General features: G+C 41.4%; 4 protein-coding genes across 10 annotated transcripts in view; 2 read left to right on the top strand and 2 right to left on the bottom strand.

Annotated features, from left to right (window-relative positions):
- The first annotated feature begins 29,937 nt into the window (after nucleotides 1-29,937).
- Nucleotides 29,938-52,872, top strand: LOC147853557 (uncharacterized). Of its 2 annotated transcripts, none has more exons than XM_087331928.1 (8): nucleotides 29,938-29,996; nucleotides 30,115-30,358; nucleotides 31,543-31,602; nucleotides 35,512-35,772; nucleotides 35,871-36,115; nucleotides 36,221-36,257; nucleotides 37,844-37,901; nucleotides 38,762-39,307. In XM_087331928.1, exons 2-8 carry the CDS (start codon nucleotides 30,206-30,208, stop codon nucleotides 38,818-38,820), a joined length of 873 nt encoding a protein of 290 aa, XP_087188054.1. In that variant the 5' UTR covers nucleotides 29,938-29,996; nucleotides 30,115-30,205; the 3' UTR covers nucleotides 38,821-39,307. The 2 variants fall into 2 exon arrangements, with proteins under 2 accessions (XP_087188054.1, XP_087188053.1); XM_087331927.1 differs by lacking the exons at nucleotides 29,938-29,996; nucleotides 38,762-39,307 and adding exons at nucleotides 37,956-37,993; nucleotides 52,123-52,872 and having other exon boundaries at nucleotides 30,072-30,358; nucleotides 37,844-37,891.
- On the bottom strand, nucleotides 40,894-45,839 carry LOC147853558 (uncharacterized). Of its 2 annotated transcripts, XR_015531153.1 has the most exons (3): nucleotides 42,771-45,839; nucleotides 41,800-42,681; nucleotides 40,894-41,729 (listed from the first exon to the last, which is right to left on the bottom strand). XR_015531153.1 is itself a non-coding variant. In XM_087331926.1 (2 exons), exons 1-2 carry the CDS (start codon nucleotides 45,820-45,822, stop codon nucleotides 42,239-42,241), a joined length of 3,495 nt encoding a protein of 1,164 aa, XP_087188052.1. In that variant the 5' UTR covers nucleotides 45,823-45,839; the 3' UTR covers nucleotides 40,894-42,238. The 2 variants fall into 2 exon arrangements, 1 of the variants encoding a protein (XP_087188052.1); XM_087331926.1 differs by having other exon boundaries at nucleotides 40,894-42,681.
- A 3,359-nt stretch (nucleotides 52,873-56,231) lies between the features above and the next one.
- On the bottom strand, nucleotides 56,232-58,879 carry LOC147853556 (uncharacterized). Its single transcript, XM_087332051.1, has one exon. It carries the CDS (start codon nucleotides 58,671-58,673, stop codon nucleotides 56,250-56,252), a length of 2,424 nt encoding a protein of 807 aa, XP_087188177.1. The 5' UTR covers nucleotides 58,674-58,879; the 3' UTR covers nucleotides 56,232-56,249.
- A 5,958-nt stretch (nucleotides 58,880-64,837) lies between these two features.
- Nucleotides 64,838-72,089, top strand: part of LOC147853555 (uncharacterized) — an 8,741-nt gene continuing 1,489 nt past the window's right edge. For 4 of the 5 annotated variants that reach the window (XR_015531179.1, XR_015531180.1, XM_087332313.1 and 1 more), the window contains exons 1-12: nucleotides 64,838-64,975; nucleotides 65,107-65,193; nucleotides 65,470-65,551; nucleotides 65,997-66,051; nucleotides 66,127-66,166; nucleotides 66,572-66,706; nucleotides 68,711-68,766; nucleotides 69,811-69,918; nucleotides 70,001-70,084; nucleotides 71,395-71,528; nucleotides 71,634-71,727; nucleotides 71,828-71,892. Coding sequence is in view for 3 of the 5 variants with exons in the window: in XM_087332313.1 (XP_087188439.1) it covers nucleotides 64,888-64,975; nucleotides 65,107-65,193; nucleotides 65,470-65,551; nucleotides 65,997-66,051; nucleotides 66,127-66,166; nucleotides 66,572-66,706; nucleotides 68,711-68,766; nucleotides 69,811-69,918; nucleotides 70,001-70,084; nucleotides 71,395-71,528; nucleotides 71,634-71,727; nucleotides 71,828-71,892 (1,028 nt within the window). In the remaining 2 variants the exon portion in view is untranslated. The remainder of the gene's footprint in view (nucleotides 64,976-65,106; nucleotides 65,194-65,469; nucleotides 65,552-65,996; nucleotides 66,052-66,126; nucleotides 66,167-66,571; nucleotides 66,707-68,710; nucleotides 68,767-69,810; nucleotides 69,919-70,000; nucleotides 70,085-71,394; nucleotides 71,529-71,633; nucleotides 71,728-71,827; nucleotides 71,893-72,089) is intronic. The other variant, XM_087332314.1, reaches the window with a different exon arrangement.

Raw genomic sequence — 72,089 nt, 5'->3', positions numbered from 1 at the left:
GGCCGAAAGGAAGGATAGATTCACACGAGTGCAACAAAAACTTCACCGCCTAGAAACATCGTCGCACATACACCGCCGAAGTCAGGAGCACAGCCTCGTACCGCGTTCGAGCACAACGGGTGATAGCCCGAATGAAACCCGTGCACAACGACAACCGGCACCACCATGCATGGGCACAATCCCTACACCTGACCAAGCTACCCCTACACCTCCAAACGCCGAACTCGCACTAGCGCTACAATCCATACAAACTCTTGTAGCATTGATGGAAAAAGAGCGAGCACCCATAGACCATCTGAGAAACCTCACAAATGACAGTGGGAAGAGTGCTTCCATTTCTAAACTAGTACCTCGTTTCCTCGGTTTCGGCGATGCCTATGACCATGTCGAGAGGTTCAAACAGATTTGCCGCGCTTACGAACCCCTCACAGAGATCACCAAGGTAGCTGCGTTTGGACTCACACTTGACGACCAAGCCGGCATCTGGTTTCAAACCTTAAATGAAGACATTGCCGCCGATTTCGAGTACGTCATCGAGGATTTCTTGATAAACTTCGCTCGTCGAGGGAATAAATGGAACCCGATTGACCAACTTTTCGCCCTCAAACAAGAAGCAAACGAAACGGTCAGGGACTACATACGTCGCACAAAAAGCTTGCATCATCGTTGTAGTCCGAACGACAAGATGTCGGATGACAAGTTGATGAGCCGTTTCATTAATGGGTTGTTTGATACGACACTCCAAAATTTCCTGATTGCCCGGATGTGTTGATCGTTTACTGAAACCTGCACAGTAGTGATGACCTTTGAAGATTCGATGAGTGGATTACACATACCCATTCACGCACCCACGAACAACCGCGAGAAATCCTCCGACCCCACCCCTGCTCTACCCACACCACCGCGAACACCCCGTATAGAAAGACCCCAAGCATACGCCCAACGAGAAAATGTAAGGTGCACGGTATGTCACGGACACCACACGGGACATGAGTGTCCCCTCCTTCATCAACGACGGTCGCAATACTGTAAGTGGTGCAAAGCTTTCGTAATGCATACGCAAGAGAACTGCTGGCAAGCCCCCACTGGAAGGTACGGCCAAACGCCAATGGTGGAACACCCACGCTCCCCCCCACCACTTAGCCGCCCACCACTACCAGCGATACTCCCTCAACAACCCCCACTACCGCGCATCGGTGCCCGCCTCGCTGAACTGGAGTATACCACAGATAACCAAACCCAGGTCAGAACGAGAACCCCCGAATATGAAGACCCGTACAGGGAGTATGGCATTGAAGAAGAGGTGTTATCCCATTTTGTGGATTTTGAAGGTGACCAAATACCAGTGTACGTCCTGAGAGGGGAACAACGCGGACCCTCTATGGGATACCGCAACAACAATGGTCTGAGGAGGTCAGAATTGAAATGCTTCAACTGCCAAGGCCCGCATATGGTTAGCGAGTGCCCAACCAAACATGAGTACTACAACCAGATGGCCCAACAACCACGACACCTCCCACTCGACACGCCCCCACAACCATTGGCGCAAGGGCCCACCCAACAGTCACAAGACCTCATCGAATGGTTCCAAAGAGAAGCATCATGCCCAGGGTGTGGTAAAGAACACCTAGTACTTGATTACCCGGAAAAGAAGAAAAGGGTCGGCACAAATCTGTTGTCCATTGTGCCATCCACGATCGGTGCCAATGTCATCACACGAGCCCAACGAGTAGCGCACAATTTAAAATACCAAGATCAAGGTCTCCCCGTGACCGCGCGTAAGAGACGCAAATCTAGGAAGAATAATTCCACGCAGACCTCAAAACAAGATCAAGAACCGGAGGGAGACACAGAAACATTACCCGTCAATCCAAATCAAGAACTACCAGCACACCTAGCGGCATACCAAATCCAGTAGCTGAGAAACAAAAAGTAGAAGAATATATCAAACTCATACACCACGAACAGTTTGAAAAATCACTTAGCCTCCCCAGCTTAAACTTCGAGCAACTAGAAGAATGGGTAAACCCCTCACCTCCCCCCTTCGTCACACCAACTGACACCCCCGTTTGCCATCCTACCTCGATCAAATAGGTCAACACAACTCTACTCCAACAAATCTTAAATTTAAGATTGCGACTCACATTACGCGAAGTGCAGAGCTACATTGGCACCTTCACCACTGACAACCCCCTGCTACGACCACTACTCGCCAAAGAAATAGAGTTCACGCTCGAAGAACTACTCAAACTCGACGTTCAACCATGGCATGACGTCCTCCGACGCCTCAATGGTGGCCTATCGGCGGGATATGGTGAAGGGATACACACCCACACTCCTCGCACGTCCACAGTCACCAAACAACCCGAAGGACCGCCAGTCGATGTCCACGAAGCCCACTTCGAGAGCGACGACACTAGTTTCACTCTACCAGTCTGTGTCAATGGTAAGACGTGTGATGCCATCATCAACACCGGAGCAGGGGTAAGTATCGTCAGTTACGAATGTTGGTGCAAGTGGGGGAGCCCAAAAATGATGCCTTCCGAGGTCAAACTACGAATGGCAGACGGGTCCATCCAAAGACCGGAAGCCATGATTCCTTCGCATCACTTCACTATACATGGAGTGGAGTTCAATCTCACCTTCATCGTCACAAGATCATCCAACCATGTAGCCTACGAGTGCTTACTAGGAAGACCATTCCTACATATAAGCCGCCTGGTCATGGATTTTGGGAACGATATAATCTATATGCGAAAGGACAACAAAACCTTTCGCATCAAAGCGTACACACAAAAAGTGCATGAACAAGAAGGTAGCCCTCTCGTAGACGATTGGTCAGAAACCACTGAGTTCGAGACCAACCTCCTAGCGTGCAACCCCGCGAAGACAGTTCAACTCTTGACCAGAGGCCAACACTTTCCTCAAAACCCCACCACTTCCAAAGAGGAGAACGCACGTGAGAGAGACGACCAATCCGTCACCTCCGAGACGTCAGAAATGAATTGGGTGCATGCTCTCGCCACAACCGACGCAATGTATCCTATAGGTACAAAGTGTTGCGACGAGAACGGAGAGACAATCTCGTGCTTCAACATCACCACCCTAGGTCCCTGGCGAAAAGACGTAGACGTAGAGGACGAAGGATGGGTACAACGAGTCACACATCCAGGTGACGTCACGACCACTCAAGAGGCGGTGACGGAAGCGGACTTCCCAAAGCATTTCAAACTCTATGAACAAGGGAGTAGGGCAGTGGCTTGTAAGAGACCGCAACGCAACCCCCAAGGCCTAGGAGAAGTCTACGATGGACCAGCAAGGGTGAAAGAAATCAACCTTGGGAAAGGGGCAGAATCTAAACCGGTGTTCATAGCTACAGATCTCCAACCGAACGAGGAGGCGTCCTTGATCACTCTCCTCACGGAATTTAGCGACGTGTTTGCATGGTCATACGTCGACATGAAGGGAGTCCCAGCCGAGGTCGTCACACATAGTATCCCCATGCGAGCCGACGCCCACCCAATCCGGCAAAGGCCACGTCCAATGAATCCTAACTACGCCCAACAAGTGAAAGCCGAAATCAACAAAATGTTAGCCGCAGGCATTATCTACCCAATCGAACGAACTACTTGGGTCTCCCCAATTGTGGTCGTCCCAAAGAAAAACGGTCAGATACGCATATGTGTAGACTACCGCCAAGTTAACGAAGCCACTATCAAGGACAATTACCCGGTACCCTACATCGAACATTTACTCGAAAGAACCGCGGGAGCGGAAGCGTATAGCTTCATCGACGGGTTCTCCGGGTACAACCAAATCTCGGTGGTCCCTGAGGATCAACACAAGACCGCTTTCGCCACGGAATTTGGTACGTTCGCGTATAAACAGATGCCTTTCGGACTCACGAGCGCCTTGAGCACGTACCAAAGAGCAGCAGACCATATCTTTGCCGCAAGGTTACGCCAAGGGGTGGAGTCTTATGTTGACGACTTATGTTGCAATTCGAAATGGCATGACCACTTGGGGCTACTCCGTTTGACGTTCGAAAAATGCAGAACCTATCAACTCTCTCTCAACCCGCTCAAGTGTCAGTTCTGGGTCAAGCACGGAATAATATTAGGACACGTTGTGTCCCGCCACGGGATCTCGACAGACGAGGCAAAAGTAAAACTCATCCTCGACATGCCACCCCCAACGAACGAGAAACAACTACAAGGGTTCATGGGATATGCGGGTTACTATAGACGCTTCATTAAGATGTTCGCGGACAAGGCTAGACCTTCGCTAGTCGCCAGCTAAATGCCGCGGAACGAAATTACTCCACGACGGAATGAGAAGCTTTGGCCATGGTCTACAGCATAAAGAAATTCCGCCACTACCTGTTGGCATCCCAGTTCTCGTTTTTTGTAGACCATCAGGCCCTACTCTACTTAGTAAACAAAATTCATGCCACTGGACGCATCTCACGAACTCGAATTCGACTTCAAGGTACTAGTGAGAAAAGGGAAAGACCATGTACTCGTCGATCATTTCTCCCGGATTCCCAACGGAGAAGAAGCCACTGGGGTTGATGATGAAACACCAGATGCAACATTATTTGCGATCGATACCGTACCAGCATGGGCATCAGACATAGTTCGCGTCCTAACCGAAGGAGCGTCCTTCCTAAAACAACTACCACGAACACACGCGCGCGTCTTGCTAAAGAAATGTGGCCCCTTCACGATGCTCCGAGGCAATCTGTACCGTCGGGGTAATGACGATCTACTTCAGAGGTGTATAACAGACCATGATGTCGTCACCACCCTCGAACAAGCTCATTGCGGGGGCGGAAGTGGTCATTTCAATCACGAGACCACTGCGCGCAAGATCCTTCAGTCCGGCCTATGGTGGCCAACTCTCTTCAAAGACACAGACGCGTACGTACGTCGCTGTGACGAGTGCCAACGTTTCAAACACCCGCTAAAAGCGGATTTTAATACGTTAAACTCGGTGGTGGCATGGCAACCATTCGAGAAATGGGGTATCGACTTTATCGGCCCAATCAGCCCAACTTCCAACCTCAACCGATACATAATAACCGCCACCGACTACGCCACCAAGTGGGTTGAAGCGAAAGCTTGCGTTAACGCCGACGCGCGTAGTACTGCCAAATTCCTATATGAAAATGTCATCGTACGGTTTGGATGTCCGCTCGAAATCATTAGTGACCAAGGCTCACATTTCTTGAACGAGGTGATAGCACATTTACTAGGCGAGTTTATGGTGACACACCGCAAAAGTTCTCCTTATTACCCTCGATGCAACGGACAAGCGGAAAGCACGAATAAGGTGCTATGTGCAGTACTCACAAAGATAGTCGCTGCCTCCCGATCTGATTGGAGCACCAAACTCCAAGCAGCATTATGGGCCTTCCGTACTTCCTACAAAGTCACAACTCGCCACACACCATTCAAACTGGTGTACGGGCAAGAAGCAGTATTACCCATCGAGTTCCTTGTCCCCAGCCTCAGGATCGCCGTACAGGAACGATGGGAAGGGGACCCCCTCCCGTCACGCCTAGAGAACCTAGAACGACTGACAGAAACTCGCCTTCTCGCATTCCAGGCACTCTTGGCAGAGAAAGCCAATAGAAAGGTGTGGCACGACAATAAAGTCAAGAACAAAGACCTCGCAGAAGGCGACATGGCCCTCAAATTCTCCTCTCAACAACACAAGAAGAAGTTGAAGCTACGGGGCGAAGGCCTGTATGTGGTTTCGGAGGTTACCAAGACAGGAGCATGTCGCCTACACACGATCGAAGGTTTTGACATCCCCGGGTTCATTAATGGGAGCAAGCTCAAACGTTATGGACCCCTCACACTCGAGGCTCTACTCACGGCTCGGCAACGAGAGGTAGAGGCCAAACTTAAAGCCTCCGAAGGCCGAATGGCCCGGCTCGAAACCGACCTGCGCAACACGCAAGCGAAATTGAAGCGACAGGGACACGCCCATCCGACAGCCATGGCTCGGGCGGCCAACTCTAATGATGGGACAATACAACTACAATGTCGTGTCGACGACATGCCTTTGACGGCGGTAATCGACACAGGAGCATCGCTAACCCTTTTCTCCTTTGAAACATGGAGACGTCTAGGTTGCCCAAACCTCGAAGTGTGCAACGACAACTTCCGTGGCTTCGATGGGTCTACGTCATGTTGCCTGGGAATCTTCGGGTGTAACATCAAGACAGAATACAACGCGCACTTAATCCAAGTTCGGGTACTCCCACCCGGAGTGATGCACACACAATGCCTCCTCGGTTTAGATTGGTGTCGCATAAGCGAATGTCTCCAATCACCCAGCAAACACATCGTCTCTTTTCAAACAGGAGGTGGGTTGAAGTCCGAGGACCTCCTCGCAACAACACTCGAATCACATCCCGTTGTCCTCGCTGACCCCCAAAGCGTGGAGCTACCCAAACAAGCAACACACCGACACCCACCGGCTGCCCATAGCCAACGCGACACTAACAATAGAACACAGACACCCAAACTACGAGAATGGGTGAACGTCCATACTGTGTTCGCTGAAGGCCCACGCTACGGAGAGCGTGCGGTATGGCGAGTCAGGAAAATACTCACAACCGCACAAGGGTGGCACAATGGCGCCAATAGGTTCTGGGTCCCGAAACGAAGCCGACTCCCCAGTCTCGATCATACCACGCCTGCAGGGGACATCGATGAACCCCAAGCCGCGGAGTCGCTCAACCAAACAAAACGCCAACACCCACTGGCAACCCAAGACCAGCGCGACGTTGACGTCAGAACACGGACACCCAAACCACGGGAATGGGTGAATGTTCACGTTGTTTTTGCGGACGGGCAACGTTGTGGAGAACCCGCCATTTGGCGAGTCAAAAAGACACTCACAACAGCACAAGGTTGGTACAAAGGCGCCACTAGCTTTTGGGTCCCGAAACGAAGCCGACTCCCCAGTCGCGATCATACCACGCCTGTAGGGGACACCCGAAAAGCACACACATCAGCCCGGTATCCCGCCCAGGCTAAAGCCATAGGAAGCGACAAGCCTAAACAACGGAGAGACCGAACACCCCGTAGGAAGGTTTCACAAATCCTCCCCACCCCCTTAACAAATATGCCGCAAGTTTGGATCCTTAAAAGTCACGGATCCGAAACCTCACACGATACCCGAGTGACACTCCTTCCACAGTCGCATCCTCAAGGTTCCTCAAAAGCCCTTAATTTACCCAATCCCCTACCACGTTCCCCAGAGACCCCGTTTAGACCGCCCTCACCATCGGTATCCGAATCCTTTTTTATTTTTTATTTTATTTTTTATTTTATTTTTTGTTTTATTTTTTATTTTCTATTATTTTTGTTGTTTGTTAATTTTATTTATTTATTTATTATCTATTTAGTTATTTTTATTTTTTAATTAATTAATTTATTTTTAATTTTTAATTTTTTTAATTTTTTTAATTTTTTTAATTTTTATTTTATTTTTATTTTATTTTATTTTATTTTATTTTTTATTTTTTATTTTTTAATTTTTAATTTTTAATTTTAATTTTTTTTTAATTTTTAATTTTTTCTTTTCTTTCATTTTTCTCCTTCTTCTTCTTCTTCTTCTTCTTTTTTCTCCTTCTTCTTTGCTCTACCTCCCCTCCCTCCTTTTTTTTCACCCTCCTCTTTCTGCTATCCCCTCCCTTCTCACTCCACGCTTCCACGCTCTGCAGCAGTCTTCCCCCCCTCCCCGCTCACACTATTCCTCCCCTTGCCCCCCAATCTCTGTTGTGGCTTTCTCCCACCCTCAACAGCCCCGCCCCTCCTCCACCGGTTGCCTGCGCCGGTCGCCGCCTCGCCTCCCCCACACCTTGCTTTCCCACGCCTCGGGTAGGCCCTCCCTTCCCCCCCCTCTCTCTCGTTTTGACACAGCACACTGCACTCCCCTCGTACCTGCCCTTCGTTCCTCTACGGGGGCCATGGCTGCCGCCACGACGCTGTCCTCCTCCTCTTGTCACCGGCACACTACGGGCCTCCCAGCCGTGGCGGCCATCGTCGGCACACTACGTCTACACTACTCCCGTGACGGCCCTCGCCGCTGCCACGTCGCCGCCACCCCACCTCGTGGTGCTGCCCGTCCACGCTGCCCCACCGTCCCGACGTTTTTCTCTCTTTCTCTTCTTTCTTTCGTTCCCCCCGAGGTGGCTGCGACAACCGCCTCGTCGTTTCACCCTCCCCACGTCATTGGTCGTTTCCAGCCCACTCCACCGCGTGGTTCGAGGGACCCAACCCCTCGAACCACCCGTTGTTCGAGGGGCCCAACCCCTCGCACTCACCGTTGTCCGAGGGGTCCAACCCCGAGGGGCCCAACCCCTCGAACTCCCCGTTGTTCGAGGGGCCCAACCTCTCGAACTACACAGTGTTCGAGGGGCCCAACCACTCGAAGTACACAGCGTTCGAGGAATCCAACCCCTCGAACTACACAGTGTTCGAGGGGCCCACCTCCTCGAACCACACCCGGCCCAACCCCTCGAACACTCGAGGGGCCCAACTCCTCGAACCACACGTCGTTCGAGGAGTCCAACTCCTAGACCATGTAACCCTTCGTTGTAATGTTATTGCGAAATTAGGACCCAAAAAAAAAAAAGGGACCAAATTAGGAATTTATGACAACTACTCGAACTCGCTGCTTCGTCACCACATTTACCCGAGTTACTCTGTAGTTAGGACTCCACGTCCCACTCCCAAAAAAAAAAAAAAAAAAAAAAACCCAGCCGGGGGAATCTATTGAAACTACCCATACTTGCTAATTCATCGCCACAGTTACCTATACTAATATTTTTCCTCGCAGGTTGTCAACGATGACGCCTCCCCAATTTATCAAACTCCTCCACGCATACTACCCCGATGCAGGGTGCGGTTCCTTAGTCATTCCAGCGGTGTTCAACAATACCCGATGTACTTATCGGGTTCCCACGGCCGCCACGCAGCTCAAGTACCTCGAACCCGACGTGTTCGCCACGCTCTCACGACTTGGCCTCAAGTTCTTCCTCGGGATCGGGCCGTGGGGTGTCCTACCCGAACTGGTCAACCGTTTCCTCATCGGGTACAACCCCGATACGGGCCACGTCAATATGCAGCCTTTCGTAGACTCCCCTCCCGTCGCATTCCAGTTCACCGCGGCCGATGTTTGTGCTACGCTGCATTTACCCCTCGAGGGCACCCCCTTCCGCACCACGAGGACCCCGGGGGTTGTCCCCGGCATCATTCCTATCGCCTACGCCGAATATTCTGGACGTGAAGGGTGGCGTTACACCAAAATCCCTCTCCATCTCCATGACCGTTGTAGCGCCATAACCCAAATCGGCGACACCGCATCTACCGACGCCACCGCTCGTATCACCGGTGAGTACCTCAAGTGGGCACATGATCGACAACCAGTCCAATGGGCTCACGAGCTTGTCCGCCGGGTCCGAGAATGGCACACACTGTTAAGAGTCTATTACTAATCAATAGACCAAATCAAGTAAAAAGGAAGAAAATAGATTGGATAGAAGAACCCGTTCCACCCGACCACCCCCGAGCTATGATCTAGACATAGCCAACCTACCACCGACGTCCCATACCGCCGGATATTAGGATGACTAATACCTTGGAAGAGATAAACACGATCGTCGAGACGAAAGCCTAGCCCGCACCACCGGTGTCTACGACAGCAGCCTTCCGACGTGATTATGTCTATGAGGGTAGCTAAGCCTCATATTTATACCTTTTCCTAGGTCCCTTGAATAGATGTGCCTTTCTAAAAGGCTCTCTATTCATTGGTTGTCTAAATCATGATAGTGCATGCACATATCATTCATTCTATCCAATCATTAGTCCCCTTTTTAATAATAGTGAACATACCCTTCACTAATGTAAATATTAGTGATCTACCCTCACCAACGTTATGTGTACATAACATACTCCCCTACTTCAAAAGATTGCACTCTTGCAATATAAAGTGAGGAAATTGTGCCTTAAGCGAATGCTCGCGTTCCCATGTGGCATCATCAATAGGTTTATCCATCCATTTGATCTTGAATAGCCGAATCTCTTTAGAACGTAAACGTTTAGTACGAGAATCAAGAATTCGTTCAGGAACATGAGGTTTGTAAGAAAAATCCTCTAATGTTACAAGATCTTGGATTGTGATGGTGTTATCACCAGAGCCTAAAAATGGTTTTAGACGACTGACGTGAAAAACAGGATGAATACCAACGTTACGAGGTAAGGCAAGGTGATAAGCAGATGACCCAACTCGCTTAAGGATTTCAAATGGGCCACAATATCGTGGGGCTAACTTAGCGCACTTGCCCGTAGATAATGACGTAGAATCAGTCGGGACACGCAAAAAAACTTTTTGACCAATAGTAAATGCACGAGGACGTCTATCCTGATCAGCATAAAATCGAGCACGATCTTGAGCTGTCTTGACATTTTCTTTGGCAATATGCAACATTTGGTTCATGTCTTGCAAAAAATTGCGTGTACTGTCTAATGTATCACGATGAATCGTGACATCAACTGGGGCACGTGGCTGAAAACCATACATCAACATAAAAGGACTATATCCAGTGGATGTATGTTTAGAGCTATTATAGGCAAATTCTAAGATAGGAAGGTATTGCTCCCACTTAGAAGGGGTTTTTGCTACATAAGCTCGAAGCATGTCCTCAATAATTTGATTAACTCGTTCAGTTTGTCCATCAGACTGAGGATGATCTGCGGAACTCATGCTCAACGTAGTTTCTAGTTTCTTAAAGACCTGAGTCCAAAAGTCACTAGTAAACTTGGAATCTCGATCACTAACAATATCCATCGGTAATCCATAAAAACGAAATAACTCATCAACAAATTGATAAGCCAACTGTTGAGCGGTTACCGTGGTTTTTGTAGGAATAAATCTAGCTAATTTTGTTAGCCTGTCAACGACAACCCATATGGCATCATGACTCCTCTGTGTACGAGGTAAACTAACAATAAAATCCATCGAGATACTTTCCCATTTATTGTTGGGAATATCTAAGGGATGTAAAAGACCAGCAGCTTTAAGTCGTTCCGACTTATTAATCTGACATTGTAAGCATTGAGTTACGTATTTATGCACGTCAGAGCGCATCTTAGGCCAGAAAAAAGTACACGAGATGAGAACGAGTGTGCGTTGTATTCCAGGATGACCAGCAGATGGTGCATCATGACATTCATGAAAAATTTTCTGTTTAACATTTGGTAAATCTGGAACACAGACCTTTCCACTACGGTAGAGCAAACCGTTTGTAATGTGAAAGGTTGCCTTCGAGGGTAGGGTGCTAGTATCGGCATCTAAACCAGATTCGGCTTTCGTCCAGTATTTTGAGAAATAACTGGCATCAAGGTATTTCCCTCGAAGGTGATCTAAAAGATCAGATTTTATTTCCGTGAAGCTAAGCATGTTAACTTCTTTAATGCGACTAAGAGCATCAGCAACGGTGTTCATAGAACCCTTGCGATATCGTATGGAAAAATCAAAATCTTGCATAAGGTCAGCCCAACGGCCTTTACGACCAACAAGATCGGGCTGGTCACAAAAATACTTTAATGATTGATGGTCTGTTGTAACCACAAATTTATTTCCATAGAGATAGTGCCTCCATGTTTTAAGTGCGTGTATTACCTCAAACAACTCTTTCTCTTGAACCGAATACCGAGATTGAGCAGCATCAAGCTTCTTACTTTCAAAAGCAATAGGGTGACCACCTTGATAAAGAACGACACCAATAGCATAATCACTAGCATCGGTTTCAATTGAGAAAGGCTTAGAAGGGTCTGGTAATAGAAGAGTGGGAGCCTGACACACATGCTCCTTGAGTGTCTCAAATGATTTGTCAAGTTGTTCATTCCATGAAATTGGTTTGACAGACTTACGTGGATGACCTTTTAAAAGGTCAGTCAATGGCGTAGTCAATTTGGAATAGTTACGAATTGATTTTCGTAAAAATCCAACAAACCCTAAGAATGATCTAAGTTCACGAATATTACGAGGAATGGGCCAAAGTTTAACCTTTTCAATACGAGAAGGTTCAATTTCAACGCCATTTTCTGTAATTAAATGACCTAGGTACACAATAGATTTTTGGAAGAAGTCACATTTTGAATGTTTTGCATAGAAAGAGTTGTCACGCAACTTTCGCAAAACAAATCGAACATGTTGAACATGATCTTGCAAGGTACGGCTATATATCAAAATATCATCCAAGAAGACGACAACAAAATCACCGAGTTGATCTCGGAAAACATCATTCATCGCTTGTTGGAATGTGGCTGGAGCATTAGTCAACCCAAACGGCATGACTAAAAACTCATAATGGCCATAGCGCGTACGAAAAGCGGTTTTAGGAATATCATCCTCGGCGATGCGAATCTGATGATAACCAGTTCGTAAGTCAATTTTCGTAAAATATCGAGCCCCGTGTAAACGATCAATCAAATCATCGGCACGAGGTAATGGATATGCATTCTTAATTGTCATTTTATTCAAACGGCGATAATTGATACACATTCGCCACGAACCTTCCTTCTTCTTGACTAATAGAACTGGCGCACCCCAAGGTGATTTACTATACCTAATGTGGCCCATACTCAAGTATTCCTTAAGTTGTTTAGCGATCTCATCCTCTTCTAATCGACTAAGTCGGTAAGGTGGAATGCTCACAGGAGCAGCCCCAGGGATGAGTTCAATTTGATGGTCCACATTACGTTTAGGTGGTAAAGTAAGCGGTAATTCAGTAGGAAACACATCTTGAAAATCCTCTAAAATAGAGTCAAGTAATCGTTGCTCAAAATGTGGTAATTGTGTGGCGTCAATATTAAAATAATAAAATTGAACCGCAGGATCAATTACACACGAATAAATTAATGAACTAGAATACTCACTTAAAGATTTAGAAGACACAAGTGAATGAGAAGGAAGTTTGGAACATTGAATAAAATGTTTACAATTATTAAGTTCAAATGTGATTGAGTGATTAACCCAATCAATGGACAAAGAAGGGTTTTTATTAAAAAACCAAGGATATCCTAAAATGACATCTGCGGATTGTAATTTCATAACATGAAAGTCAAGCTTCTCCAAATAAGTATCTATTTGAATTGGCAGTTGACAAACAATGCCACTGATGTATTGAACGTTTCCATTTGCCATGTGAACTTGATAGATATGATCACTTGCGTTTATGTGGAGCTCCATTTGCTGCACAAAGTGATCATTAAGAAAATTGTGAGAACTACCGGAATCAAACAAGAAATGTGCTTGTGTTCCATTGATATATCCGACTGCTCGGAGTAAATCATTAGGTCCAAGTAGATGTGAAGGAAAAGTGCATTCACATAAACTTAAGTGATTGGTATGAACTTCAACAATATCAAAAGACTCACCTGTGTGACTCGTAGATTTGTCTTGAGGAGGGGTGTTCATTGACTTCCTCTCAAGACGACGACAGGTATCCTTTGTGTGGCCCCGCTTCTTGCAATATGCACAGAAGAGGTTCGGTTTCTTTGAGTCGCGGTCAAGAGTGTCACTGGATTGCTTACGTTTCCCAATGAACTTGACATTCGGAGTTTTGGCGAACTCAGGTTTATTGTGGTCTTTCTTGGAAGTCCTATGGTATCGCAGCACAATGTTGACGGCTTCCTCGAAAGTTGTGGGGTCCTTGTCATGGACAATCCAATGATAATCCCCATTGGGAATACCATTCAAAAAACAAGCGACAAACCATTTCTCACCCGTAAGTCCCGATTTTTGGATCTGGGTCCGAGCGTGATGCACATAATCCTCGAGAGAGGTAAATGGCTTACTAGACAATGTGAGCAAGTGTTGCGCTTGTTCGGTTTGAGAAGGTGGCTGCAAGAATTGTTTCTTAAAAACATCAACGAAACCTTCCCAAGTTGTGGGTAAGTTTTTTGCGGTCCTTAGGCCACGCCACCAAGCAGCAGCTCGGCCACCTAACTCACGACCGACATAACCAATTTTTACTGCATCGGGCTTGGGATGAAGCTCAAAGTGAGACTCCCAACGACCAAGCCAAGTGCTAATGGCCTCCTCGGTTCTTTCTTTCTTATCTCCCTTGAAAGGCGTGACTACGAAGGAAGGTTCACCTTCTTTCTTGGACTCAATAGATTCTTGGAATTTCTTTTCCAATGCCATATTGGCCTGTCTCATTTCGGCCAATTGATTCAAGGTAGTAGTGAGCAATTGCTCAATAGTGATCTCAGCTTGTGTGCGAGATGCGGATTGGGGTTGAGAGGTCTCATTTGGAGAGATCGTTCCAACTGCGTTCAAAACTTGTTCCATGATGCACGCTGTGGGTATGCAATAAAATAAGGAGGTTCAGAAAATACACAAGCAAAATGAATGCTTGAAATTTTGATTGAAAGAACTTTATCCAAGAAAGTATCTCATGTCTTTACCCCTCTAGACATATGAGATGTGATTCGAGATCCGATAACTATGGTAACACTATGGTGTTTTAAAAACCATGGGGGAAAACATAGCTAAGATGTATTTCTCGGATCTCTATCTTGAGTAATCATGGCGGCTCCCCGAGGCTCAACCATGGTTCTTACATCAATGAAATTTCCTAGATAGCCTTATATTAATGCCAACCCATCATGTATTATATGGTCGAGAAAGTGTATTACGTGAAAAAACAAGTGCACTCACAAGTAATATTCTAGTCTTGCGAGCAATAAGCAAACGTGATGATAAAATGATAAAATAAGGCACTACTCATAAGAGTTAAGTAGTGACGAAAACAAGGGTAAAAAAAAAGAACCCATGTGTTACCTACGAAAAAAACAATGTCACAAATAAATGGGAAGTGCAAGGTATGCACATATACATCCCAATATGATTGTTATAACTTGCACAATTGTGACATAAGCCACAAATTGATACAAGTGATGACGGTGTTGTGCGCAAAGATGTAATACTCAAATCCATGAGTAAAACATCAATAAGGGAACGCATATGGTTTTACTCGTTTTCTAAGGCTTGATGATAAGAGTTAAACCTAGATGACCCGTTGAAAAAAAATCGTTCAACAAGCCACTCCATACGAAAAAATAGTCTACACGTAAAGGTTACATTAAAAATAAACGATGTAAATACTTTATACATGAAAAGGAAGTGGAAAAAGGAGAGTTAATTGTGGGCGGGTAAATAATAATTACTAGAAAATCATATAAGTGAAACAATACTTATGAAATTAAGATTTAATTAGAATAATCAACAATTAGGTGTATGGAATCAAACATGCCCTAAGATACGAAACCCTAGGGTAGTTGACATGCACCTCCTCAAGACCACCACATATCCCTAGAATCGGCCAAGTAATGGCTAATTAAAGAGGAAAGTGGCATAGGTAAGTGACATATACCTCGTCAAGGCCACATCATCCCTTAGAATCGGCCAATTGATGGCTAATTAAAAAGGAAAGTGGCATATGTAAGCTACATATACCTTGTCAAGGCCACAACATCCCATAGAATCGGCCAATTGATGGCTTAATAGAGAGTAGAGTGGCATAGGTAGGCAACATACACCTCGTCAAGGCCACATCATCCCTTAGAATCGGCCAAGTGATGGCTCAATAGAGGGGAAGAGTGGTATACTCAACATCATATGCAAAACGGCCATGAGATAAGCGTGTGTGATTAGAGCAAACACGCTCGACCCAATGCACAAGAATAATTATTATCGTAAGAGTTCAAGAGAGGAGAGAGTGGGATATATATCGCAATATGCAAAAGGCCATGAGTTGAGCGTGTGCGATTAGTGCAAACACGCTCGGCCCGATGCATAACAATAAGTAAAATCGTAGCGTAGTAGGAGGTAGAAAGAAAGAGAATAAAACGTAATACCAATTTGATTCGACCATAAAGAACGCATAATAGAAAAAGAGAAGAGATCAAAAAAGAAGAATACCGGGTTTAGAGTGTTGTTTTGATCCTGAGAAGAGCATGACGAGCCTTGTTAGATCCCCCTCGCTCACACGCAAAAAACATCAAAACAACAAAAAAATTGTTAGTAAAAGCTCTGATACCACTGTTAAGAGTCTATTACTAATCAATAGACCAAATCAAGTAAAAAGGAAGAAAATAGATTGGATAGAAGAACCCGTTCCACCCGACCACCCCCGAGCTATGATCTAGACATAGCCAACCTACCACCGACGTCCCATACCGCCGGATATTAGGATGACTAATACCTTGGAAGAGATAAACACGATCGTCGAGACGAAAGCCTAGCCCGCACCACCGGTGTCTACGACAGCAGCCTTCCGACGTGATTATGTCTATGAGGGTAGCTAAGCCTCATATTTATACCTTTTCCTAGGCCCCTTGAATAGATGTGCCTTTCTAAAAGGCTCTCTATTCATTGGTTGTCTAAATCATGATAGTGCATGCACATATCATTCATTCTATCCAATCATTAGTCCCCTTTTTAATAATAGTGAACATACCCTTCACTAATGTAAATATTAGTGACCTACCCTCACCAACGTTATGTGTACATAACACACACGGCCCAAATCGACTGTCAATTTCGCATGGTTCCTCACCCGCTACTTGTGCGCAAAGTTCAACATCGGACCCCCCGCCCCTCCCTTCGTACGCTGCCAAGAACGCTTCCGCAAGATCACTGTCCCAGGTCAACTCGAACCCTTCGTCTACCTGAACGCGACTTTTTACGACAAGTGCATCAAGGCGAACAGGCACGGCCACCAGCACACAAACAACCCCCGATCACCCACGTGTCAGCCGAAGCTAACCTCGACACCCCTGAGGATATCACGAATCGTGTCAAGGAATTCCAGACACACGAGTTCACCCCCACCGAAATCCAAGCCTTGTCCACCACTTTCCACTATGTGTCACATCAGACCACAACCACGACTCCGCGTTCCCGCAGCTGCACCACTGAGTCAATCTTACGCGACCAACGGAACCCGCCAACCCCGCCTCCACCCACCTCGCCAACCCCTCCACCCCACGAATCCTCTCCCCCCGCTCCGGCCACAACTACCCCACCTTTCTCGTCCACCACCACCACCGACGACACCCCGCAACCCCGACCCTATAAACTCGCCCGCCACACCGCTCCCGACACCGAAACCCCCGACCGACCCCCGACCGCAACCTCGGTAGTTCCTCTCCAACCCACCCTCGCCCCCACCCAAATGACAACCCCGCTTCCACCACCCCCCCCTCCCGACCTCCGTGCCCCACCCGACCTCCCTCATTGCAGTTACTACCCACCCTACCTCCTCCATCGCCGTCCCCCCCAAACCCTTAACCGACATGGTGGCCGACCTCCTAAAGATGATTGCCGTCGTGAACCGCCGCCTACTTCAAGTTCAGGCACAGGCCCAACAGACCGCCACCGACCAACACGAGACGTCTACACGGAACGAGATCTTGGTCGCTGAGGTACGGAGCGCCCTCCATACCAACGCATGCCAAGCGGCCGCCCACGACCTCCTCAAGCAAGAACTCTTGATCACGCAAACCCGACACCAACAACTCGCTGACGAATTCCAACAAGCTCGGACAACTTGGCACCACGACCAGGAACGCGTTGCGCAAACACATACCAAACTTTCGGCCGAGTACATTCGCCTCACCACCCAACACCAACTGACCGAGGCCCGCCTCGCAACCGTGACGACTGATCTCTCTGAACGGTCCGAGGCCCTTGCCACCGCCATGGCCACCACTCACCAACTCACGAGCGAGATCATCACCCTCAAGGCTGAACGAGATGCCATGATCCACCAAGTCGAAGTCGCCAATGAACGCAATCGATGTCTCCTCACCAAACACCGCCGCCAATGCGCCGACCTCGAAAAGGACATCCTTCAACTACGCACGTCCAAAGCTGCCCTTGAACATGCCCTCACCCCCGGTGCGACGGACCCCTCCACCAGTCAGACCCCTCTCCTTACCCCAGTTGGCTCTCCGAATATGATCCAGGCACTCTCGGTGTACGTGACCTCGACCTCCCTGCTCTCCGAACTTTTCACTGCACCACGCACACCACGCACCCTCCTCATCCAAGCAACATGCGTCCTTCGGTCGTTAGCCGCCACGCGTCGCGTATTCTTTGACGAAACCACGCCCCCAGACCGGCAGACCTTCATCCGAGTACTCCCCGAAGACAACCACGCCCTCGCCCTCTTCATGTTATACCAGGAAGCCACCGAAGAACCCGCTCCCCCAGCCGGCGACCTCTTCCCCCAACACCTCCCCATTTTGTTCCTCAAAGGTATGGCCTACCTTCACACCGCCCTCACCCCCGACTTGGACATCGCCGACCTGATCTATTTCACCTACCCTTCTGATGTCACGATGCAAGTCACCGAAGACCAGTTGGCCCACCTCTTCACAACATTGGTGCGCTTACACCACATCGCCGACACCCTCACCCGCACCCTGTTGGAAAACACAAGGACCTCCGTACCCCCTTTCGGTTTCCTCTTGCTAGTACGCGCTTGGCAAACCGCCTGGGACGTCAGGGTTCGTACTCACATATTCAGCATCGAATACGCCACGTTCAACTGGCCCACCGACCTCGAGGTTGATGACATACCGGAATTAGCCCTATACCTCGACGTTTCCCACGAGTATCAACTCATGACGTTCGATGAGGCTCGTGCTCGTGCCCTCCTACCCCCGCACCCCGCTTCTCCCCCCCTAGAGATCGACCTAGAGGGGGACCACGACTCACTTGATGAACCCGACACCCAACCACCTCCTCGCCCTCGCCCTCCCTCCTCCCCACCTCCAAGCCCCCCCCCACCCCCACCACCTCCCCCACCTACTAGCCCACCTCCCTTCCCTCCTCACCACTCGCCCCCACACCCTCACCTCAGTGAGCACCACGTCCCCGACCACACACATCCCATGTTCGGTGACAACCCATTTCGCACACCCCCCTCGGCTCACCCCCTTTCCCCCCCACCACTCGACACTTTCCCCCTCCACACACGGGTCGTCACCCACCCCGGTCGGACATTCACGGAGGCCATCCTCCGCAAAGCTCTCCCCTTCAACCATCCCCTCGCACACCTCATGCTCCACCAACAACTCACCCACGACCTCCAAACCGCCCTTGATTGCATCGAAAGTGGTACCAGTTGGGACACTCGTCTCGACAATCAGTCTGCCGCCCCCATTCCATGGGAGTTCGACTTCTGCGAGACCCCCCTCCTCCTCACTCGCCTCTACAACTATTACCCCGAAGTCGCCTCTGAACCCCAAGTCGACGTCTTCCTTTACCCCCATGTTTACCGTGATAAGATGTCTACTTGGGCCGCCGCACACCCCACCCCCACTCGCGGGTGGCACCACCCCGTCGCCGACCCCCTCCTCGAACCTCCCGGCACCCAACCCCCATGGCGTCTCCCTTGGTTCGCACACACATCCTTCCGCGAATGGCTCACCCGCCACCCCCCCGAGCTGCGCACCAACCCCACCTTTTTTCCCCTTCCTCGTCATTGGCCATGGCCCTATTTCCACACTGCACAGGCACGCCTACCCACCCTTCAATTCAACTGGCCGTTGTTCCCCCGACCCCCGTGCACATCCCCGACCGAACCCGACATGATCCGGGTCATGCGACGATTCCTACGTACATACCTCGACGTCACGGACCCCGACATTCAAGCCAGCCTTCGTTTTCTACAACTTCTACTTATTCTCCTTGACTCTGGCCCGTACGAAGCCCCCCCCTTCCAACGGCACAACCACCCAGCGTGGGGCCTCGCCTTCAATTTGAACAAAGGTCCAACTCGCCACCAACTAGTCGGCCTCTGGACCTGCATCAACATCCTCCCCGCAAGCTACAAACGGGATTTTGAAACCATGATCGACACACGTTTTTTCCCCGCTTACATAAGCTTTAGTCAAAAGCCCCCTTCTCCCTTCGCCGGCCATAACACCTGCACCTGGCTCACCGGCCCCAAGAAAGATTTCTTCACAAAAACCGACCAACTGCAGGAAATTCGGCTACCACCACTGAACATCTGTCGTCTTCGCCGTTATCTCCGCCGCCACCCACCCCCCGACGAACCCCCCTACTCAATTCTACTCGCGCCCGACACCCGAAGCTCCCCTCCCACAGTGCACTCGGGAGTGTGCACTCATTAGGTTGGGGGAGATGTTAAGCGTTGGGATAACAACACAACCAATCACGAATAAGAACGCATCAACAAGGACGTAGTACGAAGAGGAAACGGCAAGAGGAAAGGAAAGCAAAGAGACGGCCAATTGTGAAAGGCCCATACCCTAAACGTGAAAGCTATATAAACCACATAGTAGTGGCTTTGTGGGGGTTCTCCCATTGGTAAAGATCTCCTATTGATTAGAGCTAGAGCTTCCTCTCCTCTTTCTTGTAAACCTTTGAGCTTAAGAGAGATTAGTGAAGTGTTGAGTTAGAGAACACTAATCTCTCCCCTTGTTGGTGCTAGACCTCTTAGCAAAGAGGGTTAATAATAGACATACTCTTGCTTCTTATTGTCTATACTATTGATCTATTGTTTATGAGAGAGAGAGCTTGAGAGAGTGAGAGAGATATCGTGCTAATCATTTACTAATCGTTGAGTGAGTGTGAGGCTCGGAGGTATCCGACAACCATCTCCGCCCGATTCGCCATCAAGAGGGTATACGCCGGTCCGAATCCCGCACGACATCGAGGAGCTTACTCCATCGATACATAGATCCTTAACAGTGGTCAATCCCTATAAATAGGAAGACCTCGTCATATTTCACTCACAAGAGCGTACAGAGCGTACAGAGCACACAAAGCCCACAGAGCACAAAGCACCAAAGCGCGATCTCCGCCTCCACTACCACACGATCAACCATGTCTTCAAAGAGAATCGAGCGCGAGGACTTCAGGTAGGCCTCTGACACTGTGGACATTTTTGTAAATATGTTTCGTCGCTCAAGAACTCGATACGGCGTATCGAGTTCATAATTTGTTTTTGCTTTTTAAACAGGAACTCGATACGGCGTATCGAGTTCGTGTTTAAAGTTTAGGTTTTAAACACGAACTCAATACGGCGTATCGAGTTCCTGTTTAAAAAGCAAAGAAAGCACAGGAACTCGATACGCCGTATCGAGTTCCCATTTAAAGTTTAGGATTTAAACACGAACTCGATACGCCGTATCGAGTTCCTGTATAAAAGAAGGCTCTGAAAGAGAAAAATTGTGTTTTTGGGGTAACAATTAATTATTGTGTGGAAAAGATATCAAATTGTCTGTCAAAATCAGTCTTTTTTATGTTGACTTGCCTTACTTTTATAAAAAAACATGCCCTAATTATAGGTGTTTTATGACCTACTATAGCTTAAAATAGTAGAAAATGATCCACAAATTGCCTTTACAATAGCAAATTCTCCTCAATATAGGTTTGGAATCTATATAAGTCATACCTACTCTTTAAAAGAATATATAACCCTGTTTACTTATTACGATATATATTTTCTAGTTTGAATAGCCCTGCCTAGAATAGATTTTTGAATATAGGACTACCATGTACTCTGAATGCATGATTGATATTTTCACTTCACCACTAATCGCCTGCTAGTGAGAACTGTTCTTCATCTTCATATTTATATTTTAATATACAACCTTAATCTATGTGACCATCTAACTTATGTTTTTGCATATACTTTCTTAAATAGGTCGTTTGAGAACCTGTCGGACCGACCCGTGAAGAAAATAAAGCTTCGCATACAGGGTTCTCCAATCGAAGCCCAGACCAAGGTAGCTCCTGAGACCATGAAGAGAGGAAAAAGCTTCTCTTCAACGAAGAGACAAAATCTCAGCCACATATTGATGTTAGCCAAAAGAAACTTGTCGCCGCTACTAGAGGTGAAGACCTTCCTGACCGTGATCTAACGGACAAGGAATGGTGTATGCAATATGTCGATTCAAAGAAAAAAGTCGTATTGTATACAGCAAAGAAGAAGGGGGAGGGGCAGCTTGGAAAGGAAACCCCATTTATGTATGGCCGTATTCTACGATTTGACTACGAAGATGTAGATTCGACCAACATACTGGTAATGATAGAGTGCTCCAAGGGGGTATGTAAAGTGTTCCTTTCAGAAGACCTTTTAGTAAAGGAATCTTGTGGGCCAGAAGAGTTCAAAAAAGATCTTGAAAGCTCACAAAACCTTATTGTTACCTTGAGGCCTTATATACAAGGCCATGTAACTCTAAGAGATGAAGTGCCCTCCCCATTGAAGGCCACAAAAAGGGTATCCAAAGTCCAGTCAAGACCACCAAAGAAGAAGACAACCAAAATGTCGGACACCGATTCAACAAGTGAAAACGAAGAGGAGGATAATAAGGGGACGCCAGGAGCTGAGCTGGCATCGGGTGTTTTGTCATCCGAGCAGAATAAGATAAGGAGAGAGTTAATACAACGGAAACTGGTCAGGAAAGGGCAAGTGTTTAATTTGCCTATAACACACATCCATCGGCCCCCTATTGATGAAAAAACAGGTCGACGACCACTTGAGATTAGAGAGCCACACCGCATGCATGTTCAAAATCTCAAGAAAAAAATGAAAATTAATCCTCATGCCACTGTGGTGCCTTTTATTGTTATGGTAGATCCTGAAGAATGTGAAACCATTGAAGATTTTGATATTAGAAAGCATGATCAATATAATTATTTTGTCATTGGTGGATCGCATTCAGCAGAGGCACGTCGGCAACTTGTGAGAGAACATCCAACGACTTTCTTCTTCAAGTATGCCGAGTGCAAAATTTATGTTGGGCTCACAACCGAAGAGGCTAAGCTGTTGGCATGGGACCATAATAATGATAATGACTATGGGCAGAAAATGTCGTCCATTGAGCGTATACGGTTCTTCCACCACGAGTATTTAGACGTGAAACAAAAGTTTGGTGTGAAGTTACATCCAGGCCTACGACGTCAATGTCTGCATGAAGTCGGCATTGTGGTAGATGATAATGTTAAGTCCAATGGTCTTCGAAAATATGAGTCTTGGTTTCAATTGGCGTTTAGAGATGGAGAAGTATGGGACCTACAAGATCAAATATTCTCAATGTGGGAGAATAAGGAGGTAAAGGGTAAACGACAAAAGAAATGTAAGGTTGACCCTCAACTAGAGTTAAAGTCACAAGCCGCCAAGAAAATTGACTTGACAATCGAAGAAGCAGCAGACGACATGAAGCTGTCTCTGTGGAGAGCGATACAAGGTATTAAGGATGAGCAGCTTCTTGTGTCTGTTTTGTCAAGGGTTGTGGCGAAAGATTTAAGCCTTGAAGAAATGGTCACTGAGTTCAATAAGTAAGTCTTTCAAATACTGAAATTGTAGTCTATCTTGTGTAATTCAAAGTTCTAATCTTGATTTCTAATTTTACAGTCATAAGGTGTACATGAAGATCCAAGAAGTTATGATGAAACAACTTGGATGTATAACTTGGGAACAAGTGACCGAGGATTATCCTCTAACGTCTTCATATAAGGCGTTATCAGAGTATTTTATTGCATTCAAGGATTGGGTTAGTATTGATGGTTTTTCATTACCCTTTCATCATATGTAGAGCTTGTATAATAATACCTGATGTCCTATTGCTTCTATTAGAAACCGTGTCGAGGCAAGAAACAAGGAGAAGTTAAGGATATACACGATTTCCCTACATCCTTCCTTGCACATCTCGAGCGAGCCAGAAAAGAAAAGGATCGTCGCTTAGTCAAGGCGTACGAAATGGAGGAAGATGGCTCCTTTAAAAAATTTAGCCACAAAAAAGATATTACGAGAGATCTTTACTACAATGTGGTTTGCGGTGATGTCGTCGACTTGATCCAAAAGGTGCCAAAGAAGGAATATACGCTAATGATTGCGGATATTCCTTACGGAATTCGAATGGCTGGGTCATCATATGACGATGAACCGTTTAGGTTTAAACAATTGGAGAAGATGGTTAAGGATTTCGTTGAGCTAACGACTGCATCCTTGTGGCGAATAGTTGTCTTTCATAGTATGGACCAAGGGTACTCGGTAGCTCAAGCTTTGAGATCTTGTTGCCATGGCATCGAGAACCTTGCATGGTAAGGATTATTTATAGGTGTCTTTCACTATATTGCATTTCTTAAGGTTGTTCAATCTATTCTTAACTCGATGTATTATTTTTTATAGGATCAAGACCAATGTAAATAGAGGGCCAACTTTTCGATTCGTTAATGCCATTGAATACATAACGGTTGGCTACTTCGATGAAATTAAGAAACAGAGAATCAAGGAGCATTCTAATGAAGTGGGAGGTTCAAATCTGTTGGTATATCCAACAGTGACACGGAAATTGCGACATGTCACCACGACAGAACGGGGACTTGTCAACCCATACCAAAAACCTCAACGACTTATGATGCGCTTGATCGAGATGTTTTCTGTCGAAGGAGACTGGATATTAGATCTCTTTTCTGGCACAGGTATTCCTCGAACTAGGGTAACGATCTTGAGATAACCAATCCCTTTTTTTTTCATTTGACAACTAAATCTTCTTGTTACTTACATCACAGGAACGACGTCTACATGTGCATTGAAGCTTTTTAGAAATACAGTTGCATTGGAGAAGGACGAGGACCAAGTTATATTTATTAATATGCGGATTAAGGCTTTGTGGGAGTGCCCAGACCAGGATGAGGAGGTCGGTGCAAAGAACCTCGCTAATACAGAAAGGTTTCAACCTGCTTCGCGAGAGCCTATTCCTCCGTTAGCCGGCAAACCGGGGGAGCTAATAGAGCTTGATGATGAGCTTATAGAAGATATTTCGTTGGCTCGACTAACAGGGGAAACCAATGCACGTATAGCCGAAGACAGTTCTACACAAGATGATGAAGAAAATGACGTTGATGAATTGATTGCTATGTAATAGACTCTATGAAGAAAATGACACTGACGATTTGTTAGGATTTCACATTATTAATACAAATTTTGGGTTTTACCTAGTGGATTCTATTCTTTATAATCTTCTATATGTTTCAATTTTATTTTTATATACTTGGTTAGTAGATTTATGACATTGGTTTCACCGCATGCATAGCTGACTACCAAATTTATGGAGAAACATGAATTAGTTTAAATTGAGGTTGATTTTGGTCCAAGCTAACCTTAACAGAACACAGCCCTATAATTGTTGCCATGACTGTACATGTTGTTATTATGGATCTTTGTCTTCTATTGTTAAAACTATTATGTTTCTATTCCATTGCTGCTTAGATTGTGTAGTGTGTTGATAATGGTTCCAGTTGCGTTATCGTTCGGAGTTTGATCCTGTGTGAATCGCCTAAGCAATAGAGTAGATCAATTTTAAATACAGGTATGAAAGCCTAATAGGTTTGTTATTTCCACGACATTATCCTAAAGTTCATTGCCTTACATTGTCCACAATTATATACATATGGTTTGATCCCATATGAACAAACTGAGGAATAGATTAGATCAACTTTAAATACAAGTATTGAATACTTTAATAAGTTAGTTATTCCAATCACTTATCCTAATGTGCACTATCCTACATTTTCCACAATTACATACATGCACGTATGGGTCAAAGTATAAATTATAACTCATTTTATTAGTATGGATACAAGTACACCTGATATTTTTGTAAAACTTACCTAATTAATATAAGTCTTTAAGTTAGTGTTTCCCTTGTCGCACAATAGTGACATATTGAGCCATAGTTGAACTTTATTATGCCTACATTAACTTATCAACGTGTCTAAACTTGCATGATTTCTAATGATCTCCACTCGTAGATCTATCATGTATTTTTATATTTGCAAATTCTCATCAAGTTGAGGAACATGTGATACTAGTGCATCCAATTTTTGTAGAGAGGGTGTATTTGCTTAGTTTTAAGAAGATTCTACAAGTGGAATGCGCAATCCTTCCACTTGTGAACGCGAACGTGTTGATACTCATCCTTTATCTCTATGTGACATAACCTACATAGCCTTTCCCCTCTAGGGAATCCATTAGTACGACCATTCTAAATCTCAAGTTGGTGAGATGATATCCTAAGTTGTCCAATGGCCAGCCTTAGTGCATTTGACAAGGATGTATCTAGATATTTTGGTCATGTAATAAAACCTAGCTGAGAGAAGTGCATGAAGTATTCCTTATAGTACAACATTTTAGATGGGAGTGGCTCTCGTGGAGTGATCCATTTATATCGTGTATAAATTTGCCATATTTCTTGGCGTATTACTTTATTACGATCCTAATGAGAAAAATTAGAAGTTTGATCAGTCCCATGGTTGTACTTAAGGGGAGGTGGGTTATTAATGTCCATGCCATTTGCAAGTAACCAACGCACTACAATGCTATACCAAGAGCTACTCTCTCCGAACTCATATCGGGATCGGGATTCCGCAAAAGCTTGACGGGGTATCCTATCTTGTGGTTGGCTATGTATCTTATGAATAAAAACTACGAATTAGAAGAGTGCTTCTACTAACATTGGGGGCAGACTGAACTCTGCTCTAATAATGTCATGTGGTATGGTCGATTTGCTTCGGGGTTGACGTGATATCCTCACCAAAGGTCTCTCTAATTGCGTTCACATGAAGGATGGTAGACCTGGAGCCCATACTACTGATGCATACATGAGTGAAGGGGTCACTAATGAGTCGAAGAGCCATTACTTAGTCTATGGCTCTTAAAAGTATGCTTGGTGGCATTGTTTCTCTAAGAGTGAGAGGGATGCACACCCTCTCGTTAGCCTATCTTTGGCTGCCTGGGTCATCAAGAATTTACCTGAACGAGCACTAAAAGTGACTCCTAGACATACATATGATCCAACTACCTCAACTGGTTTATGAGAGAGGAGTGGGTGACACTTACTCCTAGCTCAAGACGATGTGTGAAAGATAAGGGCTTTAGTTTTCGTTAGATTCACTACCAATCTTCGTTGTGTGCAAAAGTCATCTAGGACAATAAGGTGCTTTTGTAGGTCATGTTTAGACTCCGAGAGCAAAACTATGTCGTCAGCATAGAGTAAGAGACTAACTTGCGTGCCCCCAATGGCTACTATGTTGCCTCTCTTACGAACAATAAAATTAGTGATCTCATCAATGTAGATCCCAACAGAGAGCCCACATGGGCATGTGACACACCCAGAGACTTGCTCATATAGAGCATAGATGGCACAAATCATGTCATTTGGTATCTCCAAGCTTCTAAGCCTATCAAACAACCGCTTCCTAGGAACTGTGTCAAAGGCTTTGCGGAAGTTCACAAAGCAACAATACAGTTTCTTCTTGCGAGCCTTTGTCTGGTCAATTAAGTATCTAAGTGTGAAGATATGGTCAATAGTGGAGAAGGTAAAGCCAACTTGCTCAGGTGTTCAAAGGCTTAAGGTCTCCATATAATCGCTGAACTCTGCTTCCATTACTGCACCATATAGTTTAGCGAGCGTATGACCTATCATAATGGTCCTATATGTATTTGGGTTCACTGGGTCCCCTCCTTTATGTATAGGGGCTAGTGTTCATGGTCCATTGTGATGGAAAACCCTCGGCAAGGGCACGATTGAAGATTAGAGCACTTGAGAAAAGTCTCTTGGCACTCTCGAGCATATATGATGTGTTCGGCTCGCAAGCCTGTGTGGTCCATGGACTTCCTATGTTGTAATTTTTTTATGACCTTCATGACCCTAGAGGTCGTAAAAAGTGTCCCCGTGGTAGGTCGAGGTGTGGAAGGCATCAGAATGGGTGGTTGGTTCGAGACATGGTAGAGTCTCTTTGTATATGTGTGCCAAGTGTTGGGATCCTTGATGTGTGTTTGTGATCTCGATTCCCGTAGTTGCTTCCATGCAAGGGCACATTCCCTAATCATGAGCATGTGGTAGAGTTCCCAATATTGAGATGCTTCCCAAGTTCGTCTTTTACGACGTGTCATCTTGTGCATCTCTTTGTGAGCTTGTATTGAGGAAATAATACTACTATGTCACGACACTCTAAGTTGTCTATACAAGTCTCTACAATCCTCATCATACCACCTATTCTGTGGAATTGACCCTATTTTACTGTGATTGGAGTGTTTCGTGTATGGGAAGCTACTAATGGCTGTTGAGTGAAGGATGTGTGTGAGTTCTATTGTGAGGTTCTCTAAAGGAAGGGAAGAATCAAGAGAGGAGAGATGGGCTTGAACATGTCGGGAGTAGATGTCAGAGAGCTCATGTGTGAAATGTATTGTGGTGTGATGGTTTGGTGACTAGAGTTGGTGGTAGTGGAGGTGTCACATTTTAGCTCAAAGTATAGGAAGTTATGGTCTACACCAATAGGGCATGGGGCCACCCGGAAGGAGTTAATCATGTGGGTTAGGTTCAAAGCGTCCTATTAGGTAGTCAACTGTGTTTTCCCCTCCTCCATGTGGGAAACATGTGAGCTCTTCCGAACCCGGCCATTTGGCTAAACCATTATATGTGATCATTTGGTGTCGACTTCCAAGGTCAAGCAGATGATGTCCAAAGCTTGTGGCATCCACACCTCGATCTTTTGATCTACGTGTGATGCCTATGGCTAAAGGGTCGACATTCACCATTTCTAGGTTTTTATCCATCTGAAATAATGTGCATTGTCGGGATTGGGTTCTCGCATTGAAATCTCCTACAAGGAAGACTTCCCCTTGAGAAGAATATTGGATTATGTCATCCGATAAAGGTTCGTATGGAGAAGGCCCATGTGGTGCTCCTTCATCAACTATACTAGCCTCTCTAGCCATATTATACCGGGATCCTTTCGGGAGGAAGTAACAAATGGTGATAAATATTGCTTGATCCTTGCGAGTGAGGACTTTCCCCCACATAAAACGGGCTTCTAGGTGCATGTGACACTTGATTGTGGAAAGAATTTTTACGTGGCCTTGAATTCTTCGCGTCAAAGTTTACTTGGATGGATATCATCCTTGATCTTGTGATTCGACAAGACTGTGTGGAGGTGGCATTTAATATCATGAACGTATCTTAAATCGCAAGGGGGTGAGATGATGCGGTTGGGTTCATCTTGTCATTTCCTTGTAGGTGTCCCAATATGTTGGATTTATGGTCTTGCCATTTACTATTCTTGGCATCCTCACTTGGTTGTTTGCCTTTGGTATTAGCATCTACACATTTTAGATGGGATATGTTTTCTTTTCTTGCTCCTTAGAAGAACATATTCAATTGGGCCATTATATTGTGATATTGCTACTCTTGACATTGTTGATTGATGGAGGATGAAGACCACAAAATGAGAATGAGAGAGAGAGAGAGAGAGAGAGAGAGAGAGAGAGGGAGGGAGAGGGAGAGGGAGAGGGAGAGAGAGGAAAGTATGTTTGGTGTAACCGAGAAGTGTAAAAGTTGGGCCTTGAATCCACAATCTCTAGGATTAGTAGTCTAACAACTTACCACTAACTTACCAATAGGGTAAGCTAATTTTAGAAACAAATAAATAAAAAGATATAGTTCATTAAAAGGCCAAAATGGCCTTCAAGACCAAACAAGAGATACCATCTAAGTATGTCGTCTTGTTTTTTTGGTAGATTGGAAATACACGAGGGGTATTTCGGGAATATATCAAAAAGCATGTGTGCATTCATTCATTCATTAGTGGCATAGTTTTGTAAAATCCGAAAAAATTAGAACCAAAAGCTTTTACCATTGCCATCGTCTGGGAGGTATTTCGGGAATATATCGAAAAGCATTCATTCATTAGTGGCATAATTCTGTAAAATCCGAAAAAATTAGAACCAAAAGCTTTTACTATTGCCATCGTCTGGGAGGGTATTTCCGGAATATATCAAAAACATTCATTCATTAGGGGCATAGCTCTGTAAAATTCGAAAAAATTAGAACCAAAGCTTTTACCATCGCCATCGTCTGTGAGGGGTATTTCGGGAATATATCGAAAACCATGCATTCATTCATTATGCACATAGTTCTGTAAAAGCCGCAAAAGCTAGAACCCTCGCGCTTTTGCCATCGCCATCGCCATCGTCTTCTGCAGACGAATTCTTCCAGCGATCTCTGCCTCTTCTAACCATCGTTTTCTTCTTCTTCTTCTTCTTCGCTCTTGCCTTTCCATCGGTGTCCATGCTATGCCTGGTGGAGAAGAAGAAGAGTGGAACGACATCCGTAGCAATGGAACCGCAGCCGCAGCCACAGCAGAAGAAGACGAATGGGAGCATGAAAAGAATCATAGAAGGTCCATTGTCTGGCCTTTCATCGCAACTTTCATGACTGCTCTTGCTGTAAAGTTTCGTCCTTCCTTTTTTTTTTAGCATTCCTTTATTGTTGATCGGTCATATATATGCGTGCAATTCATTTTATCAGTTTCCTGATTGCTTTTGCTTTCCAGCGCTGAAACTTCATATTTGTTTGTATGGATTATGTTTGTTGTGAAAATAGAGCTTACTGTATACATTGTATTGAAAGACAGTATCTTGTATATGTTATAGGAAAGTGGAGTATAGTCATATGGTGCACTCAAATAGATGGCGTATTGCATGTTGTGTGAAAATAGAGCACCTGGTATACGCTGTATGCAAATAGATATTGTATATGTTTTTATGTGAATAGATCATCTTGTATATGGTATATGCAAATGGATCATGTATATAGTTTTATGCGAATAGAGCATGCATATGTCTTTATGCAAATAGAGCATACATATGTTTTTATGTAAATAGAGCATGCATATGTTCTCATGCAAATAGAGCACGTATATGTTTTTATGCAAATAGAGAACATATTTATATACTTTGGGCCGTGGGAGGACTGGACAACCAAGATAATATAGTTGGGTTGATAGTTTAGGTTTCCTGCAAATATAGAAGTATTTATGTACTGCGAGGTGCAAGAATAGTTAATAATTTAGTAGGATTTCATGCACAAATTTATTTATTTAATTTTAAAATATTATCTTTTTGTGAGCAAGTTTTAGAGTTCCCGCAAAAACATTTATATATTTATAGGCTTTGAGATGGGACTATGTGATGATCACCATTGTTTATAAACTTTTTCCCTTGTTAAGCATTGCGAAATTTTAGCTTTCGTTGAGATAAAGCATGCATTTTTATCCACCTTTAGAGGGCAGGATCTTTGGTTCAAGTGGTAACTAAAGACTATCACAGGATACTTGATGCATTGCATTTGAAAATTTTAGTGTCTATCAATGTTTGATTCTCATCAGACTTTGAAAGGTAAATTCAATTACAATTTTGAGAATGAACTGCTCTATTTCACTTCAATTAAGAATAGCAAAATGCTGTCATCCTTCAATGCAAGTAAACATGTAATTCCTTTACGATTATAAACATTATGATAGTTACATTAAGTGAGTCTTTTCAAATGAATTTGAATAATCCACGTGTTTTATAGCATCTTTTCTTTTTCCATTTGTTGAGTGTCTAAGAGGTGTATATTCTCCTTGCAGGTAGGACATATCCTTTCCCTTAGACGTCGTTTTCAAGATTATGAACGGATGGCTCGACAGGTTTTCTTCATCTCTTTTACTAGATTACATTTGCATTAGCTTTTCATATGCATGTAAAGGCCAGCTCGCAAAATAAATAATAAAGATCATTGAAAGGCAAGAAATTTCAGGATTTTGCTTCTAGCATTTCAGAGTCTAATCCAAAGTACATTAATACATGACCTCACAGAATCACAACTACGAGTGCTAAAGAAAGAATGGGAAAGGATGATGATTTGATAAATAATGATAAAAATGCGTACAGAAGTGAGGGGAGTTCTGATGGACGAATTAACTTAGTCGTTTCTGATAATTATTAGATATGCACATTTTTCTCTACATTATGCTCATGTACATTTTACCATTACGTGTAGTTGCTGCATCCTTAAAACTTGCTTATTAAACACTCTAAATAGTCCTATTGCTGTATTATAATTTTTTCTCCATTTTGAGGAAAAACTTTCCCCTTCAATATTGCTTAGTTTTTTACTATTTTAAAGAACCTCTACATGGAATATACCTCGCTAGTGGATTGATCTCTTAGATAATCATCATTTTCCATAATGCAATGCATAGATTCACGAAAAAAACATTTACGTAAATCATTTAAACACATCATTTGATATCTACAACACCTTGGTAACCATTGTGACAATGTAGTTGTCATGGCACAACCAATGCTTTCTATAAATGTAAGAAATTGGGTTATGTCTAAAGTGGCAACATGGTCGCCATTGGTGGGTAGCATGTAAAGTCACAAAATCATATGTAAGTAGTCAAAAGTTAAGGACACTTTCAGGTGTGAAATGGTGAGATATGCTCAGAAGGAATAGAGGGGTAAAATGAGAGTATCAAATGTAGCCTCCCCTCTATAAAAATGCCTTAGTGAGGTCAATTTAGAAATCTTTGTGTGTGTTTTTGAAAGTAAGAGGGAAAATACTCTAATTTAGAGTGATTTTAGTATTGTGGAGTTGAGAGGTAGTTTATCCTCCATTGAATTTATTAAATGAAGGTGAACTAGTGCATATGATTGATTTTGTTTGCCATTATTCACTCCTTCATTCTTCTTATTCTCATTTGATTGATCCCATGTTCTTGTATCATTATTGTTTTGTCCCAAAGAACGTAAATGAGACATGGTTAAGTGGGTGCAAGGGAGTACACGTGTGTATTGGACATCATTGGGTGCAGACAAAGCTGTTACAACCCATGAGTGGTTACCACTTGGCGACCATTATCAACAATTCAATGCATTGGACATCATTGGGTGCAGACGAAGCTATTACAACCCGTGAGTGGTTACACTTGGCGAACATGATCAACAATTCGATGTATGTATGCAGATGATGATTGTGGCACATTTCTCCTATGCCTACTGATTCCACTTCTTCTGATGGCGTACTAATATCCCAATCTCCCTTGGTGTGAGACTTGTGGATCACACAGCACATCATGCATATGTGCCCATTTGATGCCCGCATGCAACAACAAGAAAGAGAGTGAGCAATTAGAAGGCAAGAATAAAAATCCACAAACTAAAATGAAAGACAGTGTCAGTCACACAAAGCAGTATGTAGACCTGCATGAAAATGATGGTACACATAACAAAGCATAGATGTTAAGAAAAAAACCTATGTTCAGGGAAGAATAATAACCATTAAGCTTGTAACCACTTCTATTACAATAGTTTAAGCGTTACCCTTAGCGATTTCTGTCCCCTATGTACATCGGCATTGCACCAGCTGGCAAACTTCTTGTCCATCAAATCTGAAAGATGTAGAACCAATAGATCTGCAAAATATTGGACAGGTAGATTCAACCCAATGGTTAGATTTGGGCCTTGTAGGGAATTGGTAAAACATGGAATGCTTTGGAAGGCACAGAGGCCAGGGATTGGAGCCATTCCGATAGTTGCTCAGGCGACCATTGCTGTCCTTTCAATCACACCCAAGTATTGTGCTTTCTTCAGGTAATCTAATCAATTGTGTTGTCGAGGTATTGGCAATTGAGAGTAGTAGCTACCAATCAGAATATACTTGCTAAAACTCATGAATCGACTGGGGAGGGGTCAATAACACATGGAACATGTTGGGACTGTTTCAGACCTACCGTTGGGTTAGATCTAACTGTCCAAAATTTAGCAAATCTATTGGATTTAAATCTTTCAAACCTGATAATCAACAAATCTAACCATTGGCGCAATGCGTGTGTGCACAAGGGGAATTGCCAGTGGCAACTCTTGTGGTGGTAGTGGCAGCTTCATTGCTAGGGATAGCAATATGGGCCACCATTTTCTTTCTCGTACTTCTTGCTTTAACCGCTCCTTCTCAGCTTGTTCTTGTTATTGTCTTACCTTCTTGTTCACGTGCCATCAAGATGCATATTCCTTTGCGCAATGTTCTCGTGCCATCAAGACGCATACTCCTTTGCACAATGGACACTCTTTCTTTTGCATATGCGTAAATTTGCCTTCTGATCTCTTTCTTGTTGTTGCATGAGGTCATTGAATGGGCAAATATGCACAACATAAGTGTGCGATTCACAAGTCTCACACTAAAAGGGGTTTTATAGTGGAGAGGGAGGCAACATTAGGCAGTCTTACGTCCCGACTTCATATATCCCACACTGGATAGCCAACAGATGGCACCTGTGCACAGCACATTTGCACAGAAGAACCAAGACAAACCGACAATTCCCTACACAAAAACACTTGCTTTGCCCATTAGGCACAAGCACAAATTATTGTTAAAACACTATATGAAAATTAAAAAAAACCATAATTGAATAATGTGTCCTACACTGTGTGAGTGTGTCACACCATTCCTTTTTGGGGGTGTTGTCTTAATTCTCCACAGTCAATATGTCATGCTTGACTTTGTCTTTGGATTCGTCTAGATAATGTGACCAACATAAAGAGTCCTCCAAAATGTACAAGACCCAGGACGGGCCTGACCTCCCGTGCAATAGGTCTCATTGTTCCTGCTCGATATAAGGCTGCTTCATCGCAAGCTGCCCTGTATGCCACAAAGCTAGGCTGCACCCATCATAGCAATATACCAAGGCTTTCCCACTGGATCTCGGGGTCTTGTTCCCCCCAACTTACATGGCTAAAAAGTATCTCCTAGTGGAAGAACTGGCAGAGGCTGTCGCCCCATTTGTCCACCGATCGTAGCCATTGCTACCATTAACCTTGAGCAAACCCCATGGAAGCAATTGTTCCAGGTGTGGGTTGGTATGCCAAAGGGTCATCTGGGGTCCCTGTCCAACTCACCCCAGGGACCTGTGACCCTCAACACTGCCTCTTCACAATCTGGTGTGGGGTTTCCATGCTTAACCTTGGGTACTACAATCTAAGCATTTTTTCTAGCAAAACTGTCTGTACAGTGCTTAAATGTTTTGAAAGCTATCCATGACTACACAATATTACTCAATCTATCTATATATGATCCTTTAACATGGTTCTTCCCTGAGTTCTTCCTAGCGATTGTATCTGGAGAATTTTTTCCTCGTCTTCTTTCCTTTTTGCATTTCAACACAGTTCAACCCTTCAGTTCCTCTATTGGTTCAGTTCTGGTGACACTGTCGATGTTTGCCTTTATTATTTTTTTCTTCTCTTGGATGGGCTGGTTTTCTTAGGAGTTTTGTATTTCAAGGTTTTGGACTTCATCGTTTTCCTTTTGCATACCATTTATTTTGGTCAGCTATTTCTATTTAGATGCACCTTTCATGTTTTCTATCTTGCATTGTTTTATATAGGCATTTTCTAATGCAGTCATGTGTGGTTTTGTAATTCCCTATGTTTCTCCAGAAATAGGACCATATATCGATTTTGAAGGACTCTACGTCCAGTTAATGTAAAGCCTGTTTCTCTTTCTTTTTCCTTTCCTTTTAGAGAGAGGGGGGAAGAGATATTTCTCATTTTAATTGAAGGCTTATGGTAGAAGTGGAGCTGGTGGGTCTCCTGGAAATGGAACTTCCCATTCTAGTGCTTCTGGAAGTGGTAGTGGTAGTGAAGGTTTCAACAATGGTACTAATGGGAGACGAACTTACCGGTATACATATTGGACATCTGATGGGTTTCGCACTGTGAAAAGAGAAGGCTATTTTCATAAAGATACTGGAGGGCCTGATGATTCTTGGGCACGTCTCTTTCGAAATGGTTTCTTTGACAAGGAAGAGCTTGAGAGATTGGTGAATGTTGAATCTTAATTTACTCTTTCTTTACCATCTTTGCACTATTGAAAACTTTAATGACAATTTTTAAACTTTCGCATAAAAATACTTCCCAGGAACGTATCAGACGCATGGCGGAGGCTTTCCAAAGAGAGAGAGCACATTATGCACGAAGCTATGAAAAATGGCAACAAGGTGGGGATGAGAGAACAGGTCCCAGGCAAGGTGTCAGAGAGGACTGGTCATGGTCCAAATCTGACTGGGATGCATGGAAGAATGCTGAGCGTAGCAGATCACAGACCTTTCAGGGTTATTCGACGTCTCCTTTTGTTCAACATCATAGAACCTTGGGTCTTGACGAGTTAATTCAGTACCCTTTCTCCTTCCTCAATAAATAGCTCAAATTGTTCATTTATTTCTCAATGAATGGCAATTTGTAAATTTACTTCTGAAAGAAAGTCTGCAGGTCAAAAGCTGGTACATATTCACAGGCTGACATAAAGGTATGTAGTATATTCCTTCCTCTTATTTCCAGTCATCTAATTACAACAAATTTGAAGCTGTGATATGATTTTTTCTCTCTTATTGTTTGCTTCTGTTATTGTTATTTATTCTGAAAAGAATAAGATTCTGTTGGCTCCTCATTCAGAGGGGCAGAAAATTTAAAACAGTAACAACTTGTCCAAAGAAAACTGTTCATGAAGCTATATTTTGGGATTGATGATAGGCGTGCAACTTCTATAAAGGGCTCATACAATAGCATTTTGAAACATAAGAAATTACATTTCATATTTCCCACTTAAATAAAGGATACAAGACCATGCAATATTATGGATGCAAAAAATAAAGAGAGGGAGTCTGGAACTGCATTCAGGTTTGTTCACGTTTTACTGCAATAACCTATTGTCATTAGGGAATTTACCCGGTTTGTAATGTAGCTTAGGTCATAACCATGAAAAAATGATAACCAAGGATAAGTCATAGCCATTAGTAACTTGATAGGAGCCCATTTCAGGTGTTTTACTCTCTGCATTCCATCCCCTGATCAATTAGTGATAAATTACTCAAATAACATGATCCTTGAAAAGGCCATTGTTGTAAATGTAAATTAATCATCATCCAGTACCGTACAAGACATCATAACATGATCCCTAAACCTAAAGACTAAGAGCTTGAATACTAATAACTTGATGCCTAGAGAGTTGGCGGATGCAATTCTAGAGAGAGTAGGCTGATGTAATTCAAGAAAGTGATGGTTGATGACAGATGGAAGTCCTTAGTTGGGAACTTGGGTGAGAGATGCGGAAAGTGAAATTCTTTAGCATAGAGAAAGAAAGGTGGATGGAGACCCATGCATTTTTGCTGCATTATTTCTTCCCACTTTTGAATGCGTGTTGATGCAGAATTCACAAAAGGGAAATCAACCACCAGATAGATAATGGCCATGTTGCATAAGAGCATTTCTTTGGGTAGAAAGTATGTTTACTCATATTATTAGAGGAAAACTCAAAAACATCCTTTGAGTTTTCATTAATTTCACCAATTTCCTCATGTTTTTGGTTGTTTATTACGTCAAATGCCCATGTTCAAGTTGACAGTAGGGAACTAAGTCTTATTTAAGGAAGGAAACAATCAGGGAGTCTTGTGGGTCAAGAAACATAGTGAGAAGAAAGAAAATACAGCTCGCACTAACATTTCTGGACCAAACGTTCTACATCCTAATTGTGGATTTGAAGCAAACTATATTGCAGAGTCAACATGACGTTTAAGCTTCACCCAAGCAAGCACTGAATCCCCAATCTAGGCCCATACAGGATTTCACAAAGTAATCTCTTTACAAGAATTGGGCGTATCTTGACGTGAGTATGATTGGTGTCCATTATGAGTTTTCGTTGCTTTTGGCTAAATCCTATGTTTCTAAGATTAACAAGTTTCAAGGCAGCTTGTTTTTCAAGTTTAGAAATATTATTCTCTTACTCAATGAAGAATAGCAAGAATTTGTATCTTTGGATTTCAATGAAGAATAGCAATAATAGCCCTAAAGAAGTTGACTGTTTCTTTAAAATAAGACTTATTTATTCTAATGTAGGCTGCGTATCGAGCGAAGGCGATGGAATATCATCCTGATCGAAATCAACATAGAAAAGGTGTACACTCACTCCCCATCCCGCCCCCCACTCCCTTCTTCTGTGCTTTCTCTTATACAAACATTCAGTTATTTATTTGTTCTACGTTTGACCTTCACAATATTTATTAGCTGTATGAGATACAGTTGATGATGATTCACTGGAATATGCATCTTCGTCAAAATCAATATGTCCGAATAGGAGCAGGTCCATTGTTAAGTACTGTTGCCTGGACATGGTAGACTGACATTTGAGAAAGGAAACATATAATGGAAATCAGTGAGAGGGCATTCAAACATGCAAGAAGTTTTAGATTATAAATATGTAGTCATGATGGAATCTAGCAAACCTAGATGTAGTGTTTTAGATTGAGTGGACAACAGAAGCTTGTAAGTGATTTTAAATAGAAGAGCTGGAGGGATGAATAGCTACAACTTTTAATCAATTAAGCCATGGGTAAACTTTGTACTTGTGGTTTAAAACAATTGAGCATGGAGATGTGGTGCTGGAGAGACTACGAATGTATTATAGTTTTCCTAGTTCATGTTTGTACTCCACTATCTAGCATTATTGCCCGGTTACAGGAGTCTTTATTGCATTAGAGAGTGACAACTTGACCCAAATTGGTGTCTGGTGCTTAGAACCGGAGATATGAAATAAGAAATTTGCCATTTATATTTGTATATATTCATAAAGACAACTGTTTTCTCTCGAATGTCATACGATTTTGTTGAGGTGAAGTCTCTTGTGCATTAAAGAGTGACAACTTGACCCAAATTTATGTGTGAGCACTGCTTAGAACTGGAGATATGAAATATGAAATTTGCCACTTATATTTGTATATATCCATAAAGACAACTGTTTTCTATTGGTGTCATCAGATTTTGCTGAGGCGAAGTTTCGGGAAGTCAATGCAGCTTATGAGGCATTAAAAAAATAAGTTCTTACAATATCCTTCATCGGCTAGTGGACTTCAATTGTTGATTTGATTTGCCCAACGTCTGTGAAAAGATATATATCTTGGCCGTCACATTATTGATAGGACAAATTGTGAACCCGAATTGTTACAGGAAAGAAATGGATATACTTTCCATTCAGGATAAACAAGCACACATTAAAGGCCACCAAGGTGTGTTCACACCAAGTCTGTAAAGTATGGGGGACTATCATTCTCTATCAATCGAGAAAAAGCATGTCTGCATCATGTGCAAGAGGCAGTAATAAAGCATGTTTAACATGAATGAAACTATGTACAACATGGACAGGATTCATGATGCTTTTATCTAGAATTGGAGAATGGATATTTCCAAAGATAACTACTGATCATTTAAGATCATTGTTTGAAAATGAGAAGGTTCAACCAAATATAGCTGTTATGAAGGTGTAATTAGATCATTGTTTTGCAATAAGAGGATGTCTTAGAAGAACGAGAATATACTCTTGTGACATGTTGCTCTTTCAGTAGTTGGAACGAAGAGTTGTCTATGATGTAGGTTTCTTCCAATCTCCAATGTTAAATCTTGGTGTTTGAGTAATGTTTATAGCGTGTTGATTTATGCTGAATTACTGATATGTTATGGCCACAAGAACTTTTGATTTTATGGTTCAATATATATCCAAGAGAAATGTTGTGTTTCAGTAAGCCATTATAGCACGTTGATTTTGGTGAATTATATGTTATGGCCACAAGAACTTTTGATTTTATGGTTAAATTTCTATCCAAGAGAAATGTTGTGTTTCAGTAAGCCTTTATAGCACGTTGATTTTGGTGAATTATTGATATGTTATGTCCACGAGTACTTTTGATTCTATTCATGAGCTGCCCAAAGTATTTATTCTTGATGACGCAAGATTAGAATGTGAGTTTCTTGAACATTTATAACTGTACTCGGATTTCATTCAATTGTTTCATTTACAGATGTGAATCCTCCCATGTGAGGTTTCACACATTTTCCTTGCTATTATAGGTGCATTTCACACACTCGAATTGTTATAGGTGCTTAGCTTCCGCTTCAAACCCCACATTACTGTCAAGATTTCAAATGCAAAATGCAATGGAGCAAGATTACATTGTCATTATAATGCCTCTCTATATTTATAAGCGAAGAATCCTCAATATGCCAAGATCATCACAAACATCAGAAAAGAGTGGGAACTCTCCCTAGTATCATTATTGGCGAGCTTGCTTGGGTAAACAAATGGATGGTCATTTCTGTGGTGGCGACCAAATCTTTCCTAATTTTCTTAGATAGTGTTTCCATGTCTATCAGTATTTCTTTAAATGTTCCAATTAACATGAACAAACGAAGCATTCATTCCGAGGGCAATTGAACCCTGAAATTGTGTATGTGCTGAGCGTCGACAAGAATCGACAGCAGCAATCATTGGCCATTGTGTGTCGATAGCACAAGAATTTTTGCGATGTGGGTCTCTGTATCATCACAGCGTTGGAGCATTTTTCACCTGGTTTATAGAACAGAAATGTGGTCTCCCTAGCAGTAAGGAAGGAAACAGAGCACCTAAATACTGTATGTTGTGTAGTATGTGTGGAGATTGCGATTATGTATATGTTACTTCATTTCTACATGCAGGGAAAATGCAGCATCATGCCAAGCTTAGAAAAGGAGCTTGCACGGGCAAGTGTCTTCTTCTCATCAAAATGTAATCCGGATCTTGCAAAGATCTAGAAAAGGAGACAAGCAGTGCACATCTTTTCCACGAGTATATTTGTTGAATAGGATCCTTTATGCCGGTAGTGCACATGTATATTAATTTGGGTCTCGTCATGAAATGCATTTCAAAATCTCATGGCTTTATGACATATTTTCGTGAACTTCACTGATTGGAGGTTATTCTAAACATGCGTGTGGAAGCAGTCAATCAACCGTTCACGGTAATGCAGCTTGCTGGCCTCTCTCCCAATACTTATCAATTTTTCTGTAGCTTACCAGCACGTAGCTGCATAAGAGCCAGAATTAATGGACAACAATTACATGCTACAATCGCAGCAGAAGATGATGAAAGAAATTTCTTTGTTCAAAGTACCATAGTTGGTATGTAAGTCAATAATGGCTTCTTCATGGAGACCCATGGCGTGTATGATTTCCTTCCAAGGCTATTTAATCTCCTGGAATGTCCTCATTACAGAATACGCCAAACATGATGGTAAGGAAGCATTGAAGGGCTATGAAAGATTATAACATTTCTTACCCAATAACATCACATTCCTTAGTAGCTTGAAAGCGTTTGGTATCAAGAAAAGCTGAAAAAATACATTCTGCAATCAAAGAGCAACATATGGATGATTGAATCGTTCTCAGGTAATGATTAAATAAATATGCCTGGGAATTTCAGTTTCCTAACAAGAATGCAAGAGGTTTTTGACAGCTTTTTGTCTCCAAATACAGTATCATGGAATGCACTAATCGTGGGATATATCAGGCATGATACTCCTCAGGAACATTAGATTGCTTTGAATAAATTCAATGTGATTATGCCTTTCTGGATTTTATCACATGCGCTTCCTGCTTTAAAGATTGCAGTTGATTTGGTGCTTCACTTACGGACAAGAAATTCATGCTGCAATCACCAGGGAGTCCTGGAAAAAAATGGTCATTGCCAGTGCCTTATTTGTGACATTCTGGCCTAAGCTCAGAATGTGTTTGATAACTTCATGAGGCGCTAAAGTTTGACCACATTGTACTTTATTTTATAGGTGCCAAAGTTGATGGACAATTTTTGGCATAGATCCAAATTTGATCACTATGAACAACCATTTCAGGGATATGGATTTACAGGACCTAATATGTGAGCCTGGGAATACAGGTTTGCTGAACATAATGCTCATGTCTGCAAAATAGTAGCTGGCTTGAAATACAAGAAAAATATGATAGTTGTTTTGCAAACTAATGTAACATACCTAGCGAGAAGTAGTGTTGTTGAGTATGGGTTTGTTGGAAATGTGTCTCATGCATCCGGGGATGACTTTGTGAATCAATGCTCCTGACATTGATGATCATTTGGACCGTGACAAAGAAAAACGTTTCTGAGCTTCCATGTTGCTAGAAAAGTTTAAGTATTTTATACTATTCACAATGTTAAAGAGTTGACATATTTTTGATGGAGATCTGGATTCTATACTGCGTTGCCTTTGGCAACTTCCAGATACATGAGTATAAGTAGATGCTTATCAAGTAGCTTGCTGCTTGTCATAATTAGTGGTAGATTTCGATGCAACCATTTGCATAGAAGAGGTGAGATCTGCATCTTTGAGCATGTGAATAACCTATGTCATGGAGTTCCTCTGAATGGGCAATGAACTTGCAACGTCCAGATATACATGTACAAGTATATGCTTATCAAATAATTTGCTGTTTTTGATAATTAGTAGATTTTGATGCGAGCATTTGCATATAAGTGCCTGGATCTGCATCTTTGAGCATGTGAACGACGTCTCTCATGGAGGGTCTCTGCATGGGCAATGAGCTTGTACAGAGCATGGCTATACGCAGAACTTTGGCCATGCTTTCATGCCAGCACTTGCAATTAGCCAGCCCAGGGTCTAAGACTCGCATATGTATGTCTGCTTGTAACTGGTGATTCTGGTTACTTCCATCATTATTCTCAGCATCATCGTCGCCCTTGGTCATAGTTAACCTGTTGTATGTCCATCTTACTATGTCCATACAATTCCCACCAGGCTGCTGCACGATTGCTTTCTTCCCTGTCACCAGCTCCAGCAACACCACACCAAAGCTGTAGATATCACTCTTTTCTGTAACCTTGGATGTGTAAGCATGCTCTGCAAACACCTCCCAAATTAAAACTAAAAATCTGACAATTCAACCTACAAGGCATTCCATATTTAAAAATTAAGCTAATGATCATTACCTGGTGCAATGTAGCCATAAGAACCAGCAACTCTAGATGTGAGTACATAAGAACAAGTGCCATTGTCAGCTGATCCAGCAGCTATCATGTGTGGATCACCATTGGGCGGGTATAAAGTTTGATTAGAGTGCTGGTGCTGCATCAGTTTGGCTACTCCAAAGTCTGCAACGTACGCATTAAAGTCGGCATCAAGCAGAATGTTACTAGATTTTATGTCCCTATGAACAATGGGAGGTGAGCAATCAAGATGCAGATAGGCCAGGCCCTGTGCTGCACCCATGGCAATCTTGTAGCGCTTGGGCCAATCTAAGAGGAAGTTTGTGCTATGCTTATCGTGCACATTAGTCTCCGGATCATGGGCATGTATTTGCTGGTTGCACGGCAAACTTTTTGTTAGAGAGGAGCTTGTTGACTGTTGGTGCAAGAGGTCTCCCAGACTGCCATTGGGCATGTATTCATACACCAAGAGCTTGGTGTCCTTGTTACTGCAGCAGCACAATAACTTTACAATGTTCCTGTGCCGAATTTTTCCTAGTGTTGCCACCTCTACCCTAAATCCCTTGTCCTCTATCTGATATTCATCGTTGTTGTTCATGCCCATATAGCTGCTGGTCGTGTTCTTTAACTGAATCATCTTCACGGCTACAGTCTGACCATTCCCCAGCACAACCTTATACACTCTACCGGCCCTCCCACTGCCAATCACACTTCCTTTCTCCAGATTGTTCATGATGTCATGCTCACTAAATTGTACCCTGTGGAAGGAGGTTAGTGTCCATGGATGATCTATTCTTCTGGTTGACTTACTTCCCTGGAGTTCCCATGAATCAGTATAGCTTCTGCTGCTGCTCTTTCTGGCCATATACCAACTTAACCCCCCTTGTCCACTAGCCTTCATGTTAGGCCGAGGCAGTATATAGAGGCACACAAATCCCAATACAAGTAGAATGAATGCCGCTCCAAAGATGCCTGCCAGCCAAATATGCAGGAGAAACTTGGAAGCTTTGGTTCCATTCTCAGAATCCAATTTGGTACACGGTCGTATGCCAACAAGATGGTCACCGCACAAATCAGCATTACCCTCGAAACTGTCATCAAAAGCACTGTGAAGGAATGCAGAGGGTACCAGACCTGAGAGAAGGTTGTAGGAGAGGTTGAGGTTTGTGAGCTTGAGCTCGGAGAGCACCTCAGGAATGCCTCCCGTGAGCTGGTTGTGGGATAAATCCAATGAATTGATAGCCGATAAACCTGCAAGTGAAACAGGGATGGAACCTGACAGCATGTTGTTCGACAGATCCAGAACACCCAAGCCAGAGCAAGAACCCAAAGAGGAAGGGATATCCCCAGAGAAAGCATTATACTGAAGGTGGAGTTCAGAGAGGCTTTGTAGCTTACCGATCTGTGAGGGTATGGCATGCGAGAAGTTGTTGTGAGAGACGGATAGGACAGTGAGGTTCCATACACTTCCCAACTCTGCGGGGAGGCTTCCATAGAACTGGTTGTTGTCTAGCCGGAGAATGGAGAGGTTACGTGCATTTGCGATGTTGGGAGCTATGGTGCCCTTGAGCTCGTTTCCATCCAGTTGCAGGATGAATAGAGCCGGTGCAGCCCACAAACCCAAAGGCACATCACCAGAGATGCGATTATTCTCAAGCCTCAGGCGCTGAATGCTTGAGCAATCCCCGTACTCTGATGGAATTTCCCCTACCAAGTCATTGTTTAGAGCTGCTAGGGTTAGCAAAGCTGCCCCTTTGCACAGATGAGGTGGTAGGGGCCCTGTGAACCCATTGTTGGAGATGTCAAAAACCACAAACCCAGTCTCAGAAGCAAGACCCAGATCCTGAGGTAATGTTCCTGTAAAATTGTTGCTGAATATGGCAACGTCTGTGAGAAACTGGAAAGTTGAAAGACCGATTGGAAAGGGACCAGAGAGAAGGTTTTCATAGGCATGGAATACGGTGAGCTGCTGAAGTAGGGAAATGGTGGATGGCAGCTCTCCTGAGAATTTGTTTGTGGCAATGTCTAATTGACGCAATCGGGTGAGGTTGCCGATTTCTGCAGGGATGGGACCTTCAAGCTGGTTCTTATAAAGCAACAGCTGTTGTAGACTACCCAGGGTGGAGAAGATGGCCCCAGGAATGCTTCCTGTGAGGAAATTCTTAGACAGATCAAGATCAGTGAGCATGCGAAGGTTACCAAGGCTGCTAGGTATGGAGTCTACGAAGTTGCAGTTCGTCAACCAGAGTGTGGTGAGATGTGTGAGGTTGCCCAGCTCTGGCAATCTTTGCGGAAGGAAGGGGTTGTATGCAAATGCTAAGACCTCGAGCTTGGTAAGGTTGGAGATATCTGCAATCGAGCCATTGAGCAAGTTGGCATGTAGATCCAAGTGAATAAGCTTGGAGAGGTGGCCGAAGGAAGGTGGGATGGAGCCTGAGAAGTTGTTGTAGGAGAGATTCAAGAATTGAAGCTCTGCAAGGCGATGGATTGTATTGGGAAGATCCCCGACTAAAAGATTTGCGGAGAGGCTCAGATACTGCAGCTTGCTGCAGTTGAGAAGTGTTTGGGGAAAGGGGCCGTAGAAGTTGTTGTAGGTGAGGTCAATTGTTGTGAGATTGGGAAGAGCACAGAGAGGGGCAAAAGCTAGCTCTTGTGTAGTGTTCTGCTCGAGATAACAGTAGGAGAAATTGAGAGCAACTACAACACGAACTTGATCTTCATCGCTATCGCGGTCGGAGCTGCTGCAGACCACGCCATTCCAGTCACAATAATAATCGGGGGCCAGGCTGTGGCTGATGTTATTGCTTGCATTACCTGCTGTTGTTGCCGGCCAGTTTTGCAGGCATTCCTGCTGGGGGTCTTCTTCCACGGCGGATACAGCATCTCTGAAAGACAGCAAGAGAGCTGCTTCAGCAGCACCGCCATCATCGTCGGCAATTGATGCTGCTGCTGCGGCCGGACCACCATTAGGGATGGAAGTGTCCATAATGAGGATGATGATGAAGGTAACAGTTGTGATCATCATCATCATCAGAGGCATGGGGATGTTATACATGTGAATGAAGTAGTAGTGCTGGCTGGTGGGGGGCATGATGAGTACTGAGTGAGGGCTATAGAAGAAATAGAAGAACAGAGCAGCAGCAGCAGCAGCAGCAGCACATGTGTGTGTTGTAATTTCAAGCTGTGAATTAATTAACTAACACAGCAGGGTCACACATAATAATCAAAATGGATAATGTGCAGTGGAGCATCTTTTTTTTTGGGGGGGGGGGGGGGGGGGTGGAAGGAGGCATCTCCCAGAAAAAGGCAGGCTGGATGATTGACTGATGCTAATCATCATCCCCACACCATTGCCGCATTGGATTGATACTTATCAATAACAATACTCTGGTGGTAGGCAGGGCCCAGGGGGCAGAAGAGAAAGACAGCAGACATAATATATACATTAATTAACATATATGTGTGCCATTACATGTGTATATATATATATATACAATATATATATGTATGGTGGTTCCTGCCTGTTTCAGAGAAAAAGGAAAGGGTTAGGGGGGGGGGGGGGGGGGGGGGGGAGGTGTAATAGCTGTGATAGCCATAGCCATAGCCATAGTGAATGAGTGAGTGAGTTGAATGAGTTGAGTCTGTCTGTTTGTCTGTCTGTCTGTCTGTCTGTCTACCACAAGAGTCCCAAAAAAGGGAGAAGAAGGAAAAGGGTGGGGTGGGGGTTACACGCAAAATAAGTGTGTGTGTTTTTTTTGTTTAACCATATCCCACCAGCATCCATCCACCTTCCATGGGGCTGCTTCTTCTTCTTCTTCTTTTATCTCTTCTCCATTTCTCTCCTTTAGAAGAAACAGGGGAAATGTGTCATGTGTGTGTAAATAAGGAAGGACTCACCTGCGGCCGTAAATTGATTTTACTCCTCGTTCCACTAACAAACCCATGATTGACGAAGTAAACGAGAGAAGGCCGAGACAAGGTCTCGCCAACTCGAAACTCTCTTTTTGACTCTCTCTCTCTCTCTCTCTCTCTCTCTCTCTCTCTATCCATTTACACATCACCATGAACATGTGTGGAAATAAGGGAGTGTCTTGATTGTGGTCAATTGGCACTCGATTCCCATCCCCCAGTGTGCCTTAATTGGCTATGTGCCGACAAATGTGTGGTTAGTGTTTGTGAATTGTGACAGGATTGAAATTTTGGTGGTGTTAGGCGAGAGGATTGTCACATGTGGGCCCATGTCTTCCTTTTTAGTACAATAATGGAACCGACTATGTATTATCAGACTATATATTATCAGACTATGTATTATCAATTTGTAACTTATATTCGCGTATGTTCACATTATATTTTTAAGGGCGATATGTGCAGCTTGTGGTTTATAGCATATTTATTGGAATCTTGTAGCATTTTCCCTATGATGTGATAAACCCTACGTGGGAAAATAATCTTTTGCATCACAAAAACGAGTGAAATGAATTGGAGAGGACCTCGACAAAAAATGACAAAAGGTCTTATAAGAACAAGGAATAAATTTGGAGAAGGTTGTGATCTCTCCAATATATAATTCTAATGTGCTAGGAGAACCTTTGTATGGGATGAATAATGCACTACACCCAACTTCTCGTTTTTCAATCATTTATAGCCATTTTAGTAGAGAAGGTTCAAGTTACTCTCTTCACCTTGTAAAGGATGGCTACATCTAGCATCCGTAACAACATATCATATGAAATACCATAGGATGGGTGGATAGGTGGATGAGTTAGGGGAGATCGTGAGGCAAGGATGGTATTGTCATGGTGCATTTGGTACACGTGGAGAATCATGGCGAAATAAGTGCCTAAGTGAGAATGGTGGCAAAAGAACATATTGCAAAAATGTCCCAAAACGTTTCAACATAACATTTTTGTAAGACTCGTCCAAATTCAAGAAAGAGCTATTATTAGTTCAATTGTGAAATTGGTGGAAATATATGAAAGTGTATAATTGTAGGTCAATTTACGAAAATGATCCAAAACTCTAGGTAAAATAGTAAAAATGGCCAAGACTAACAACCATGACCATGAATTACATTGCAAACATTGGCCAAATGTTTAAAAAATCTACAAAAAGAGCCATCAAGAGTTGAACTATAAAATGACCAATGTTCTACGACACTATAAAAATAGCCCTTGTTACCATGATGCAATAAGTGAACCTCAAAAAGATGAAGAGTGTGTGTGGATTCCGGAGGCAACCCACATTAACGGCACCACAACGAGACACTCTACCGTAAGAATTCCCTAAAGTCTATGACTTTTGCTAATGAAGGATCCTCAAAGCTCACAAACACATTCAAGAGAACACAACCTTATAAGTTGCCCAACACACAACAAACTATCAAGAAACCCCCTTCCAAACTAGACCTTCTAGATAGAGATGAATATGAACGTCTCTATTCAAGACTAGACCTTCTAGACATAGAGATGCATCATAGTTTTAGGCCTATCTCATCAAATCTCTTGAGGAATACAAGACATTGGTTACATTACTCAAAAAAACAACAAGGGATTTTCCCATGTGGATTGAGGGTAAAATCACCTAAAGGTTTAGGGGTGGTGGAGCCAAATATAGGCATATCTTATACTTGACCATAAGTTGTTTCCTCTATTCCAGCAACCAAAGCAACATATTGAGGATTCGCTTTCCCTACTTAAAGACCTCAAAGAACTTTGGCTACCCATTGACACATCACTCTTCAATTTTGAGTCACTTTGCCCAAGCATGCCCACATCAAAAGGATTATATGCCTCGAGGAATACGATTTCTCGCGCTTCAATTGATGAACTCAACTTATCATGATCCTTGCCCAAGCATGCCCACATCATTTCTTGGAGTTCGATGGAGGGTTTTTGCAACAATCTCTGGAACAACAATGGGTTTTTATTTTGTCATAGTCTATGGATGCCTATTCTTATGTTTTTTAGAGAATGATGAAGAAAGAAGCAAAATCCAATTCATCAAACTCTACATTGATGATGCTCTTGGCTTTTGGGATGGAAAAACGAAAGACTAATACTCTTTATAGACTCCTACATATAGAGTATGAGAACATACATTAAGATCATCACTTGCATGTCTCAAATTGATGTCGTCTTCCAAGACCCCCACATCTTCGAAGACGTGGACTTCTGCACCTCACAAGCTCCCTACTAGGTGCCACCAAAAGATCTAAACATGAACCATATACCCTTTATTTAGCTCTAGGCATCCAAAACACTAGAAAGAAGCATTTGTCATTGGAGAACTTAAATGATACATCTTAAAATAAAGTAGCCTACTGCATGAAGCTTTTAAGATGTTGTTTATACAATGAGGTCAATCGTCCTGTAGAAAAGAAGTGTCGAAAACAAAAAAAGAAACGTGCACTAACAATGTACTACTCCCAATACTCATAAGGTTTAGGACTCGAGAAGTATATATGCAACTTGCAAAAGGAACAACAAAACTATTTGGAGCATTGACATCATCCTTAACCCACTGTGTTGGAAAAATACTCAAAACTAATGTTCTTATCGAATCAAGAAATTTTGAAAACTTTAGCCCATCCCTCTAAAAAGCATACATCTGTAGTAAAGTATACAATTATTCGCGGCATCGCTTATAAGACCCTAGAAAATGAATATCTCACCGAATGTATAAACTAATAGTGGAAAATAAACTTTAGGATAAGAAAAGGTTGACTTAAGACGAAGAAAACCATTCCGTTGAAAGGTAAAGCTAATAAACTTTAGGACAACCACCCATTAACTTTTTGTTGCATGGATTTTGGCTCTGAATGCTACTGATGGCATAGAAATTGAAGTATGGAGCATAAGGCTAGGTAAGATGCAAATATGATATTGGGATTACGTTTTAGGCCCTAAATATAATTTGGTGAAGGCCATAAATGTAATGCGAGGGAATAATAATCTTTATAGAGAAGATAAGGCATGCGGACATAAAGAAAAAGCTACAACAAGAGTGGAGGGCCTACTTCTTGACTTTTGCTACATTAAAGGGTGAGAGGTCCTATAAAGAACTCAATTATCTTCTACAATGGATTAATGAAGAATAAAACAAGGCTTATACATTAAAGGGTGAGAGGTCCAATAAAGAACTCAATTATGTTCTACAGTGGATTAATGAAGAAGAAAACAAGACTTATGCATGTGGTAGCAACCCCCCCTCCTTTTTTGAGCCCCACCCAATCAACCAATGAAAGTTGAAATTATGAAGAGATGGCCCCACATCCAATGGAGATTGGTGCAACATGTATTTGAGGGCCAACAAAGATATGAAGAGGTGGTCCCACTCCAGTGGAGATTGGTACAACACATAATACTTAGGGTCATTGGCTGAAGCTAACAAACAACGATGTCGAGCAAACCATCTATGTCTATATTATGGTGACTTAGGCCATAAATGATCCTCATTCACCTCAAATGTCAAGGTAAGCCACAAAGTAAAGTGTTAACATTAATCTTGATTCTCAGATTTTACATCTAGCGGATCACACTTAGTAACACTAGCAACCTTGCACCACCCAATACATTTCAAGTCCTTGGCCAACTACAGAAGATGTTGAACGAGTAAGTGTCACCAAAACAGGTAAAAGCCATTTGGTTTGTCCAACCGAGAATTCGTAGAATCCCTCCAAAGCAATGGTTCCATTGCGTCAAATCGAGTTATAGTAGGGTTTTTGGTGAACTTAGTGGCTCTAAACTTAACTGCTGGTCCCCCTTGGAAATGGAAATGGAAATGGAAAAGGTGCCATTCTAGGCTTTCTTCTAGAAGTGGTAGTGGTTAAGCCATGGCTTCTAAATGTGGTAATGGTTAAGCCATGGCTTCTAAATCTGGTACCAATGGGAGACCAACAATGGGTTAGTCACTAGTGATAAACCATGGCTTCTAATCATGCTTAGCATTGCAGATCTACATACACTTCATGGCTTTTCAAGGTCTCCTCTTTTGCCACACCATTATGAAACCTTGGGCCTTTGACCAGTATTAATTCGGTGGCCTTTCTCCTTCCTCAATGAGTAGCTCAAATTGCTCATTTGCTTCTTAATGAATATGGCAAGTCTCTATGGATGGCAAATCTCTACATTGACTTTCTGAAAGAAAATTTCTGCTGCAGGTCAAAAAACTGGCACAAAGGGTATGGGGTGTGTATGATTCCTCTTTATTTCCATTTATCTAATCACAAGAAAATCCAAGTTCTGTGTTTAATTTGTTTCTCTTATTGTTTGCTTCTGTTAGTGTTATTTATTCTGAGAAGAAGAAAAAAATCTATTGCCCCCCCCTCATTTGGGGGAACAGGAAAATTGAAACAGTAAAAACTTATCCAAAGAATAATGTGCACGAAGCTGTATTTCGGGATAGATGATAGGTGTGCATCTGCTATGAAGAGCTGATACAATAGCATTTAGAAACATAGGAAATTCCATAAAGTTAACATTTCCCACCTAAAGCATAGATTCAGACCATGCAATATTATGGATGTAAAAGATAAGCCACAATTCAAAGAGCACATAGACAGATCATGTCAGCTACTAGTAACGACTCCATTCCATGATATCCTCGAGGAATTCCAAGGAAAGATTGAAACTGAAAACGCTAGAATATGGGGGACCTGGAAATGCATTCATTTTGTGCACATTTTACTGTTATAACTTATTGTCTTTAGGGATTTCCCCACGTAGCTTAGGTCATGGACGTCAAAAGAATGATAGCCAGGGATAAGCCATATCCATTAATAACTTGATACGAGCCTATTTCAGGGTTTGTTTTTTTACCCTCTGCATTCCATCCCCTGATCAATTAGTGATAAATTACTCAAATAACATGAACCTTGGAAAGCCCATGCACGGGTCTTCATCCATCTTTCTTTATGCTAAGGATTTGCAATTTCCGCATCTCTCTATGCCAAGGATTTGCAGAGTCAACATTACCTTCAAGCTTCAGCCAGGCAATATCTGAATTCCCACTCTAGTCACATATGGGATTGCACAAAGCACAAAGTGATCTCTTTACAGGAACTTTGACCTATCTAGACATTGAGTAGGACTAAATCGTATGTTTCTAAGATAGCTTGTTTTTGAAGTTTAGAAATTTTATTCTCGTATTCAATTAATAATAGCAAGATTTTGTCTCTTTTATGAGTTTTTATTGGTTTGAGCTAAATCATATGGTTCTAAGGTAAACTCATTGGTTTGAGCTAAATCATATGGTTCTAAGGTAGCTTGTTTTTCTAGTTAGAATTTTCATTCTCTTATTCAATGTAAGAATAGCAAGTTTTTTGTATCTTTGGATTACATGACTTATTTATTCTAACCTTCCCAAGATATTACAATACAAGTACAAGGGAATCATGTATGCAAATTTCAAACAGTTGATGATAATTCACTGGAATATGCCATCTTCATCGCAGTCATTACTTGCAGGTCCATTGTTGAGTATTGTTGCCTGGAATATCATAGAATGTGATTTGTGAAGGGAAACATAAAATAGAAATATGTCAGAGGACATTCCAACGTGCTGGAAGGTTTAGAACATAAATATATTGTTATGGTGGAATTTAGCAAACCTAGGTTTTTAGTATTTTTAGAGTAGCATAACAGAAGCTTGTGAGTGATTTTAAACAGAATCACTCGAGGGATGACTGGCTACTGCTTTAAATCATTTAAGCAGTTCCAGAACATTAATTTGGATCAGGTTGTCACTCTATAATGCACAAGAGACTCCTGTAACCAGACAATAATGCTAGATAGTGGAGCATAAACATGCACAAGGCAAATTATAATGTAACATTCATAGCCCCAGCAGCAGCAGTACCGCGCCTCATGCACCTCGCAAGGTCTGTAAAAATTAGTGGAATATCATTTTATATGTATCAAGAAGAAGCAAGTCTGCATAGTGTGCAAGAAGCATGTTTAATATGAACGAAACTATACATGTACCATACAGACAGGATTCATGATGCTTTAATCTAGAGTTGGAGAATGGATATTTCCAAAGATAAACCACTTATCTTTTAGAGATCAATATTTGAAAATGAGAAGGTTCAAACAATATTAATTGTTTATTAAGATGTTACTAGATAATTGTTTTGCAATAAGAGAATCTCTTAGAAGATGGAGTATCAATATTTCTGAATTTTAAGTTGTGATTATTGGTTTTGTTTAAACGAGTCAATTTAGGAATTTTCTACTGAAATAATCTTATTTGAACAAATTTTGAGTTTTCCATTTTCAAGCTGGAAGGGAGAGTTGTCTATGATAGTTTCTATTGAAATGATCTGATATGAACAAATTCCAAATTTCCCATTTTCAATTTAGAAGGAAGAGTTGTCGATAACAGTTATGTTTCGTGCAATTTCGAATGATAAATGGTGTTGTTGAGCAAGCCTTTGTAGCATGTTTTGATGTATGGTGAATTATTGATATGTTATGGCCACATAGGATTTCTAATTCTATCCATGAGCTTCTCAAAGTATTTATTCTTGATGGCATAAGATTAGAATGCGAATTTGCTGAACACTTATAATTGTACTTTAGTTTTCATTCAAAATACTTCATTTGCAAATGTGATCCTCCCATGTGAGGTCTCATGTCACATTTTCCTTGCTATTATGGGTGCTTTTTGGCATGTTGTTTCCTAGTAAGGTGTGTATTATATATGAAAAATTAGATATATGTTCAGGAGTAAAAGAAGGTCCTTGTAGTCTAGGGCATGTGATCAATACTCTTTAGTTTTAGAAAATTTCTGATGGATGTGTACATATATATGGCTTTAGGTATGTACGTGCTCGTGGGTCACGGCATTATGCATCTTGTCCATACGCCAAATTATAAAAATCAGAATTACGCATTGACGGGAAAGGTATTGAGAAATAAGTCCTAAAGCCAAAGACATGTCAATCCCATCACTAGAAAAATACATGGATAGGGTCCATAGATCAATGTGTATGGAATAGCATCCATAAAGATCCCACCAAAATAAGGTGATCACATCGTCCTCAAAGCTTCTTTTTTCAATATGCCTAAATAGATAGGGTATCCCAATTGATATTTTTGTAAGTAGTTATATGAGAAAAGGAAACGAATATTTCCATACGATGTAGAAATCACGTCAACAAAATATAAATGGATATCCTATCAAAAGACATGTGTCGAGACAAATCTTTTGCAAACTGCATGTACACCCATTAATAAGACCCAAGAGCTTGAGCTAGGAAAATGTACTAATTCATCAACATGAGAGAGTCACAATCTAGTCCGCTTTACATTTTACATGATTTAATTTGATTATTGGAAGTTTCTCCATTTTCTAACACGGTCCATTTTTTGCTTGGTCCTCTTAGAATTGGAAAAGAGGAAGAGAACAAACATTCTGGAAAGTTAGATGAAAAACTACTTATTGTGTTAGAAAAGAACTCTGTTGTTTTCTTTCACGAATCCAATGCCATTCAAACGTGTTAGCTAAATTTTGTTCTTTGTGCTAACTCTCTTTTGATTTGCCTTGAATCTATATTCCCTTACTATCCTTTGATTACTTTTAAGTCTTTTCTCTCTTTTTAATGCCAATGTTCTTTGTTTGTCTTGTCATGCTTTATGCTTGTGTTGAATGCTACATCAAAATACCAGTGGCAATGTCAAGTAGGTCCAATGGTTGTTATATTGGTATGAATTTTGGTTTGATTTGGTCTCAAGAGGGTTGATATATTAAATAGATGTGATTTAGTTTACAAAGGAGTTGTTTCATAATGATTTACTTGACTCCTTGATTCTCATTTCAACACAAACAAAAAAGGGACACATGTGGTCACAAAAACCATGGGCATAAACAAGCATACAATTTCAATGAGGCAAAAACAAGTGGATACATGGTCAAGAATGTTTCTCTATAGAAAATACATTTTCTTCATTTTTCCGAACATAGAATGTGAGTGTATGTGCATGCGCAAATTCGACATGTTGTGCTAATAAGTCTATAGTTCGATGTTTGTGCGTGCATATCCTTTTGAGTGATATTACAATAATAAATTATATGTTGAGCAAAAGAACACAATTACCTCATAGACAATGGAGTACAAAGTAACGACTTGTGTACATAATCTATTTATTATGGAACACCCCTTTGCATTGGGGCTATGGTACCCCTGTGGTATCATAGAGGTAAAGAATCCTTCCATTCATGCTTACTATAGAAGTAACTTTGTGCTTCGCATCATTAGGGTTTTGTAGTGATCATCTACCCATCATATCATTAAGTAAGAAGTCATGGACCATCTTCTTTCCTTTTTCCACAAGTGTATATAAATGATAAATACGTAAGCCTAAAACCTACTTTTGTGCCCAATTGGTACTATGTTGGCAAATACTTTCTTAATCCTCTTGAGCTTATTCACACATGTATTCTATAATTTATGTTAGCCTAGTATTTTGATCAACGTGACAAACTATTAACAAAAGTTGTTGAAGAGTTGCAATATGCATAGGATTGAAGGTAAGATGGTGTGTCATATATGAGAAGTCTACTCTTAGTGAGATGTTGAGATGAGATGTGATGCCGGTGGACAGCCATCTAAGAAGATTTGATAAGAAATACAAACAAGTTGATATGACGTGTTCTCGTCTCTAAAGTATACTTCCACAAATGGTGAAGATTGTGATGGTAGTAAGTCAATAACATGACACCCAAGAAGTATTGATAGGAAACCTTGGGGCCAGAATAAATTCATCAATGTATTCCTCATGCTAAAGAAATCAGATAGGATGACTTTTTTAGATCATCATGCATTGTTAGCCTAAATTTTACTCCTGAAAACCTTTATGTAAGCTTTAAAGTTGAACATCGACAATGCAGTCTGGTCTGGTCACTCAATCAAATGACTAATTTGGTTTTCACGACCCTTCACAAATATGCCCTAAAGAACGAAAATAAACAATAACTGAAGAAAGAAAGAAACCCATATACAACAATGACTAAAAACAATGAACAAGAATCAGCTGAAGTCAGTCTAATTATTACAATGAGGTTTTCTTACATTTTCAACAGCTCAAGTCAGTATAATTATTATTTACTTTCATTATTATTACTGCATATCTCATTTTTCCTGGTAAGAGGACAATCAGGGGATTATATTTCTGTTTCTCATAAAAAATCAACATATACAAAAATTAGCTCATGCAATGGCTGTGATAGTAAGGGTAGTTTTATCCCACCAAACAAGAAATATTATTGACATTCATATAATCCTGTCACCACCATTTGAATGAGCAAAAGGATCTTCATATTTTGAACTTTTTAAGATCCTTGGGTCTCAACACAAACCAATCATCATTTTGAGGCCTAGAGAAATCTTTGAACTCAGAACGATCCATTGATATCATTCAGTAATAATAACACAGAGGAAGATGAATGAATGAATGACCATCACACTTGAGCAAAATTACGTGCCTAATCTTCAAATAAGGTACAGTGAGCAATACAAGGAACCCATGCTAAACCACCAGTTTTAACCATTTGCTTAGGATCCCACCAAAGACATTCCCATTTACAATCCCCACAATTAAGCTTTCCTGAAAATAATTCCCCTTCATCATTTGATGAGGATGAGGATGTTTCGAGAAGTTTATAATGCATTGTTGAATTAGTAACAGTATTGCTCTCCCTTAACTTTAGTCTCCATACCTCAGCAGGCGCATCCGATATAATTTGATGATTGTACGGATCAACTTTTACTTTTCCAGTTAACCCGTATAGATAACCAGAATGGCCAACAAGGCGGCTAATTCTAGCCGGAAGCTTTGTTACCACAAACCATGAATCTCTCTCTTGAACATATACTTTCAGCACAGAATCTTTCCAATCAGCCACAAATAAATCTCTACCACATGATGCAATCGGGCCTCGTTCCAACCCTCTCTTCATCCCGTGACTCATTTTTCGCCAGCAACATTCTGATGGATCAAATATCTCTCCATCAACATGATCCTCTGCTTCTCTGCTCTCTCCTTTCACATAGAAACACCCCTCATGTTCTAGGCCAACACATGTCCTCATTGATGTATTCATTCTCGGTATTGGCTTCCATTCATTCTTTTCTGAATCATAACATTCCGCTGAACATCCTTCCTCTTCATTTCCACTGCCTCCAGCTACATACATCATTGACTTGCCCAGCGATGTGGCTGCTGCATGTGAGCGCGCCACTTGCATCGATGAAACGCTGACCCAACAATTTCTGCAAAAATCGTATTTATGCACTCGATTTGTGGGCTTACTCGGGTTTCTGAAAGAATGAATCTCGGCCTTATCACCACCAAGAACAAAAAGAGTCCCTTCAGAAACTGCCACAGTGTCGATTTGCCACCAATCGTATGGGTCAATTCCCCAATCAGTACAATCACGAGGAGAGGATTGATATGCTCCATCTGATTCGGGAGAATGACATACATTTCTATTCTCTCTAGGTAAGGGTGGGAGACAAAACCATCGCCGAGCATTCAAACTGAAGATTTGGACCCTATTTCCATGCACAACAAATGAGATATGCACTTCGCCAATCCCAAGTGCTTTCCTCATCTTGTAAAACTCGTCTGAGGATAAAACCAGCCTCCACTTGCGGGACACCGCTCGGTATATGTGGTTGTACTTGATAAAGGGAACTCTCATCAAACATAGTTGTGCAAGATCATCTGGTAGGGATGGAATCAAATGCTCCAATGATGATGGTAATGAAGATGATGAAGTTGAGGTTGATGATGTTGATGATGATGAAGATGGAGGTGAAGGATGGTCCATGCTACTATAATCATCTTCAAATGAACAGTTCCACGCTTGGGAATCTATTGTCCCATCATCATCATCATCTACAAATGCATCATTGGGTGCCAAAGATTCGGTAATCGTCTCTGAGAGGCATGTACTTGAAGGAGAAAAACACCCACAATCATCCGAAGCATTGGAGAAAGGTGAGCACAATATCGTCGCCTTCATCCTTGTTGGAGGCTCACATAGAGAAACATCCTCAAAATACGGAGGAAAAGAAGAAGTGACTGAGGATGAAGGAGATGTCCCACATTGAGAAGAAACCATCTCTATCTTTGGAGGAGAAAAATCAAGGGTACTACCAGCCCACAACAAAGAGCTCTCTTCTCTATCGAATGAAGAGGACGACGATGATAACAAGATTGAATCACTTGATCGAGGTAAGGAAAGAACCTCTAAATTATTGGTGGTCTTTGAGGATCCATTTTCTTCTTCATCGCGAAAAACTGCTATCGTAGAGGTACAAAGGGGTGGTTTCCCAGCACCGAAACTACCGGTTTCTTTCTCTAATTTCGCAAATTCAAACCCATCACCTTCATCATTATCATCGTCATCAGAGCTAAACCCAATAGAACCAACCTCGAGGTTTGCTCTTCTCAATCTCCTCTCTTGCAGAGTAGAGAGCTTGGGTGGGCTCTGGAGATTATTATTTTTTCCAAGCTTTCTTATTCTCCTTCTAACATTTATAGAAAGAGACGAGGAAGAAGAAGTAAACAACTTACCAGAAGAAACGTCTACTCCTTCTAAATTGCTTTGAAAGGGATTGGCATTCATGCCACCGCCAATCCCTCCTTCGTCGTCTTTTTCTTCTTCTTCTAATTGTTGCTTGATCTGCAGGTGTGAGAAGGTATTTTGGTTATTTGATCCTTCTCCATCTTCTTGGTTTCTTTCAATGACTCTCAAAGCATAATCTCTGTCTAGAATCAATCCCACAACAGATATAGACTGTTTCTGATGATGAAGATGACGATGGTGATGATAGCTATGGCGATGGCGATTTCTCGGGTTTCTCAGAGATCTGTTGGATAAGGTGCTGCTGGTGCATCCCATGGCCGCTCACCGATGAAAAGGTCTTCTCTCATGAAGAAGGTTTTGGTTTATGGGATAAAACAAATCCTTGGTAAAGAAAGAAACATTCAGAGAGAGGAAAGCTTGACGGCTATGGCGATTGGGAGGGGTAACCCTTGCTCTTAAGATCTGGAGAGCCCACTTGGTCTCCCCTCCCCTGTTTCCAAGGAAAAGAAAGGAAAAAGGAAAGGAAAGAAGAGAGACAGAGAAAGAGAGGAAACCGAAGAGGCATTCAATATATAAAGAAATTGCATATTTGGCCCTACCAGGCAAAGGAGTTCCTTTTGGTGGGATTTGCTCTGGCACAATTTAACTCCTTTTCTTCTATATCTTATGTACCTCTTGATCGAATTAGTGGATCGATCTGTGATGGCGATACTTTGTCCATCGATTTGATTATCATACTGGCGATCTATTCGATGGTCGTCATATCATGTCCACCTCTAGTGTGTTGCTCAAACCGAGAATCTTTGTGAACTAGCTTTGTGATTGATTGAGCTCAGTAATGTGATCTCGTGACTGTATGTGTGTGACGTGTCCACCCTTTGATACATTGTGGTCTTCTATGCTTAATTGGGTTTACGACAATCGAACCTGATGATGTCATGGGTATCTCCTTAAGTGAATTGTGCTTTTGGCTAGACCACATGCATATATGCATGGTTGAATTGTTGCTTTGTTGGGAATGTGATGGTTTGTGGTGATTTTGATTGGATCTTGCATATGTGTGAATGAGTTATTGCTAGTTGGGTTGTGTATTTGCTTCTATGAATTGTTGTTGGTTCAATTGTGTATGTGCCTAAACAAACTGTTGATGGTTGGATCATCTGTCTATTCAATTGAATCATTGTTTACTAGATCGTATATTTGCTCAATTTTGATGATATGATTGCTTGAGTGTGGGAGATGACAATATATGACCTCAAGCCTATTGGATCATCTAGACTAGCTTTATGACAAATGAATAATCGATCATGTGCAATAATTATGTGTTTAATTAAACTTCGATGAATCTTAATCTGTTTTATTGGATTTCTATTATTGATTAAGTGTGAGATGTTACACTAGCATGGTATTGATATCTTTATCAAATGTGTAACATGATGATAATTCTATCATGTTTGGAATGTTATAATTTCAAAAAAACACAAGATCAAGTATGCATGAACCAATGAGATGGTCTACAACCCATAGTATTACTAATGAGAATAAGTAGGAACATTAGCTTTTTGTTGGCATGGTGCTCGTGTATGGATTGATTCATCACCTTTGAATTGCTCAACGAGGGAAGTTCCAACTTAATCTTTGTTAGTCTACTCCCCCTTACAACGTATATTTGGTTGGCATCATTGCTGCTTTGAATTGATTTGTTGCTTTCATGTTGCTTAACACTTTCTCCCCAACATATGGTTAGTGAATCCTCATAACACACCACGAGGAATCTCCATGTCAAATAACCCTTGTGTTTTCAATCTTTAAATTGCTAGTTATAATTAATTGCACATCTTGATTAATTAGTTTCTCAATTATATGTTATTTCCGTTCAGAACACGATATTGTAAAAGCTCTTATAGGGTACGAAACGGAAGTGGCATGGGTTGAACATCGATGAAAGTCTAAAAAGATAAAGGAGTCATAACAAAAGCTTCTAGGATATCAAAGCGAACCTTATGGAGATAACAATCAAACACGGCCTCCCAGAGAATTGAAGGAATTAGAATGTTTATAATATCAAGTTCCATTAAAGAAAATAGTGCATTTAATGGCTTTTTGGTTGATGTCTACTAGTTATGAATGCAAAATAAAACTGATACAAAATCGTTTTGTTTGTCAATGTGTCCCTTTTGAACTTACTTTTCAAAGCTATTGTTTCCATATTCCATAGATTTTGAATGTTGTTATGTCATTGCCCCCTAGTTGGGCCATCATGTATAGTTATCGATGAACATAATGCAAAAGCTAGCATAATATATCATCCACCATCAAATAAAGTTCAAATCTATAGTAATAATGTTTATCCTAATCATCAAGTTAATGTGGTTAAGACAAATAGGTTGAATTATTTGAGGGTATATATATCGCTTTGTTATCCAACCAATCTAATAAGTAAAGGTGATCCACCCACATACATTGATGCATATGAGAATAAGATGTTGGTGTGGGACATATCTATGTAAGCAAGATTGCCTAAATATGAAACATACTCATGGGAATTTGGTCTAAAGAGGTTCTCAAAGTAGCACTGTCATAACCTAGTTGACCCATTGATGAATCATAGTTAAACACCCTAAGTTGTGATGTTAGTTAAACACACTCGTGGGATTTTGGCCTAAAGGGGTTCTCAAAGCAGCCCCGTCATAGCCTAGTCGGCCCATTGATGAATGATAGCTAAACACCCTAAGTTGTGGTGTCAATGGCACACATATATTTTCATATTCTATGCGTCCATAAGGTCCTTTGAAACTCATTTCCAGGTATCTCGCATAAACCTCGATTCAAATCAAGCACAATATTACTTATATGCTCTATAACAATGTTGTTTGGAATTTTGTCTTCTCTGATGCAAGGGGTTTTCTGCGTGGCAGCCATCCTCGGCTGAATTGGGCTTCTTTGGATGTATCAGTAGTAGGTAATGTTCTACCATGGGGATGTTATGTTATGAATCAACCGTTACAATTTTTGTCAATGCTTTCAATTTGAGGAAGTGCTATCATGTGCAATGACATGCAAGTGGCATTGGGACAATTTATGGCTTCATGGTACCCTTGTAGCAAACAATTTTGGTTTGGTTATTTCTCTCCCTTAAAAGATATTTTAGGAGCTAAAGTAACTAACATTGCGGGTGATGTTATATACTTTAATATGGATGATGATGGTAGGTTGTGGCATGTATTTTCTGCATCAGATGTGTGGATGTCCGCCAATGTTCCGGCTATTCGAGTAGTTGCAAGATCTGGAAAAAAAATGGTTCTTGGATCCACCCTTTCATGAATGCTTACGGTGTTGTTCATTGTGGGTTTAAAAAAAAAAACAGCTTTACAATTTGGATTGGGATCCAATTGATTATCAATGGAAAAAGCTGAGTGTTGGTGGAAATGGTAAACATTTGGAGTTTTTCCAATATTCGGTTAAGCTAGGTAGAAATTTATGTTAGGATCCTAAACGGCCACAACCGGTTCATGTATGCATTCGGGTGCAAAGAAAAACGAGCAAGGTAATGAACATACTGAAAACGAGGAGCAGAAAGCAAAAGAACAGAAACACGGGACATTTAACATGGAAAACCCGAACTGGGAAAAAAACCATGGGGGTCCACAAACCCCAAGAAAAACGGAATCACTATGATAGAGGAGGAGTACAATAAGAAGCTTGGAGGTAACAACCTCAAGTCCTACTTCGTCGGACTGATGGTTGTTGAGTTACTAACTCTCACACTTCCACTCTCTCTATCTCTCTTCTACATTTACAAAGGCAACTAACTACCTTGTCTGTAACTATACAATAATGATGACTACACTACCCATAAAGTTTGCCCTAGTTGTATTTATACATATACAACTTTCTAGCTATTTACATACATGGCCCACAAGGGGCACTTTTAGACTATTTACATATATAGTCTCTTGATTTTGGTTTCGGTTTTCAATCTCGGCCTCAGCCGAAGTACTTATTGACTCCATCCAATTCGGCTTGTACTCTTCTTCTTCCCATCCGGAGGGACATGTTTCCCAACAATTTATTGTTGCAATCAAAGTATACATGCCCTGTTGCCATGAAGCATTGGAATCCAAATAATGTGATTTCATTGCAACTTACCAAATTTTGGAAATGGTTATGGAGTATGCAGTTGCCGAAAAAGAGTGATATATTTTCGATGGTTGTTGATGCATTATGCTCTTCCTGTTGGTGATTGGTTGAGGTAAAATTAGCCATTTGCTTGTGGAATGCATTGTGGTGCATCTATGGAATCTAATTTGCATTTGTTTTTGGTTATGTCCCTAAATCAAGCAATTTTGGAGTAAGTTGTTTTTATTGATGAGACACCATTATTCTCGTTCTATTTTCTCGTGGGGTGTAGTATTATGGGGTGTCCTTCATGGAGATGTTATGAAGTATTAAGTAGCCATGCTTCTCATGTCTTTCATTTTTCCATGGGCACATCTATCTCACTTCATTTCCATCTTCTATTCCATGGTTTAGAATTGAAAATCTGGTTATTTGGTGTACTGTTACGTCATTAGCTCTTTGGATAATATGTGATGTCGTTTTTAATAATGCTCACATACATCTCCGCACCATGCTTATTGAATTCTGGTTGTTATTTGTCCACACACTACATGGTCAATATGATGATCTGCAGGGTTCAACTGATGTTCTATGGCAACGTCAAGTGGACTTTAAGAAATGATGGCAAGGGCTTCACTTATTTTCAGAGACAACTTCTGGTCTGAGGTGGAATTATGCCATACCTTCTTTTTTGTTGCATAGCTTGTAGTTTGTGTTCCACTTGTTTCTTATATGATATCATTTGTATGGTCAAATGTTGGTATTAGCCTTTGTATCACAATAGAGGTAGATGAAATGTCTCCTTTTGTTTTCTATATGTACATTTCTCAAGTAATATACTAGGATGTATCTTTCTTTTTAAAAAAAGGACAATGTTGTTTGGAATTTTATTTTGCAACAACTCATGTTGTAAAAAGAATATGATGTTTGCATGGGGTGCATCCTCATCAAATACATAATATGGCACCACACTAGTTGTAGCCTCGTCCTCCATGTCCATGAGAGTACATATATGTACTTTCAAAGCATCACAATTGATTCATTATAATCTTAACCATGAAAATCAAAATCACATAACCCCACGTAGATAGACACGGATATATTCATTTGCATATGCATACATGATACACCCCCCCCCCCCCCCCCCCCCATTTGCATGATGTATGATATAGCCACGTTGTTTCTATTGACTAAAATGGAACATCTTTTCCATTTAGATCGAGATATCTACATTCATATTGAATGGTCAACATAATTGTCCAATATAAATATATGTTATTTTGTGCCTCTTGGTATTGTTGTGGTAGCAAGCCCTACCTTGATATTGTGATATGCTTGTGGTGAGCAAGTGCATCCACACAAGACTAGTTCAACCCATATATTTTACAAAGGCCTTTCTTATACTTCTACTGGTCACAAGCAATGAGTGAGTGGATTAAAATACAAAGTAAAACCATTATGCTTAGCTTTGAAATACCTCTCAAGTAGTTGTCACCAAGTTTCTATTATTTGTTGAAGTACACATAGAGGACCCCCTAGAGAGGAGAAGTAGGGAGTGAATTGTTTGGCAAAGTGTTGGATGCATTGGAATGTGACGAGAGAGAGAGAGAGAGAGAGAGAGAGAGAGATGGAGATTGTTTTCCTATTTCAGAGATATTGGGGATTGCGTCATAATTGGAACATGCGCAACGCTTTTGTATTCGATGGTAGACATGGAGCGAAAGCCTATCTACGAAAGTTGAAGGGAGTACTAATGTGGCAATTTTCTTTATTGGAACAAGTGGAAATTCTTTCCTCGGTGGAGTGTTCTTCTTGCCTATTGGCAATTCGACATGTTCCACTACCCATGTAGCGTAGTGTGGTTAGTGTGTGACCATACTCCATTGTCACACGTACTGTAAGTAGGTGTTTTTCACACACATTTATTAATATAATTGTGTGTTTTCACCCAAAAAGAGAGAGAGAGAGAGAGAGAGAGAGATTCATAGTGGCCCCATCTATTAATTGAAGAGGATATATATGGAGTAATAGAGAGGTAGCATTTTGTAATTTAAGAGGATATAAATGGAGTTGTAAAGAGGTGAGAAATTTGGGTTTCGAACCCAAGACATAGGGCTAGTGGTCTAACAACTTACCATTAGGTAAGCTAATTAGGATAAAAAGATCCTGAGGTTAAAAAGAGAGCGAGAGAGAAAGAGAACATAATTGATAGGAGGAGCCAAAAGCTATGGCAAAAGAGTGAATTATGTATGTATATGTATATATGTGTATGTACATATGTATATACGTATTTATGTATGTATAAGTTTGTATACGTACGTATATACTTGTGCGCGCGCGCGTATGTGCTAACCTGAGAGAGAGAGAGAGAGAGAGAGAGACAGAGAGACAGAGAGAGAGAGAGAGAGAGATGGGGACTCGCTCGAATTTCTACAAGAATTCTGCTTACGATTACGACAGAGAATACGGACTCTCTTCAGCTCTCGACAATCTACGCTGTGAGTCATACATTTACACCTACGGTACTGACATACATAAATGCGTACATACAAACTAGACGCACACGCCCACCCGCACGCACACATGTGTTTTTTCATCGCATTTTTTAATCGGTGATTCTGAATTTCAGCCTATCAGATCGCAACTGGAGAGATTCCAATCGTTCCTAAAGACCAAGACTCTCAAAGATTCCATGAAGATTCCAAAAGATCCCAGTGTATATTCCTAATTCTGTTCCCAAAGGACCAATGTCGTTTGATTATGTAGTTACCTTTCTTACTGGAGAACCAGGAATCTTTATTTTCACAGTGAATATCCATGTAATCATTCTATCATCTGCATTTCTGTGGTTAATTTTAGATGTTCTTACTTAGATTGTTTTTAGAAATCTCCTTAAATATTATTGATTTAAAAGAGCCTTCAATGCATAAAGTTTCTCAAAACCCTTGCTTTGCGAGTACCGATTTGCCTTGCTCATAATGAAAATTCGCAGCAAAAAGAAGAAAAATCAAGATATGTTCAGATCAACAACATCACATGCCTACTTCGTCTTCATGTCCAGATGCATTGTCTAAGTAAGTTTGAATGAAATTCAATTTTCATGTTGATGATATTTATCCCTTGATAATAATATGGTATGTTCTTATAGATGAAAATTTCTAGATATTCATTTGATGTCCAGATGCATTGCCGAAGTAGGTTCAAATAAAATTCATGTCCATACGATTGCATTTTTTTTTCTTGATATTATGAAAGTGCAATGCCACATAGTTGGAATTTTCTAGATATTATTTTCTCTATATAAAATACAGTATATCTAAGTAAGTAGGATTTTTTTATGAATTTCCATTTTTATATCCAAGTTTTTTCTCTCTCGATATTGTTAAGGTATGGTGTTCATGTTAGATGAAATTTTCTTGAGATTTATGAAGGTATGATGTTCAAATAGATGATTTTTCTTGATATTCTGACTAAGCTATTGTAATGATGTTTCATTTTGAATGTGTCTTGTTTCTTTAGAGAGAAATTTGAAGTGGATGAACATGATCTTAACCCTAGTGAAACCATTCCAAAGGTATGATTTATGTTGAAGCATCCTTTTGTGTTGATGACTTAGAATTGATTTCTTCAGTCTTTTCTATATGTACAGCTGAACTCCGTGCTTGGCTTCGAGCCTTATCAATTATCAGGTACTTGAAAAAAATCTTTCTTCATTTTAGCTTTAAATACAGTCACAAGTAAGAGCCACGTTCACCAAGATTCAGGAGCATCATGGAAGAAACATTCTTAAACGTTTAAGTTCAAGTCTCATGTACCCTAAATCTTGGATATGACAGAGGAAAAAGGATTACCAGGTTTTTACTACAAAAGGGAGAATGTTGATTGGTTAAGGCTCTTTGAATCTGTAATACTCTTTGAAGTTTGTAGAAACTTAGTAACTTTAGAGACAATAAACCCGATAACTGTTTGAGACAATGTTCCATTAAATTTTTATGATTTAAGATAGAGCTAACTATAAGATTTAGTGGCACATGGTGCTAAGTTATTCTCTCTTTGAACTTCACAAAAACGATGACATTCATTTTCCATTCCAGATAGTGGGATAAGGAAAGCAGGGAAAGTAGAAGTACTTTGTAGCAACTTGGCAACAAGTGTTCTCGGGAAGTTCGAGTATCCTGATGATGATGACCACATTTCAGCAGAGAACCAAATAAATGTGCTCAAGTTTTGTAAGTTAATTATCCCTTACTCTCTAAAGGTATTTTTATCATAAAAGAGAATAAATGGGAAATATGTGTATATATGTGTGTGTGTGTATGTATGTATATGAATATAGCTAAAAAATGCTTATAACTATTCACTTAATGACAATCAAGGGAAATTTTCAAAAGTTAGGTCTCAGGAACTCATTGATCCAAACAACAAAGGTGCTATCCTTTTGCTTTCGGAGACTTCATAAACCTCAATTTATATCTATTTTCATTTCTCAGTATGATATCAGCAATCTTCGTAGGTTAGCTTATCAGTTCTTACATAATTTTTTTCAAGAGGTTAAATGTTGAAGCCAACACTTGTAAGAGGTCATCTGTATAATCTTGGGAAGGGAATTAAAGTATTAATTAGGAGACGGAAATTTCAGTCTCTCTTATTTATACCTGTTGTGGTCTGTTTAGGGCAGACATAACAGTAGAGGAGTCATCGTCATCAGACAGTGGGTAGGTGTTCTTGGAAAGGTAGTTACTGTTCATACAACGTGAACCAAAACATACATATTGTGTGGTGCAATAAAGATATATCTTGCTTGTCTCTTCCACCTTTGGAATTAAGGTGGATTAAACCACTCCTCTATTTTGCATGCACTCTATAATTCTATATCCATGTTTGTACTAGAATAGAAAAAGAGATGAATGGGATAAAATTCAATTCAGTTTAGCTGATATATCTCCCACTTCCAATTCTGCCATTGCGTAATGAAGCTCCGCAAGGATCATAATGTCAAGAGCATTCTGCAAGAAATAACCACAAGTCTTCGTACCGATAACTAAAAAGAAACTATCTTCGATCTTTTGATGTAACCAAGCTGCACAACTGACAAGACAAAACGTTAAAGTCTATCTTCACCTGCTCACACACACTTTCTCAGAAATAAACGGTCCCCGTCATGGATACAATCCCAGTGTGTCTGAGATTTTTATAAATTTATCTTCATGGAGATATGAATCCCTTATATAACTTTTGATCTTCTAGCGGCTTCGATTGACTACAAATTTTGTTTTCTCTTCTTTCATATCCCCCAAATCTTCTAATAGCACCCTGTGATCCTGACACAGTCTGAAAAAGCTATTGTCATCGATCAATGAGTGGATAGAGATAATTCAGGATGGAAACTACGCTGACTGGTTAGTATGATTGGGGACATGTAAAGAAAGAATACCCATATCTTGTTTTCTAAGCCTTGTCTTGGTTACATATATTTGCGTTTTGGGGGGTTCCCATCTCCATCAAATCTGTTTGTGATTGCTGTTCAATTTTCTATTCTTGATCTATATTTTCGCTTGCCCATGGTTGGTCGGTGTGATTTTTTCTTTCATTTGCTTATTCAATTCTTCTCTATGCTGCACTCATATTAAAGCTTTTTTTTCACTTGATGGTTTGTTGATTTGATTTCTACGGGACATTTTGCCAAAGGTGACCAAAGATCAAATTTACTGTGGATTCACCTTGTCTGTGAGGAAGTATGAATCAATGTGATCTCTAATGTAGGAAGTATGGTCCAAGGGCTGAGTCTCAGGCTGCATCAGGGAAAGTTTTGCTGGGGGTTATTAACACATCCTGGTTTGCATCCAATGTCCATGAGGCATGAGTAGCATTCACAATTGGAGTCAAGCAGCAAGACATGCACTATTGGATGCTTCCAATTTGTAGAGACATTCTAGGTTATTTCTAATTTAGGTAAATTCTGTGATTCATTGACCACTTGAAGATCAGAAACCCAACTCTTCAGCAAGTTTGCATCATTACAAGAATTATAGCATGACGGGTGAATATATTATCCTTCTGTTTACATCAGTCCAACTTCCTATAGGTCTCTTTTAATGCAATTTAAATTATCAGCAGTACAACTTCTAGTAATATTCTTAAATGGGTTTGCTATCTTTGTTGCAGTAAATTATTGTGATTGATCTATACTGGCATCTAATATACACTATTGTTGCACTTATGATTCTTTTCAGCATCCAATGCAGAACTTGTACATTCAAATGTTATTACAGATCCTCCTCCCTTGAAGGTATACACTTTTTTTCTTATGGAAAAGCCAGAAGTCCATGTTTTGAGTGTGAATAATAGACAGCCTTGCATACTGTCTCAATAAAATAAATTATTCCAGAGGTCTAGGGTGAGATGAGGAGAATTGTTCATTTGAAGGTTATCTTTATTCCAATTGTGAAACTAAAACTGAAAGACAGAATTTTTTCATTTTCCAAAAATGGGGAAAACACAAACTTTTTCGATGTTATCTAGTACACAAGAACATATTCATGAGCTATCTGGTATACATATAAAACACATTAACATTCAATTACTCCATAAAGCTCTCCCATCCCATCCTTCATATCCTCATCATTGCATTGCTGCAGTTTGAGTTTCTCCCTACTCAAAGGAGACGACAAGTGCTCCTTAAGAATATCTAGCTCTAGATATCTATGTATTGTGGCGTGCAGATATATCCTCCTCCTACAAAATTGAGTAGATTCTCTGGTAGTTTCATCTTGCTTTTGAAACAAAACATGCTAATTTCCATCCTCTAATCATTATCATTTGTGGTGGTTGTAAGAGATTGATGACAATCCTTGAAGCTTTCCCTGGAAAAATGTTAAGGATAGACTAATGATTAAGCAAATAACAAATAATTAAGGAAAGAAATGGATTAAGGCCAATCATTCTCCCAACCATTCCCAAGCAAAGAAATTGAGAGGGATCTTAAACACCATCGATATCTCATACCACACTATTGCCTAAGATCATACAATGGATGCAAATCCATCAAGTACTATTGTTAGCAAGAGGCTCTCCTTACTACCAGTGTCTCAACAGGTTCCGATAGAGATATCCCTCCCTTAATGAGGTTAGGTACTCCTTATTTGATACTTGCATCCAAGGTCCTCAGGCCACTGCATGCACTTGCCATGTGTTATGACCTTATGTGAGTTGCAATTCTTTAGATGCCCTTAAAACACTTAGAATTTTGTCTCTTTAAGTTTGTGCACATAACAGAAAAAGAGAGAGGAGAGAGAGAGAGAGAGATTTATGTATGAACTTGAGGTATTTCAAGATTGAAGATGATGGCGTGATCATGCGAAAATCTGACCAGCGTTTTGCAGCACCTGGTGAACCCACATGTGTAGTGTGTGGTCGATATGGTGCTTACATATGTGATAAGGTCGAGTACTTATAATTTAAAATTGCAAAACCTATAATGATTCTGTGTGTTAGCAATCAGAAGAATATATGTCATTTTACAGACAGAGGATGATGTTTGCAGTATGGAGTGCAAAGAGGAACTCTTACAAGTTCATGCTCTTGAAAACATGCCATCAAATGCACTGGTAAATTCAACTTGAATGTTGATATCTGATGATTGCTCAGTTTGTTTTGTTTTCTATCTGCATTGGCCAATTCTGGCTCAGCTTGTACCACACTTTTGGAACTAGTTAAATTTGTTTTTTTGGCTTTTGTCATTCCCGCTACCTAATTATATATTGTACATAAGGCTTTTTGGTGGTAGTGTTCTCTCTTTCTTGATGTCAATTTATTTTTCTTAAAAGGTGTCACAAAATGTACAATCCAAAATTACCAATGCCCAACAGATCAAAGTAAAAAAACCAAAACGAATTCCTAAAGACCAGATGATCAAAAAACACCCCAAAAAATGTACTAAGTCTCTGCTCTTAGATGTTGTAGAGAGTGGTTGATATTGGTCTTCACATGGCAGGACTTACTGATTTCCTGAAAAACATTACATTGTGAGATGTGGTGATGTCTTCCATGAGGACTACCAGACTTGCAAGGATGTTTCCATTGGAGAAAATTACCAGATTTCAAGGGTGTTGCCTTAAGAAAGATGGGTGTGATATATATTCATAAGCTGTTTAAGTTATTGTTCCTTTGCTGATTGTGTATTAGACTAAGACTTCCAATCGTGTCCCATGATATTGGTGGGCCAAATGAATGTTTGAATGATTTTGTACAAAGTTTACATGGCATATGAATCCATTACTAAAGTAGAAAAAGGCCCAAGGTCATGGACATTCGTTGAAACTGAAGCTGAAATTGACCACTTGAAAGAATCATAACAGGTTCATCATTTAACTAATTTCATATAAGAAAACAATTCACTTTCGGCAAGCCCCTCTTGGAGTTCTTGGGTGTCTTCTTGGAAAGTATAATTGCCCATCACCACTTCCATTCTCTTTGACTGTGTCCAAGGTGCTCCACCAGAGTTCCAATTGAAATGTGTATCGCTCAGTTTCTAGTCTCATAGACTGTGAATCCCTATGCTAGGTGGCAATCACTGGTGTGTCTTGGTCCTTTGTCTCATAGGCCGTGAGTCTATCTAGGGCCTTGCAATCAATGAATGCATGGGAATATATAGAGAGTTTTATATATACCCAAATCTCTGACCATACTCTCTATGATATTGGACTGACCCAATCATCTTGGTAGTCAGTCCTTTCCGTCTTTCATAGGCTAGATATACAAGATTTTGTCAAGTTGTCATCTATGAAACCATGTTTTGGAATGCAACTTAATTCTTTAAGTACAGTTCATCTTACTAGTACATGAGCTTAATGCTTGATAAATGTGGGGTTATAAGAAGGCGGGGAATTGGAAACCTAACAATATGTACCTGGAACAGGAATATGAGAAAACATTTGTTTCATTGAGCACACCAAAAGGAGCCTTGGATCTTCCAGAATCCAAACCTGATCAGTGGGATTATGCAAAGAATAGATGGACAGCTAGGAACAGCAGTCTTTCAACATACAATTGGTTAGTCTTTCTTTTATTTTGTAAACTTTTATAAGTTTGAAGAAAATGGATGGAGTGTATTTTGGAATATAGGCATCATAAATAGATGCTATTTTATGCTCACAGCTGGAAATGTGGTAAAGCTGGGCATCTTTCTACTGATTGCATGTCAAAGAAATCCATGCCTGCACCTATCTTGAGCAAACCAGGTCATTATGAGGTGAAGCATCCTTTCTTATAATAGTTTTCTGTTATTTTTTGAAATCATATCAATGAGACAATAATGAAAACTTAACACACTATGTACCATAATTGTGTAGGTTCCTGTTGACCGAAATCCTGAAGGCAACATTATTAGCTCTACATTACGGACTCTATATAATAAGTATGCTCTTCCGATGTGATATGTGTATTGTGTGTCTGTCATAAATTGAGCATGAATAATTGTTTGCAAGAGAGCTTTTGAATTAATATGAAATGCTCAATCATCATTTGTTTAATGATTCATATAATCTGTTCATTTGTGTATAGTATAGGTTATTTAAACTTCCATAAAATCAAAGGGCTATGAAAATTGAGCAT

Source organism: Azolla caroliniana, unplaced genomic scaffold, assembly GCF_043228905.1.
Source record: "Azolla caroliniana isolate FFs.n. ecotype wild unplaced genomic scaffold, voAzoCaro1.0.p SCAF_16, whole genome shotgun sequence".
Classification (NCBI taxonomy): Eukaryota; Viridiplantae; Streptophyta; class Polypodiopsida; order Salviniales; family Salviniaceae; genus Azolla; species Azolla caroliniana.
This window is presented reverse-complemented; position numbering and strand designations above follow the sequence as displayed.

What these genes read in the sequence shown, in the direction of transcription:
- LOC147853557 (XM_087331927.1), top strand. Translation starts at nt 30,206, where the DNA reads ATGCCTGGTGGAGAAGAAGAAGAGTGGAACGACATCCGTAGCAATGGA. An exon ending in CTTTCATGACTGCTCTTGCT is followed by an intron (nt 30,359 to 31,542) that starts GTAAAGTTTCGT and finishes TTCTCCTTGCAG; the next exon opens with GTAGGACATATCCTTTCCCT. An exon ending in ATGAACGGATGGCTCGACAG is followed by an intron (nt 31,603 to 35,511) that starts GTTTTCTTCATC and finishes TTTTAATTGAAG; the next exon opens with GCTTATGGTAGAAGTGGAGC.
- LOC147853558 (XM_087331926.1), bottom strand. Translation starts at nt 45,822, where the DNA reads ATGTATAACATCCCCATGCCTCTGATGATGATGATGATCACAACTGTT. An exon ending in TTATGGCTACATTGCACCAG is followed by an intron (nt 42,682 to 42,770) that starts GTAATGATCATT and finishes AGGTGTTTGCAG; the next exon opens with AGCATGCTTACACATCCAAG.
- LOC147853556 (XM_087332051.1), bottom strand. Translation starts at nt 58,673, where the DNA reads ATGGGATGCACCAGCAGCACCTTATCCAACAGATCTCTGAGAAACCCG.